This window comes from Ovis aries, chromosome 1, assembly GCF_016772045.2.
Source record: "Ovis aries strain OAR_USU_Benz2616 breed Rambouillet chromosome 1, ARS-UI_Ramb_v3.0, whole genome shotgun sequence".
NCBI classification, from domain to species: domain Eukaryota; kingdom Metazoa; phylum Chordata; class Mammalia; order Artiodactyla; family Bovidae; genus Ovis; species Ovis aries.
In genome coordinates this window covers 194,481,560-194,553,648 of record NC_056054.1, presented here as the reverse complement: position 1 = coordinate 194,553,648, position 72,089 = coordinate 194,481,560, and the positions used below count along the sequence as shown (strand labels likewise).

Sequence of the window (72,089 nt, the reverse complement as noted above, 5' to 3'; positions counted from 1 at the left end):
TAGGTACTTACTTTTCCTGTAAAAGGAAACGTGGGGTTGACTATGATGCAGTATCTCATATGGTCACAGGGACCAGAGGTGGAATAGAGTGAGATGGGCTAAGGAGTACAAGAACGGAGTGATCACGAATAGAGTGTGTGTAGTGAGGTGACATTTTAAAAGTCCCATATTCGGGCTGGAGGGCATATGAGTTTCAGATGGCATACACGAGCCCCAGATTAGCTTGTATGAGCTGGTATGCAAGGTCTAGGCAAACAAGAAAGGCAGGAGACCAAAGAGCAGGAGAAATAGAATATAGGCTCCAAACTGCTCGCTGAAGATGGCTCAGAGAAGTGCGTGCTAGACATTAGAGGCAGCTTTTCACCTGTTTCTGTTCAAACATGACACACACCTGACTCGATCAAAGAGTGAGAGGTCTAGGAATGGAGTGAAATAAATGACTGCAGTAAAGACTCCACTGGCCTGGGGCCAGGCAGTGTGTCCCACCCGTCTCTCCCCTCATGACCTCACCCAGGTCTGAGCCCAGCCTGTCTGCACATGCTGCGTGGCCCATCAGAGGCTTTCCAGTCCACAGAATGTCCAGATTAGGAAACCCTGAAGCCTCATGTTTTCCAGTTTTGCCCTGTGTTTTACAGAGGAAGGGCAAACCCCACGGCAAAACCCCAACTTTTTGCAACCTCATGTACTGCAGCCCTCCTGGCTCCTCTGTCCACGGGATTTTCCAGGCGAGAACACTGGAGTGGGTTGCCATTTCCTCCTCCAGGGGATCTTCCCAACCCAGGGATCGAACCCACATCTCCTGGATCTCCCGCATTGCAGGCAGATTCTTCACTGCTTGAGTCATCAGAGAAGCCCCAAACAAGGGACAGCAGTGTCTGGGTCCCTCTCCAAGGCAGACATATTTTGGAGGGCCCTCCTCCTTGGTTGGAGGAGGCCTGAGAGCAGGCACTATCCGTGATCTCACATGCCCAGAAAGGGAAGTGAGGTCGGTCAGAAGCATGCCAGCTCTCGCCGGGCATGTGGAGCAATTTAGCTTGTACCTGCTGCTAAGTTGCTTCAGTTGTGCCTGACTCTGTGCGACCCCAGAGACAGCAGCCCACCAGGCTCCCCCGTCCCTGGGATTCTCCAGGCAAGAACACTGGAGTGGGTTGCCATTTCCTTCTCCAATGTGTGAAAGTGAAAAGTGAAAAGTGAAATTGAAGTCGCTCAGTCGTGTCTGACCTTCAGCGACCCCATGGACTGCAGCCTTCCAGGCTCCTCCGTCCATGGGATTTTCCAGGCAAGCTTGTACCTAGAGGAACCGAATTCTCTGCCTCAGGGAACAGGTGCAGAAAAGCTCTTTAAACCAGAATTGATGTCTTTTCCCACAAAGAGAGAGAAAATAAAATCTATGTTGAATCCTCTGTTGAAAGGAAACAGGACTGCTGGGGTGGGGGCGGCCAGGAAGAAAGAGAGGTATTTATCCATTGAACTTTTTCTGCTTATGCAATAGATCTTCATTATCTCCACTGTCCTGCAGGTCTCCAGCTCCCCAGGGAGATGCTTAATGACATACACTGCTTAATAAGCGGTGACCAGTGCCCCTGAACTGCTGATGGAAGGGGAAGGCTGTGCCTTCTATCTCCTAGTTCAGCGTGTTTTCTTTCTCATGGCTTATCTTTGAGATACTGGCCAGAGTCAGAGAAGAAAGTCGGCTGGCCCCCCCACAACGCTTGCTCTGATGGAAGCTGACTCGGGGCAAGGCTGCCAGTCACATTCCGTCGTCAAGGGACATCAGGCGTCTGTTTTATGCGCTCTTTGTTTTATGTGCAGATTTCTTTCTTGAGCAGTGTCTTAGGCTCCCCCACAGAAATCATATTTATTTTTATTTTGTTTACCAAACACTTACATAGCACTCACAGTGTGCCAGATCATATTCTCGGTGCTGTATAAGCGTTAACCTATTACAGTCACAGAGTTAGGTACTATATCCAAGTTCTTTAGAAAGATGAGGAAACCAGGTCCCAGAGGATAAAATGTGCCAGGCGCAAGAAACGTGGTTGCCTGCATACGCTTCTAATCCCTGCTCTGGGTGCAGGCATGGCCTGGAGTTCCCTCTGCTTGCCATCTATTAATAGGTAGAGTCCTCCAGGCTTACTTCTTTCTCCACAAGTCCTCCCCAGGCTGCTTCCCACTTGCTGCTCTGCCCTTTCCATCTCTCTCAGCCCTGGAGGGGACATCCCCATGGTTCTCTCACACACTCATTTTTACACTTCCAGCTAATTCACTGTCCAAGAATTTCCTCACAATTCTACCGTCAAAAAGAGGTGTTTCTCTTCTAAGGAAACAACCTGAAAAAAACATCAAAGACTTATACACAGAGATATTATCTCAATGCTACTTATAGGTGAAAAATTAGGAATGCTCAGTGTTTAATAGGAGGAAATTGGTTAAAAACAAAACAAAACAAAACAAAACAAAACATGGAGTATCACACAGCCATTAAAATGTCCTGTTTCGGGAAGCTCTTAAAGAGGGAATATGTCGGTGGCTCGGTGGTAAAGAATCTGCCTGCTAATGCAGCAGATTCAGGAGATGATGAGTGGGGAAGATCCCCTGGAGAAAGAAATGGCAACCCACTCCAGTATTCTTTCTTGGGAAATCCCCTGGTCAGAGGTGCCTGGGGGGCTACCATCCACGGGGTCACAAAAGAGTCAGACATGACTGAGCAACTAAACAACAACAAAAACAAACATGTTAAGATGAATGTTAAGAGGGAACATGGGCTCTTATATATATACATTATATATACAAACAATTATGCTGCTGCTGCTAAGTCGCTTCAGTCGTGTCCGACTCTGTGCGACCCCAGAGATGGACCCCATAGACGGCCGCCAGGATCCCAACGTCCCTGGGATTCTCCAGGCAAGAACACTGGAATGGGTTGCCATTTCTTTCTCCAATGCATGAAAGTGAAAAGTGAAAGTGAAGTCGCTCAGTCGTGTCCGACTCTTAGCGACCCCATGGACTGCAGCTCACCAGGCTCCTCTGTCCATAGGATTTTCCAGGCAAGAGTACTGGAGTGGGGTGCCACTGCCTTCTCCAATACAAACAATTATATATACATATAATATATGTGCATATATTGCAAGGGCTTAACTATCACTGATGATAAGCGGGAATGGTAAGAATATTTTTTCACTGATACTGTTTCAAGTTGCTGTCACATAATGGAAGGCAGACAGCTTTTAGTCAGTTTTATTATTGCTTTAAAATTTTCTACAGACAACCCACTATCTATGCTACTCTGGGGTGACTGTTCCCACCATGTCCACCTCCTTGGTATGTTTCTGCTATTTTGATATTATTTTGTTCATCAAATGTTACTTAATCGCTTGTTCAATGTCTATCTTCCTTACAGAACTTCAAGCACTATGAAGGCATCTCTCTGATTACTGAAGACTTTGAACCTCCTTTCACTGGCTCATTGGCCATTGAGGTATCTTTTTTTTATGAAATATCTATTCAAGTCTTTTGCCCATTTTAAAAGACAGTTGGCCTTTGCCTTTTAATACTGATTGGCAGAAGTTTTTTATGTTTTCTGTATACAAGTTCTTAGTGGGGCATTTTTAAAAATTGAAATATAATTGATATATAACGTATTAGTTTCAGCTGTACAACATAATGATTTCATATATATATATATAGTGAAATAATCACCACAATAAGTCTAGTTACCATCTATCACCACACATAGTTATATTTTTTTCTTGTGATGAGAACTTTTAAGATCCATTCTTTCAGCAATTTAAAAATATACATTATTATTAACTACACTCACAGAACTGTACATTACATCCCCAAGACTTACTTATTTTATAATTGGAAGTTTGTATCTTTTGGCCCCTTTCACCCATTGCAACCACCAAACAGTTTTCTGTGTGTTAATTTTTTTCCTTTGTTTTTAAATTCCACATATAAGTATGATCATACAGTGTTTGTCTTTCTCTTCCTGACTTGCCTGTCTTATTTCACTGAGTGTAATGACCCCAAGGTTCATCCGTGTGGTTGAAAGTAGCAGGATTTCCTTATGTATGATTCAACAATAATCCATTGTATATATTTATGCATATGCGTGCTTTTGTCTTTATCCATTCATCTGTCAATAGACACCTAGGTTGTTTCTGAGTCTTAGCTATTATAAATAATGCTGCCATAAACATAAAGATGCACGTGTCCTTTCAAGCCAGTGCTTATGTTTCCTTTGGATTAATATGGAAAGGTGGAATTGCTGGATCACCTGGGCCACCTGATGCAAAGAGCTGACTCGTTGGAAAAGACCTTAATGCTGGGAAAGACAGAGGGCAAGATGAAAAGAGGGTGACAGAGGATGAGATGGTTGGATGGCATCACTGACTCAATGGACATGAGCTTGAGGAAACTCAGGGAGAAAGTTTAGGAGAGGTAAGCATGGTGTGCTGCAGTTCATGGGGTTGCAAACAGTCGGACATGACTTAGCTACTGAATAACAATGGTAGTTTTATATTTAATTTTTTTGAGGAACCTCCATACTGTTTTTTGTAGAGGCTGTATCAATTTATATTCCCACCAACAGTGCACAGGTTTCCATTTTCTCCCCTAGTGGGACATATTTTGTCTCAGGTTACACATAGTCTGTCTATACCATACATATTTTGTCTCAGGCTGTGACTTGTTTTTCTTTTTTAAAAAATTCTTTTGATGAATAGAAATATTTAATTTTGATACAGTCAAGTTTATTGATTTTTAAATTTCATGATTAGTGGTTTAGTGTCAACTTAAAGAAATCTTTGCACACATCAAACTTCAAAAATATTTTCCTTTTTTCTAGGAGTTTTATAGTTTTAGCCTTTAGGTTTAGATCTAGGATCCATCTTGAATTACAATTGGCCCTCCATATTTGTGGGTTCCAAATCCATGAATTTAGACAACTATCAAAAATATCAGAAAAAAAATTCCAGAAAGTTTCAAAGAGCAAATCTTGAATTTACCAAGGGCTGGCAACTATTTACATATCATTTACATTGTATTTACAGCTACATACATAGAATTTACACTATGTTAGGTATTATAAGTAATCTAGAATTGATTTAAAGCAGGAGTCCCTAACCTCCAGAATCTAATGCCTGTTGATCTGAGGTAGATTTGATGTTATAGTAGAAATAAAGTGCACAATAAATGTAATGAGCTTGAATCATCCCCAAACCATCTTCCCTATCCCATCACTTCTGCCAATGGAGAACTTATCTACATGAAACTGGTCCCTGGTGCCAAAAACGTGGGGACCACTGATTTAAAGTATTCAGAAGGATATGCATAGGTTCCATGCAAATATACTATTTTATATATAGACTTGAGCATCCTCAGATTTTGACGGGAGTGGTGGCATCCTGAAACCAATGCCCTGCAGATACAAAGGGACAACTGTAATTAATCCTTGTGAGCTGTGTGAGGTAGGAATTGAGGTTCATTTTCCCTGAAGGATGTCAAGTGGTTCCAACATTATTTGTTGAAAAGACTTTATTTTACCAGCAATTTGCCTTGGTGCCTTTGTCAAACATCAATTGATTGCATGTCTGGTCCTGTCAGGCCTGTTTCTTTTTCTTTGTGAAATGGGAGAGTCTGTTTTTGTTTTGAGCCTACTTTTAGGCCCTAATTCTAGGTCATGGCTTTTACTCTTAAGGTATAGACTTTTTGAGGCCTCCGCTCAGTCCTCAAGGTACTTTAAAAGGTGCGTCCACTCCGCTTGGGCCAGGAGCCCAGTCTCTCAGCAATATGGGACTTCCGGTGTCTCTGCCCAGGTCTGGACTCTGCAGTGTGTGACCTCTGTTAGGCCTCGTGGGTTCTTCGCTGTGTATGTGTAGCTCAGTTCTAAGCCATGGACCCACAGTCAGTCCCTGTGTGGACTTCAGAGGCCTGCCTTTTAGTGGTGCTCTTTCTTTGATATCTTCCTCATGAATTCCAGCCTCTCCTGTAGTCTGGAGCTCCGGTCTCTGCCTCCTCAGCTCTGAGAGGGCCCTACTCAGCTTGGGCTCATTCCTCATTGTTGCAGGGAAGTTCCCCTGGGCAGAAAGCTGGGGTGACCACTCATATAGCTGGCGTGTCTCCTCATATAGTTCACTTCTCTTCAAAATCAGTCTCCAACTACCTCTCGCTCCATGTCTGAGAATATCTGCCCTGCATGTCTTGGCCCTATTTGTAGCTGTTTAAAGCAGGGAGACAAGTTATGTACCAGTTACTCTGTCAAAGCCAGAAACAGAAATCCCCGTGGGATTTAAATGCTTTGCAGCATCAGCCCTCCTGATGTTTCAGAGTGAAAGGGTCCAAGTCTTCTTAAACTATCGCATATTCCTGGATAAGGCCCCTTAACTCGAAGCAAGAAGTCATGCGTCACTCAGGCTTGGCTGACTGAATGATTTAACTGAGAAGTTTTATGAGCACTAGCTAGAAACTGGCCAAAATGTACTAAAAGGAGATAAATGGTTGCTTTATTGCTTAAAAAATCTTTTCTGATGGCAAATTCCCCCAAAAGAAAAGGTTCAGCTCTGAGCAGACTTACTCTAATTTTCTTTCCTCCACGTAGGAAATAAATGTGGTGTCAAAGCACATGAAACCATTGTTTCCCTTTATACCCATCACCCTCTGCTAGAATCCACATTTTTCAGGTTAATAGAAGATTGAGATCCATCTGAAACAAATAGGCACTGAATATCCTTATAAAAACCTATCTCAGCGTAAGATGTCACTTCCTCCTTGTCCAGTGATCAGTTGTACCTATTACGTTTGCCCTTTGCTCCCTCTTTTTTGCTTCAGAGCCCTTAAAAGAGTTTGTAATCACTCAACCTCTCCCAATTTTTTGTTTGGATTTAATACAATAGATTATAAACACCATGGGAGTAAAAACTTTGCCCGTAGCCCCAGTGTCTCATAGTGATTGGTATATAAAATCTGAGAATTGTTTGTTGAATGAATAAATAGAGGAAGGACTCTACAACTGAATAGACCTCTTTGGAATTATAGACCAAAAAATATACAAATAGAAAGGCTTAAAGGGTTCAAAGAGAAAGGTCTAGTTCCTAAATATCAGCAGTTTTTAATCTTCAAGACCCAAAGACCTCTTAGCCAGAGATAACTATGAGTAGCTATTGGTTCACTTGAAATGGAAATCATTCCTGGAGAATCCATCAAAAGAGGCTGCTACTGAGAGCTCGGCGTGAGAGTGTCTGTCCTTCCCATAGGGGCTTCTGAGACGCACTGGATTTTGTCCCTAGACTGTACCATGTAATGGTCCTCCCTGACAGCAGCATGTTCCAGGGTAAGACTTCCTGTTCTCTGTGGGAGGAAGAGTCAGCATGCATGGGTTTTAATAACTTCCAGGGCACTGAAGTGTCCACTTGTGGCTCAAAGAACATCTTCTCTTGGTTACGGTAGCAGAAGAAACCAAGAACAAAGGCAGAACATTCTTTAACTGAAGGAGCCCTGGACACAGAACACTAAGGACTATTTATCAAAAGATCTCATCTTGTGGGTGGTGAAACTTGATCTAGGGACCAAGATGGGACAAAATGAACCCAAGGTCACTCAGTGAGTAAAGAGCACCATGAGGACTGGTCTCCTCTAGACAACGTTTGCCTCTAGCTGAGGCTGTTACTGTTTGTTTATTCCAACTCTGTCCTCCTTCCCCACCCAGTCCTGCCAATATACAAGTCTGCGTTTCAGCTTGAGTCATTTATGCTCCCAAGTAAGAGCACAATACTTTCTAATCTGCAGTGATTGGAGAAAGTCAGAGTAGAAGCTTTCTTTATTTTGGCAACACAGTCCCAGATGAAAGACACCTTGGTCAAAAGTTCAGTGACTTTAGAATCAGTGAAGGTTGTAGTGGTGATAGAGGAGGATGGAGAAAGAAGCAGCCCAGAAGTTTAAAGGTCTGGGCACTTGCTGCTTCTGACTTGTTGCGTGAGCTATGGGCAGCCCTTCCCTCCTCTGCCTCTTAGTTTCATCACATGTGAAATAAGGAAGCTGGAATAGATCATCTCTACCATTCCATCTTACTTAAATATTATATCATTAAAATAGTACACTTGAAGGAAAAGGATATTGTCATTGTATATATTTAGAGAATCTCCATTTCCCTGTATGTTCTCAGAAACAGAAAAGATTCCTTGCTTCTGGGAAACTGTGCATACAGAAGCCTAAACTTGCAGCCCCAAGAAGTCAGGTGATGCTGGACATCTTGGATAAAATCTTCAACAACTGATACAACCACAAAAGCTGTCCCCCGTCCCAGTGTGGATAGGAGTAAACCCCTCCATCACGGTTTAGAATATCAAGATTCTACTTTTAGTTTCTCCTCCACCCTGCTGGAAAGTCTAATCAGCTCTATTTCATGATAGGGTATCATCTACAAATTTAGTGAAAACAGAAACAACCACTCATGACTATCACGTGTATCCCAGGATGAGACTTGTGTTGGAGGAGGAAAGAAGCTAAAGAAGTTCTTTAAAATGCTTAGAGAAACAAAATGTTACCAGCTCAAAAATTTCATTAGTCTTCTATAAAGTCCATTTGCTGCTAAGTTGCCTCAGTCGTGTCCGACTCTGTGCGGCCCCATAGACAGCAGCCCACCAGGCTCCCCCGTCCCTGGGATTCTCCAGGCAAGAACACTGGAGTGGGTTGCCATTTCCTTCTCCAATGCTTGAAAGTGAAAAGTGAAAGTGAAGTCGCTCAGTCGTGTCCGACTCTTCGCGACCCCATGGACTGCAGCCTACCAGGCTCCTCCATCCATGCAATTTTCCAGGCAAGAGTACTGGAGTGGGGTGCCATCGCCTTCTCCAAAAGTCCATTTACATTTCCACAAATCTGTTCTAGAATGATGCTTGCAACAACTCGCCCATAAGGAGAAACAGCTATAACCAATAGACCCATGATGAAACTGATTAGCAGTTGTGACCATCACAGAACGGTCAACTGTGACTATCCTAATTCATCTTACATTTTAAATAACAAGCCCCGACACAGAGGTGTTGAATACACATAACCTAAGATATACAGTGCATATGATGATAAAAACAGAAGACCATGTGCACCCTCAAGGATGGTCCATACTTACAGAGGAAACTTTCCTCGTGAGATGTCACCTCAAATGGGGTGAGAGGCAGAGAAGTTTGCTGGAGAGGACTGACATGAAGGAGTTGATGAAAGGCAAGGGAAACATTCTGGGTGTAAGTAAGGAAACTGGAAGCTAACAGCTTGATGTGATTACAAGTGGGGGGTGGGGGATGGAAAAAGCCTTTTTGTCATGCTTGACCATAAAAGATATGTTTTTGTATAACGTTGAAATGTCATTCTTAGGTGGAGCTGGGCTTTTCCAAGTATCCTAACTCTCAGAACATTTCAAGGGGTGGAGTTGTTTCCAGCAGGTTCTCTTCTCTAGCATACCTTCTAGAGTTCCTCCTATTGGACCCCTGACCTCTTCTCAGAGTCTCCTGATCCTTCCTCCTCACAGCCCAGGTATCCGTGTCTGGATCTCTTTTCTCTCTCTGTAATTGGCCCCTTGGAAATCTCATTGTTCTGACAGCTTCAAATAATACCCTTTCAATTTTATAAATCCAACTGTACTCGTGTCCCTTTGTTGCTATTCCATTCAGTTCAATCGCTCAGTTGTGTCCAGCTCTTTGAGACCCCCTGGACCACAGAATGCCAGGCTTCCCTGTCCATCACCAACTCCCTGAGCTTGCTCAAACTCACGTCCATCGAGTCAGTGATGCCATCCAATCATCTCATCTTCTGTCATCCCCTTCTCCTCCTGCCTTCAATTTTTCCCAGCATCAAGGTCTTTTCCAGTGAATGAGTCAGTTCTTCACATCAGGTAGCCAAAGTATTGCAGTTTCATCTTCAGCATCAGGCCTTTCAATGAATATTTAGGACTGATTTCCTTTAGGATTGACTGATTTGATCTCCTTGCAGTCCAAGGGACACTTAAGAGTCTTCTCCAACACCACATTTCAAAAGCATCAATTCTTCGGCACTCAACCTTCTTTGTAGTCCAACTCTCACATCCATACATGACTACTGGAAAAACCATAGCTTTGACTAGATGGACCTTTGTCAGCAAAGTAATGTCTTTGCTTTTTAATATGCTGTCTAGGTTGGTCATAGCTTTTCTTCTAAGGAGCAAGCATCTTTTAATTTCATGGCTGGAGTCACCATCTGCAGTGATTTTGGAGCCTCAAAAAGTAGTCTGTCACTGTTTCCACTGTTTTCCAATCTATTTGCCATGCGATGGGACTGGATGCCATGATCTTAGTTTTCTGAATGTTGAATTTTAAGTCAACTTTTTCACTCTCCTCTTTCACCTTCATCAAGAGGCTCTTTAGTTCTTCGTTGCTTTCTGCCATAAGGGTGGTTTCATCTGCGTATCTGAGGTTATTGATATTTCTCCCGGCAATCTTGATTCCAGCTTGTGTTTCATCCAGCCCAGCATTTCACATGATATAGTCCGCATATAAGTTAAATAAGCAGGGTGACAATATACAGCCTTGACGTACTGCTTTCCCGATTTGGAACCAGTCTGTTGTTCCGTGTCCAGTACTAACTGTTGCTTCTTGACATACATACAGCTTTCTCAGGAGGCAGGTCAGGTGGTCTGGTATTCCCATCTCTTTAAGAATAGTCTACAGTTCATTGTGATCCACACAGTCAAAGGCTTTGGCATAGTCAATAAAGCAAAAGAAGATGTTTTTCTTGCTTTTTCGATGATGCAACAGATGTTGGGAATTTGATCTCTGGTTCCTCTGCCTTTTTAAAATCCAACTTGAACATTGGAAAGTTCTCAGTTCACATACTGTTGAAGCCTGGCTTGGAGAATTTGACTTACAGTAACACAAATCTGTTATGTTGTACCTCCGGACATCAGAAGTCTGAAATGAGTCTTACTGGGCTAAAACCAAAGTATCAGTTTGAGGCGGTTCCTTCTGAAAGAAACCAGCTGGAAAAATCTGTCCCTTGCTTCTTCCCACTTCTAGAGGCTTTCAGTATCCCTTGTTTTGTGGCCACATCACTTAAAAAAACAAACAAACAACTTTTAAAAAATTTTATTTATTAAAGTTTTTTCACTTTTAAGTTTATGTGTTTACTTTTGGCTGCACTGGGTCTTCATTGCTATGCAGGCATTTCTCCAGCTGCAGCAAGCAGGGGCTGCTGTCTAGTTGCGGTATGGGGGCTTCTCATTGCAGCGGCTTCTCTTGTTGCGGAGCACAGGTTCTAGGTGCATGGGCTTCCGTAGCTGTGGCTCCTGGGCTCTAGAGCACAGGCTCAATAGTGGTGGCACATGGGCTTTGCTGCTCCATGTCCTGCGGGATCTTTCTGGATTGGGGATCCAAACCATGTCTCCTGCCTCTGTAGGTGGATTCTGAGTCACCAGGGAAGCCCCTGGCCACATCACTTTGATCTCTGTTTCCATCGTCGCGTCACCTTCTCCTCTGACTCTTCCTTCTGTGCTACTCTTATAAGAAGCACTACCATCACACCTAGATTATCCAGGATGATCTCCCCATCTCAAGATCCTTAACTTAATCACATGTGAGAAGTCTCTTGTCTCTTGTAAAGTGACTTTCATGGGTTATAGAGATTAGGATGTGGCCATTGTTCCACACCAGCCTAGACTTCTCTCTAACTCCACACTGTGATACCCAACTGCCTAGTTTGCAACTCTGATGGGATGTATAATAGGCCTCTTACCACCAGCATGATGGTCAACAGTCTTCCTCATCTCAGTTAATGCCAACCCCTTCCTTCTAGTTGCCCAGTTGAAAAATTCTGTAGTCCCTCCTAATTCCTCTCTTTTTTTCCCCTCATCTACCTCATCCAATTTCAGCATCCAATTGTCTCTCTCTTTATATTATACTGGAATCCTCCCACTTCATACCATCTCCAATGCTATCAGCCTGTTTCAGCTCACCATTGATATTCACTCAGAGTATTGCAACACCATCCTAACTGGCTTCCTGGCTTTTTATACTTTCCCACCCAGTGCAGTTTATTCCCCACACAGTAGTCTGAGTGATCCTGCTAAAACAAAAGTTGGATCATGCTGTTCTTCTTAACACTACTTTTCAATGACTTTCTACTTTACAAATAATGGCCACCAGGTCCTAAGTGACCTATGCCCTCCTTACCTCCCTGGGCTCATCTTCCACTGCTGTCTCCTTCACCTACTCTGCCCCAGCTACCCTGAACCCCTGGACGCGCCCTGAGAATGCCAAGCATCTTCCCACCTCAGGACCTTTGCATCTACTCTTCCCTCTGTCTCAGAGGCTCTTCTCCAGATGTCCATGTAGCTCACTCTCTCACATCTTTCAAGTAAATACATTCTCAATAACAACATCCCTGAGCGCCACAGAGAAAAGCCTGGTGCATGTCCTTCCCCATCCCAACTCTCACTCCCTCCCTTTCCTGCTTTCTTTTTCTCCATCACTTATTTCTCCTCCGGTTATTACTGCCTCTCAGTTTTAATACTTACTTATTTTGTTTGTTGATTTCCTCCTCCATATCGTTTGTTCTCCTTTTCTAAGCTATAAGTTCTATGAAGACATGCATTTTTGCCTACTTTGTTTCCTTTTATAACTGAGAATGGGGCTTGACTTTTTTACGGATTTGTTGAAAGGAGAGTGGAGGGTTTCCCCACATAGGTATCAAGGAGATTAGTGAAATGTTGCATTTACTTCAACTGTCCTTTTATTAATTTAATCATTCAGGGTTTGTCAAAGGTCTGCTCTGAGCCTAGACCTCAAGTAGCTCATGGTTTTTGGGGGAGACACATGTGCTGTGATATTGTGATTTATAAAATATATATACTTGGAGCTCCTAAAGCCCTTGGAATTCCTGGTGCTGAGAGAGATAAAGTTGTCTTTTTTTATGTTAACAAGACGAATCTGGAAAGCACCTGAACATGGGGAATGGTTGCCAGTGAAGTTACAGTGAATGCCGCTCAGCTGCGTCTGATTCTTTGCGACCCGATGGACTATACAGTCCTTTGGAATTCTCCAGGCCAGAATACTGGAGTGGGTAGCCTTTCCCTTCTCCAGGGTATCTTCACAACCCAGGGATTGAACCTAGCTCTCACACTTTGCAGGCAGATTCTTTATCAGCTGAACCACAAGGGGAGCCCAAGAATACTGGAGTGGGTAGCCTATCCTTTCTTCAGGGGATCTTCCCAACCCAGGAATAAGATCAAGGTCACTTGTGTTGCAGGCAGATTCTTAACCAACTGAGCTATCAAGGAAGCCTGGTCACCAGTACAACCAACCAAATGATTAGAGGCTTGGAACTTTCAGTCCCACCTCCTGATTTCTGGGGAGGGGAGAGGATTTGGAGATTGAGTTCCATCACCAATGGCCAACAATTCAATCAATTGTGCCTATAGGATGAAGTCTCCATGATACCTGAAAGGACAGGGTTCAGAGAACTTCTAGGGTAGTAAACCAGAATGCACCCCCATGCCACTGTGCCAGCCCCCAACTCCATGGAACAGATACTTCCTAGTTGGGGACCTTGACCTATAGATCCCTTTATCTAGCTATTGATTTGTATCTTTTCATATCTTTTTGTAAATTGGTGATCTAGTGAGTAAACTGGCTTCCTGAGTTCTGTGAACCATTCTACCAAGTTAACTGAAACCAATCAATGGGGGTTGGTGAGAAACTCTGATTTACAGTTATAGACCTCTGACAAGCTGGTCAGAAGCCTGGGTAATAACCTGGACTTATGGGGGCAGCTGCGTGGCACTGAGCCCTTAGGCTCATGCTCTCCCTGCATAGATGGTATCAGAACTGAATTGAATTCTGACACCCGGATCAGATCCCTGGGCAGGTTCGATCCATGGGTTGGAAAGATTGCCTGGAGGAGGGCATGGCAACCCACTCTCATATTCTTGCCTGGAGAATCCCATGGACAGAAGAGCCTGGCAGGCTATAGTCCATGGAGTCGCAAAGAGTCGGGCACAACTGAAACGACTTTGCGCACAGCAACCACCAACTTTTCAAGGCTCAAATGAGTGAAATCTAGAATGATCTGATAGATGGATGTGAACCAAAATCAGTACCACAGGTGAATTAACCAGCCTGCCATCCCCTCAACCCCCAGGCCTTCTCGACTCCATTCAGACTAAGCAGCTCCCCTTCTCTCTGCAAGCGCTCCATCTGTGTGTTTGTAAACATGAAACCCAAGCCTCTGCCCTAAGAGTTTCCCCTCTGTAGGTAAGCTCCTATGTGCCAGAGCATGCAGGTGTTGTCCTCCACAGGACTGTAGGCCCCAGGCTTGTCACTTTTCAGGCTTAGGGCTCTTCCGGGGCAGGGGGTGTCTTATTGATCTTGGTATTCCCTGTGCCCTTACGGTACATGGCACAAAGAGAGAACTCGGTCAATGCATGTTGGAAATAATTAAAAATACCCTCCCACCTAATCGTTCCTGATATTGCCTTTCCCAGGTATCTCCCAGCAGCTGCGTAAGTGAGGCAGAGCTGGGACTGCTGTCTCTACTTTCACCAGAGTCCAAGTTTCCTTGAGCAGCAGGCCAGGCCATGGATGCAGGTCTCCATCAAGGGCACTTCCCACTGGGTCGGCCTGTCCTCTAAGACTCTGCAGTGTTTTTATCCCCGCAGCTGCCTTCATTTCCTGACTCACTCCAGCCATCCCAGCACACCCTGCTTATGACATGGAAGAGATGCTCACTCAGTGCCTGGGGGCCTCATGAGGCAGGGGCTCAGAGAGCTGGGCTGCCTTGTCCCCTGGGCCCTGAACCACAGCCTGTGCTCTCGCGGCCATCTGGGCCCAGCTGCTCCTGTGTTGCACTGTCCAAACACCCTTCTGCAGCAGGCAGTCTGTGTAGCACGTGTCCTGACCCTACCCCCTTTTGTAATCCCCCCAACCCATTCCCAGGCTCCCACGGAGTAGGGGGGACAACTGAACTAGATATTATTTAGTAATTAAGAAGAAAACAAACAGAAAGATGTGTGCTTTTTTTTTTTTCCATTTGGCTGCAACAAAATGCTTCTGCTTTCCAAATGGCCTCATAGGTTTGCCCCACCCACCCCTCAAATGCAGCCTGCCTGTGCTTCTGGCTCCTGGGGCTGTAGAGCTGAGTCAGCAGCACCAGCTGCATGCAGAGAAGCTGCTATCGAATCTCGTGACCAGGGTCCCTAAAAAGCACTGGAAGAACAGTGCCTTGTAACTGTACTTTGCCTATCACTTTACAAGTTACTTCCTCATCCATTATTCATATGAGCCTCGCAGCTTTCTGCCTAGGTCAGCAGGCTATTACTAAGGGCAAGAATGGATTTTGTAAATCTCGGTGAACTTAGATTGGCCGTGACCCTTAACACAATCCCTCGGTGTGAAAACTGTGGCGTAGGAATCTGATACAACCTGTGGTAGAGATGAGGAAGTTAATCACCAAACCAAAAAGTAACCTGGTGCAAAGCCAGCACATCTGGCTTCAGGCCTCGCTTGCCAAGTGAACTGGGGCAACACGCAACCTCCTCTGGGCCTCAGTTTTCCCATCTGTAAAGTGAGGCATATGATCTGCAAGGTCTTGCCTAGTTATTTGGATGAGGACTTATTAAGAGATAGGGCTATTATAGACCTATCGTTGAATGCCCAACACACACACCTACACACTCTGAAGTGGGGTAAATGTCTGCTGAAATCAACCAGTCCATGAACTTGTCCCCAGTTATTACCCAATCAGCAGGCAATGCAGCAATACATGTCTTAAGCATTAGATCCTAACTCCACTGTGTGATTTTCCTTTTAAACTGATGGTTTCTGTGCTCATGAGGATTTCCTGGAACTTCAGAAGTGTTGTAAGAAGATGCAGGGGTGGGAGATACATCATGACATCTTTGATGGGACCTCAAAAAGTGATGGTCCGTCTGTTTTCTCTTGGCAGCAGAGGGAGATGGGAATAGGACCCAGAACCCCGTCTTCATTTGTAGGCCTGAGGAATAAGCAGTAGATGTCTGGTCCTTTCCGGGTCATCTGTTTCTTAGGAGAGTAGTAATTCTGAGGGTGCCCTATTCCAAGGTCAAACTCTACTCAGGGCAGCAGCCATGGGAGGGCACGGTGAGTACACAGCAAGTCTCATTTATGCTATGAATTAAATCTTAATGCAAAATATCCTTAGAAGCAAAAAAAAAAAGCAGGAGCTCAATCAATTATTTTGTCAAGCTCAGTCCTGTACAGCTGAGGTTGTAAAGCACTAAACCCCATGGAAACAGTTGTCATCATTTCAGTGAACAAAACCCAAGACTGAAAAACAGAGCTTTCAACATGTGTTTATCCTGAATGGACCTTAGTCACATGGTCAAGTATCTCTTTCAGCTGGGCTGAAACTGACTCCTGACCTAGTGAAAAGGAAGAAAAGTTTGATTTAGCTTTAAAATGTAATATTATCAGAGCAAAATATTATAATTATTTTGTAAAATGTAGTAGCAGCCATTTAAAACAAATAGTTTACTAAAGCATTTATATGGGGATAATGTTGGACAGGGAATTAAAATAAGGTGAAAATGTATGGAGAAAGCAAAATTATATTCACTGCTTTTGAACTTAATAGTGCTGTTCTTTTAAATTTAATTAATTGTTTTAAGTCGTTTTTAGGCTTTTTTTGGTAGCCCTTGCAGACATTCTAACGAATATATATTGGTTATATATTAATGAAATAGAGAAATTGATATGTTAGTGACATTAATACTTGTTATATCTCAAATGAGTATAAAATACGCATTTTAACTGTGTTAATAGATTTTTAAAATTCCATAAGAGATATTTGAAGTATAGGTCCTAGAAAAAGGAATAACTTTAATGATCTAATTTGTATGTGTTTAAGAGCATCTCACTTAATAGAAGGGGAAAAAAGAAGTTTATACTATGGTTCCTGAAAATTAGAACAATTATGGTACAAATTCTTGCCACTGCCTAAAAGAAGTTAAGTATTTGGAAAGAATGAGCAGAAAGGAAAGAAAAGGAAAAAGCAAGAGTCAACCATAATCCATTCTCCACTGACAAGGTTTCTTAAAATAAGGCTGTTCAAAGTCCTGGAATCCAAACACTGGGGTCACAGGGGGCAACCCCCACATGCCCTCCACCTGACACCTCACCTATTAGAGCTAATTTCTTTCACGTGTTGAGTAGAATGGGTGCTGGATAGAAACTCTGCATGCGCAACGGAATATTTCATCTGACACTCCGCAAGCACTTGTTTTATGAAAGGAGCTCAAGAGGCAAGCAAGGTTAATGACTTGCCTAAGGTCACAGGGAAAGTAAGTGGGGAAAATGGAAACAGAACCGTCTGCCCTGACCACCGTCTAGACCTTGGTCGTCATTTCTTCTCCATTCTTTTCTGTGATACACGAAGCAACTCATTAGGAAGCAAGATGAAGTGGGATTTTTTTTTCCTTAGCTTATTTTTTTCAATAGTTAGAAAAACGCCTTTGCTGAGATGCTGCCTGATTTCTTTCTAAAACACTCAATATATAAGACTCCTTGAAAGTGCCTATAAATGGAATTCTCATTGCTCCATCATTATCATCATCATTGCTATTCTTCTTATTGAGAGGATGGTGGTGGTTGTTCTCAGTAGTAGCAATTTAGGCTTTCCACCATCACAGCCCTTTGGAACCACAGAGTCTATAAGACTTCCTACCCTGAGGTCGTGAAGTCCACTCCTTCCACAGATCCTGATTTGCGAAGGCTCAGAGGAAGGTCACGGAGTGCGCCAGTCAGAGGTATACCCTAGCCTTCTGCTAGGTTTAGCATCCTGTTCAGGGCCTCGGGGTGGCTCCTCTGGTTTTACTATCCCTCTCTCCCTGTCCCAGGGCTTTCTCGATGGCTCAGTGGGTAAAGAATCTGCTTGCAGTGCAGCAGACACGATGATCCCTGGATCGGGAAGATCCCCTGAAGGAGGAAATGGCAACCCACTCCAGTATTCTTGCCTGGAAAATTCTATGGACAGAGGAGCCTGGTGGGCTACAGTCCATGGGGTTACAAACAGTCGGACATGACCGAGTATGAGCATGGACGGATGGACTCCTAATCCAAGATGCAACCATAGAATAAGGTCCTCATGAAGTGCTTCAGATTGAGAGTTTCCAGGAAAGAGAATGTTAACTTTGTTGACAAATTCCAGGGTTTGGAAGCCCCAGGTCTTAATTCTTTGTGCAAACTCTAGTCCTGTGTTTGCATGCCCCCTTGTGCTCCTTATTAGTCTTGTCATGGGCTCCTACGCTATTGTTTTAAACATCATCTTGTGTCCCAGGAGCCCAGGTCCTTCAGGGTGAGTATTTGTGTGTATTTGTGTATATTTTAAAAAAATGGTCTTCACTCTTCTCGCCATGGCGGCCATCAGTCTTCAGCGGAGGTGTTGCCATAGAGATGTTGTCTGATCCATCTCTATTGATCGCCCCCCTTTAAAGGGGGCCCTGAATAGGCACTGAGGTAGGTAAATGTATGCAGTGACATTGAGCGGATGATTCTATTCTGAAAAATTCCTGCACCGTTTGTTTCTGTGCTTGTCTGAGGGCTGGGACACGGTGTTGGGTTTTGTCGCGCGAGCTCTCCTCACAGGCCCGGAGTTAATGCAAGCCTTGTTTGGAACCACTGAAGCAGAAATTTCTCTGCTGCCAAGGACAAAAGCTTCACAGGCCACCTCAGAGGCTGCTTTGGGAAGGCTGTGTCTCCTGGGCTCCCAAAGGAAATGAGAGATAACGCAGAACACAGAGGAGTGCCCTCAGAATTCTCCCAGCCCTCCTGGCCCCACTGGACACGTCTGGCCCCACAGAGACTCCTCTGGCCAAGTGCGGGCTTCTCCAATCAAGGGTTTAATTTGATTTGCCTTTTTCCAGGCTGTTGAGATAAATCATCTTGAAGATGTGTGTGCTTTTCTGTTTATGTGATAAGTGTGTATTTGCACAGCTCTCTGCTCTTGTTTCCCTCTTGGGTGTGGGAGTGAGCAGCTCTCTTAGGAAAAACAATGATCGTTTCATCAGTCCATGCCTTTATGTTTAAACCAAATAATACGCAAGTCTTCTTCCCTCTCTGAGAAGAGAAAGGGAGGGAAGAAGGAAGGGAGGAAGGATTTATTGAGAGCCTTGTGTCCTGGAATAGTGCATGCTTGGAAAATCACCATAAGTGAATTTTGTTGAAGAATGAATGAATGAGTGAATGTTTAAAGCTAGCTTGTACCAAGTTAGGAGTTTGCAGAAATAGTTTTTCCTTTCACTCTTCATAACCCGTTTGGACTTCCCTGGTGGCTCGGATGGTAAACCGTCTATCTACAACGCGGGAGACCCAGGTTCGATCCCTGGGTTGGGAAGATCCCCTGGACAAGGAAATGGAAATCCACTCCAGTACTATTGCCTGGAAAATCCCATGGACAGAGGAGCCTGGTAGGCTACAGTCCATGGGGTCGCAAAAGAGTCCGGCATGACTGAGCGATTTCGCTTTCACTAGCCTCTTTTTACAAAAGGGTTAAGTGACTTGCCCAAGGCCACGTGGAAAATGAATGGTGGCCTTGGGAATTGAATCTGGGTCTTTTGACGCCAAGTACAGTGCTCTTTTTCTGCAGCCCTGTTTCTTGCCTCTGTGTTTGGAGGCTTTGGTCTGTGAGCCAGAGCTGCATGAGCAAGGTTAGCTCTCTCCCTTCAGGCACTAACATAGCCTGGGTGAAGCCACCCATTTCCTGCTGCTCCTTGCCCTGATCCGTGTCCTTGGCCATTTGGCCATGGCCAGTCTCGGCCTGATGTTAGCAGCATCGAAGAGGGGAAGGGCATGAGACCCAAGTGGAAACTGCAAAGCTACACACATTCCTTGAACTTCAGGGATAGATCCAGGGTGGGTTGTGTGACGGTGCTTCTGGTCCCCAGATGTTTGCTTGTCTGTTGCATGTGTGGGTCTTGTCAGCTGAAGGCTGGAAGGCAGGAGGGGAAAAATCTTTGTCACACGGCCTTGCAGAGCTTTGGAGTATAGATTTGGAGATACAGAACTCCAGTGTTCATCCACCCATTGGTTCATTCTCTCACTCATTTTCTCTCTCACTCTTAACCTCACTCACTCATTCATTCACATACTCAGTACACTCTGAGGAGGACAGGAGCCATGGACAGGAGTCTGGTGCAAAGCATACAGAAATGAAGATGTACCCTGTTTGCCATCAGCTCAGAAATATATAATTATAGCACCGAAATAACAACAATTAACATCTGCCCTTTATATTTATGGGATGCGTTCACATCTCCTATCCAAACTTCACCATATTCTATGTGGTAGGAATTATTGCTAAATCCATTTTGCAGATGAGGAAAACAACACTCAGAAAAGCTACCCAAAGCCCTTTGAGCGCACGTCCCGTGCGGTTTTGAATAGTTCCCGTCTGGAGGGGCTTTTCTTAATCCCTCTGCCTGCCTTTTTATGACCAAGGAGTCAGCTGGTTTGGGATAATGAGGAGCCACTTGTGCCAAGCTCTGTTTGACTCCTTCAAATAGCAGAGGCGGGTAGTGATATTTTATAGAATTCTCCAGGAAAGACTGCTTTGGCTGTGTTTTTAAGAGTTCAAAAGTGGGTTGCAACATTTTCACTATTTTGGACCACAGTAGTGCTTTTTAATTTTGAATGCACATCAGGAGCTTAGAAACACTCAGGTCTGCACCCCAGTCGGAGACTGTGACTAACTGGTCTGAGATGAGATCCAGCATTGAGTTTTTGCTTTTTTAAACAAGCTCACTGTTTAAAAATGTATTTTATTTATTTACTTATTTTTGGTCTCGCTGGGTCTTTCTTGCTGTGCGTGGACTTCCTCTTGTTGTGGAGAGTGGGGGCTGTATCTCTAGTCGCAGTCGTGTTCAGGCTTCTCATCGCAGTGACTTCTCTCATTGCAAAGCACAGGCTCTAGGAGCACGGGCTTCAGCAGTTGCAGAAAATGGGTTCAGTAGTTCCAATTCCTGGGCTCTTGAGCACAGGCTCAGTAGCTGTGGCCCATGGGCTTAGCTGCTCCACAGCATGCGGAATCTTCCCAGACCAGGGATTGAACCCATGGCCCCTACACTCGCATTGTGTAGTGCCCCATGCACTACATCTTATCCACTGTAACACTGGCCAAGGCCCAGGCGTTGTGTTTTTATTCGTGTCCATTTTAAGCTGGGGTGTTCCTTGACTCTTAGTTTTAGCCTGTCTTGCAGTTGTCCTCCGACCAGGAGCTTTGGGGGAGGGGTTGTATGTTACAGTGGCCTGAGCATGAGGGGTCCCATACTCTGCTGGGCTCCATGCTGCAAGGTTGGGACTCTCATGGACAATTGTCACACTAGAAATTAACATTTAATAAGCAGTGATCTGGGAAGTAAGACTAGTGACCAAGGTTGAAGATTCGCTTCAGTGACCCAGAAAACTCCTGTGAAATAGTCAAATATGATTTCTCCACTTTCATGTACAATACTTACAGAGGTGATGTAAGTTTTGTATATGAAATGTGCACAGGAGAGGGGGCACAGAGATGAATGAGACCTACCCCTCCTTTCACGGAACTCAAGGTCTGGAAAAGAAATACACAGAGAGTACATTTCAATAGAATGGAGTGCCAGATGACCTGCCTGAAGAGCCTCAGGAAGGCTGCACCACAGAGGGGACACTTGATTTCCTTGTGAAGGGTGACCTGGAGTTTTGCAGGCCCAGCAGTGGGAAGTGCTTTGCAAGTAGAAGGCACAACAGGAAGAGAGGGAGGCAATGAACAGGAAGAGTAAGAAATTCAGTAGGATAACTAGAGCTGAAACTGGGGAAAGATGAGGTCTGGGCCAAGAGATTGCAGCATTGCACTTTATTCTGGAAGCAACAGAGAACCAGGAAAGGATTTCAAGCCTAGGAGAGACACAGTCTGTGTCTTGAGAAGGTTATTTGCGCAGTGCATTGGGCTGACAGTGATTCCAGCGAGCAGTAGAGACTGGAGGAGAGACCCGTTAGAGCTCTCCTAGGACAAGAATGGGCAGTGGCTGGAGGTTGAAGAGAAGGGGCCCAGAGAGGTATCCTCTAGCCAAGACCTTGTGGGGAGAGGAAAGGATTCTTCCCAATGAGTGAGGGACCAGCAACAGCTGCTGCAACTGCTATTAGAAAACAACTTCCCGGGCAGGCCTCACCCTCCTTAACTGCCTCCCTGGAAAGTCATCTCAGGAGATGCTCCCCATGAACCTGATCCTGCTGAGTTGTCTCCAGCCCCTCAACTCCCTAAGGATGCTAAGCTGCCTTGAATGTCTGTCTGATGCAGGCATGCCCACATGTGGAGCCTTAAACATTAGGGTCTGTCTTGTTGACCAAATGCTGTGGACTCCCCAGGGCTGAGAGCTATTAGGGAAACAAAAGACTACCCTTTTAATTAGACTCTGCATGTCCTTGCAGGGCCCTTGCAGGGCGGGGCGAGAGGAGCCGAGTCCCAGTGGTTCTGGTGATTAGATGCAACAGGGAAAAAGTTTAAAACATCTGGGTGTGTTTATACCTCCAAAGCCATGACCGAAACACATGAGGATTTAAACAAGCTGAACCTTCCTCTTGGCTTTTGTTTAAACTTATTTGCAGCCGCCTGGGAGGATCTAGTGATGATGGGAAGCCTCAGGGGAAGCCCTCCCTCTGCTCCCTGGGGATGCTTACCTGCCTTCTAGCAAAGCCAAGACCTAGGAAGGAGAAGAGGGGGCATTAGCAATGTGAAAAAAATGTTCCCTTTATACTGTTGCTTAAGGCATCTTTTGTTACATAATCAAGTATTTCACTTTATAGCCAGTGAATGCACGAGGGCACTGAAGCTAGGGTAGCAGATCCCCTGAAAGTTTAAGACTTTCAGCTGAGAACTGTGTAAAGCCCCACACCTAACTTTCTGTAATGTATAAATACATTTCCTGAAAAGGAAGGGAGAGAAAGGAGCAGTGAATGGTTAGGAGATTTGTTCTCAAAAGTCACTAGAAAAGTCAAACAAAAGACTGACTTTCCTTCATCCTGAAAGTGTCTGATTTGCAGTATATGGCCAGATTCATTGAGATCCTTCAGAGTGATAGACTTTCAGTGCAAATAACAGGGAAGAATGTTCTTTTCTAAAAGTTGCTCCCACTATGAGACATAGTGTGTGCGTGTGTGTGCTTAGTTGCTCAGTCGTGTCCGACTCTTTGCGATCCCATGGACTGCAGCCCACCAAGTTCCTCTGTCCTTGGGGATTCTCCAGGCAAAAATACTGGAGTGGGTTGCCATGCCCTTCTCCAGGGGATTTTCCAAACCCAGGGATCAAACCCAGGTCTCTCGCATCGCAGGTGGATTCTTTACCAATTGATATACCAGGGAAGCTCATATGAGACATAGATCTCATACTAAATCTAAGAGGAAAAATAAGTAAATGAACTGGCCAGTTCCTTTCTCTTGACAAAATGTCCATGGCTAATCTTCTAGAATAGTCAGCTCTAAGCAAAGTCCATCATCCTGAGAGTCAGAGATGATAAGAAAGCCACTCTCCTGGCTGAAGCCGCTATTTTTTTTTTCCTTAAGAAAGACTGCTTTGCAAGAGCGTTTTGAACAAATTGCGCCATTTGAAAGAAAGCAGGGTTAGAACAGAAGCCGTCAAGCTTTAAATTCTCTGCTAATTAATGGTTGATCATCTATCCTTTTATGATTCTTGACCCCAGAAGGAAAATTTATTAGTACTTTTAGATTTTGCACAGTCGTGTTAAATGAGGCATGTAATGCACTAATTTAGTGTCTCATTAGCATAAGCAGGGCTCCCCTGCCCCTCCGCTCCCCATGGAAGGCTTAATCTGGAGCCGTGTGGAATTTTCCTGGGACACGCATGGTTTCTCTAGGCTCAAATACCTGAGAAGCCATAGCAGAGATGTGGGCTTACCCCACCCACCCTGGGGTTTCAAACATGGACTCTGTCCTTCATTTTAATGAGAATATTTAAGCCCTCAAATCTTTAAGCTGTTTCACAACAGTGTTCCTGCAAAACTCAATTTTACAGCCTGTGTAGCTATTTCTCATGATCTCAACTCCACTCCCTCCAATGAAAAACCGAATCTAAGCTCTGGGAGAGGATTTCTGTTTGTTGAGAAGATGGACAGTTGGTCATGTTTACATTTAATACAGACATCTAGCCTAGATGTTTCTCGGGTGTAAATGCCAGCTCAGTAAATGGCCAGTTTTGCTGCATATATGTTTGAAACCCTGAGAAGCCTGCATCGAGCTGATGGACTTCAGGGTCCAGGTTATAAGGGAGGCAGGGAAATGTGGAGAAGCTCGCTGGATAGGGAGCCGACGTATCCATACTGCCGCCAGCTTCCTTTGGGAACTGCAGAAAGGCACTTGCCGTTTGTGAATCTCTGCTTTTCCACCTGTTAAATGATCTGTAAATCTTCATGCCTAAGGTTTCTTCAACTTTTGATACCCCATCATTCAGCAAGTAAGAAATGCCAGAGGCAGGCTGGGTGATTCAGCCTTGGGAAGGGGATCAATTCAGAAGAAGAGTTTTGAAATATCAGAAATCTTCAGAAATTCTGTATAGTTTGGCCCACCAATTCTATTTTACAGAATAGAAGAAAGAAAATCAGACAAATGCATGGGGGGAAAACAAGGGTGTTTATGAGACCATCATGGATCGGTTAAATAAAATATAGTATAGCTATATGATGGGATACTATGAAACCATTAAAAATAACACCACAGAATATTGTAGGCATGGAAAAATGCTCACAGTATTTTGTTATGCAAAAAATCTAAGATTTCTAAACAGGATTTCTCATATGATACCAGTTTTGCAAAAATATGTCCATAGATATGTTTAGACAAAGATCTGGAAGTATCTATACCAATAGGTTCATAGAGATCCTTGGGGGGTAGGATTCTAGGGAATTTTTGTTTTCTTCTTTACACTTTCCTATATTTTCAATATTTACTCACAATGAATTTAAATTACTCTTAGAGTTTAAGAACATTACAGAAATTATTTAAGGGAAATAAAATCTTGGCTCTGAATATATGTATTCTTTTTCCATCTCAGCTTTCACACATACACAATGACAACCATCAGTCATCTCAAAAGATCAGGAAATAAATGATTTATTAGCTGGAGGCTCTTCATGAAAACTGTGGATGACCAAAACCATTTGATATCAGCACAACTCTGGCACCACTTCATTAGAAAAAAAAATTATTTGGCCCCGCTGAGCAGCACGTGGGGTCTTAGTTCCCCAACCAGAGATCAAACCCAATCCATGCCTCCTGGAGTGGAAACTTAGAGTCTGAACAACTGGACCAGCAGGGAAGTCCTTCTGTGACTTCTAACTGTAGAGACAAAACGTGTGAAGGTTTTTGAATGCAGGACCTCTTATCTGGTACATGTCCTTATGATTTCTGAGTGTCAGTCTTGCAAAGGCATTAAAGATAATCCAGGCTGGCCCCCACATTTCACAGACGGGGAGGAACTTGCCTCAGGTCTGAGATCTGGTTACATCAAAGCCAGGCTAGTACCTGCCTCCCAACTCCCATCTCTAGACCTGGGCTATTAACACCCCGTCTCTCTGCAGGCGCCTCCGGAGGATGCACCAGGCCGACTGACGACTGACGCATGCAGACTTCCTTGGTGTGAATCTTCCCTTTCTTCTCCAGGTGTAAATGCTGAGAGCTCAGGTAACTTCCTGCTCAGTGGAGGCCCTTGGCTCTGGAAGCAGGCTTGCCTGCAGATCTTGAGTCTGGAGCAGGCTTACCAAGGGCTGGGGCACCCAGTACAGCTGCTGTCTGCCCACCAGGGCTTTGGGCCATCCTCTCTTCTGAGATGGATAATGGTGGTAAGAAGTTCGTTTCCTCTGAAGTACACTGCTCTTTCGGGCTAATGTGTCCTTTGGGGAGGGGAAGGAGAGTTTGGAAAAATCAAAATATTGATGTCATTTATAACTTTCCCCAAGAACATCCTCACTTCTGGGAACAGCACTGGGTTGTGGGGAGTGGGGGAAGGAGTGGGCAGGGGCATGCAGAAGAACAAGACGCTGCTCCTGCCCTCAAGATGTTCAGAATCTAAGAAGAAGAGTAATTATGTGGATGAGGGACAGCAGAGTAAAGCAGCCGACAAGAACCTGGAAAGGTACAAACCCAATACCTACTGGGAGACCCAAATGACATTCTGCCTACTTTGGAGGGAGGAGGATCCTTGAAGACTTCTAGGAGAAAGTGACCTTTGATAGACTTTCGGAAAACAGAAAAGATTTCAGCACTTGGAGGTAGAGGAAAGGACATGAGGTTGAAGGGAGCAAGGGGTGACAGTGGGGCTGGTGTAGTTGCAGGACAGCATGGTGGGGACGGGACCAGAAACAAGGAAGGGACCCTGACGAGGCTGGAGCTCAGTGCACGCATGGAAACACCACAAGAGAGCCACGTGTTGGAGGGAAGTCGGGGTCATGTCTTGAATGGTTTGAAGACCCTGTCTGTAAAGGTCTTTGGACTTATCCTATGGGCAAAAAAGAGGCATGGCCTGCAGGATTTTGAGCTGAGCTGTGTTTTAGGAAGGTTTTGCTCATGGTGGAGCAACTAAAGTCAGAGGCCGTGGTTTTGGAGAGAATATAGGAAGACTATATATCTCCCCCACCCCCCGCTCCTTCCAGGTGATGTGAGCGTAGGAACGAAGCCCTTCAGTTCTCTGGGCCTGTTGACGGATCTTACAATCTGCAGAGAGAAACTTCTGATCTGATTGTTTCAGCAGCATTAGCTGGGAGCCAAGAAAAGTAAGGAGTGTCTGTGGTAGCCCCTCGGGGGTGACAGAAGGCTAGTGTCCTTCCCACCACCGTTCAGGGGAGATTCTGCTCCCACTTGAAAGCTGTGACCTCAGTCTGGTTCTGCGTCTGAACTGGAAAGCCACATTTTCCAATGAAGGGATGCCACAGGAAATAATAAATCTCTCAAGACTTATGGGCCAGGAAATTCCTTCAGGACCATAAATAGAGAAGAGGTGAGGCAAAGGTGGGCAAGGCAGGGAGCAGCTGCCTGGGATCCTCTGGGCACACACAATGGGCTGGGGATTTGTCCAGAACTCAGAGTGAAGAAGGATTTGGCACACTAAGTTGTTTCAGTGGTGTTCAACTCTGTGAACCCATGGACCATAGCCCACCAGGCTCCTCTGTCCATGGGATTCTCCAGGCAAGAATATTGGAGTGGGTTGCCATGTCATCCAGGGAATCTTCCCGACCTAGGGACTGAACCCACGTCTATTAAGTCCCCTGCCCTGGGCACCAGCTGGGAAGCCTGAGAGGGATTTTAAAGGCGATCTAAGGCGATGTCTCTTGCTTCTCTCTCATTGAATTCATGGCCTTTTCTCTGCAAAGTGGTGAGGCCGGACTAAATGACCTGCAGGTTCTTTATTGCCAAGTCATTTGATGTTTGTTGTAAAGACCTGTGTTCTTGCTCTGGGCCCTGATCGCACTGTGTGTGTTTCACTCTCCCCAACTGAAAATGCAATCAACAGAGTCTCACACATCACCCACGTTTGGGCTGGAGATTAATGAGAGGACATCTGGAAACTTCCCTTGGAGGGGTACATCTGGGCCTGATTACCTTCTTATTTACTGTCTTTTTACTCTGGAGACAGACTCGTAGACTCACCCTAGGGGACAATAATAGAAGCATGCACACCATCCCAACACACCTTCCAAATTACCCCCAGCCCAGCTGCAGGGAGAGATGATGGAGGAATCCACACACACAAACTGGGCACACACACATACACCCTTTCTCCCCCTTGCTCTGTCCAGTGTCTGTGGGACAGTGAATTACCTTCACTGTCAGCGATGCGAGACCGGGCTTCTCCCTGTCGCTGGTCAAGTCCTGCTGGCCCCCGCCTCCCACTCCAAGCTGCCTACTGGTTTCCACCAGCAGATGGCGCCCAGAGCTCTCAGACCACAGGGCCACACATCCTAAGCCTGAACTCCTGGCCTCCCCCACCCGCAGCCTTGGAAAGGGATAATTCAGGAGTCATCAGTGGGAGGGCTGCCAAGGACCTCAATTTACTATTTGGAACTTGGATAAGTTTCCCCAGATGGGGCATTGGAGGAGAAAGAGGAAAAGGGGAGGGGGTGGGCAGCATCTCTTAGGGGCGGGGGGGAGGGTGCGGATCTGGTCCATCTCTGGCAGCCAGACGGTCCTTCCTGCAAGACCCCACCCAAAGGGGTGTCTGAAGCCAGGGCAGGTCACACCCTGGAAGGAAAATGCTTTCACTAGTGTGAAAACCAAGAGAACAAAAGGATTCACAGACCAAAAATGAAGCCAACGAGAGCTTCGAAATCATGGGCATTCTTCCCACTCCCAGTCTCTGACTCACCCCTGAACCCCAGTTTCAACCTCACCTACTGCTTGAAGCTGTCGCTGAACCATGCGCCTGGGGTCAGAATTAATCACCAGCCGCCTCCCTGGGCCTCCGACACTCCAGCCTTGCGGCATGGATCATCCCTCTCCCAGGGTGAGAGCTCCTTGCATAAGTATGTATCGCCCCCGTTTGACTGTGGTTACCTTGGGCCAGGGGCCAGACCCCACTTACCCCAGAATCCCCATGAGCCCAGAACAGCACTGGCTCACAAGTCCTGGAGAGTCAGAGAAGAGTGAAGAAAATTGTCCCTAGAGCCTGGAGAAAATCCTACCAGCTGGAATGATGAAGAAGGAAAGAATCCCTCTTAGGTGGGGTCACAGGACTCCTGATGTAGATGTAGGTGAAACATACACACACACACACACACACACACACACACCCCTCCTCCTGGAGCAGTGGAGGAGGAGGGAATGCAAAAAATGTGGTGGTGCCAGCCACAGAGAAGTCTGGAAATGCCTTCTTAATTGAACCTTTCTGGGAGCAGGCTGGCTGGAGGAGGGTACGGAGCAGAGAGGAGCTGGCAAGGAAGGGCCCAGGGGGCTCTGATCCCCCTCCTTTTGGAAGCATGAGTATGTGCTTTCATGTCCGACCCTTTGCACCCCTTTGCAACTGCAGCCCACCAGCTCCTCAGTCCATGGACTTTTTCCAGGCAAGAATACTGGAGTGCGTTGCCATTTCCTCCTCCAGGGGATCTTCCCGACCCAGGGCTCAAACTTAAGTCTCTTATATCTCCTGTATTGGCACACAGGTTCTTTACCACTAGCGCCGCCTGGGAAGCCCTGTGGGAGCATAGAGGCCGTAAAGGCAGAGCCTCTGGTTTCTTCCTAGGAAGTACCGCATGGCAAGCCGCCTGTCGTGAGAGATTTGCTCTCTCATGGAACAGTTTTATCTATAGGAAAGTCTTTGATATTAGGAGCCCAAGTCCATTTTCTTGCAGCTTTGGCCCACTGGAGCCCCAGGACAGATCTACTTGCCTGGATGGGTGATTTATGTGGTAGAGACAAGGTGTAGGGGCCTCTGCAGAGTTCTTACTGAGTGCTAGACATCCTGCATACGTTATGTCCTGATCAGGAAAACCTCAAGAGTACTGCTGTTATAGGTGTTATTGTCTTTCTATTGTGGATGGGGAAGACAGCTCCAAGAGGCATGTAGCTTGCCCAGGACACACATCTGTGTCAACTTTCATCCTGCCTGGCTTCCAGTTTCCCTTCACACAGCTGGAGACAGGGCCCTGGCTCCACACACCCTCTTGTTCCCAGTTACCAGGCTGCATGCTGATGTCTTCAACCTTCCCTCCTGGCACATGCATCCCAGTCCATCCAGGCCGGCTTCTGGGATGTCCTCTGCTGGGTCTGCATTCCTCACAGCCGGGTCCCCACACAAGGACATAAGCATTCTTGTTTCTGGCTTGAAAAGCTTTACATGCCAGCCAACAACTGAGGAGTTTCTGCTTTTGCTTGAAGAAATAACATGAGCCTTGAACACTGGCCTTGGCTCCCAGGAGGGTACTGGGTAGCAAGAGGTGCCCAGACTGAGGTCCAGGGACATCACAACTATCAGCCAGGCTGGCTGAGACAGTGCCTGTTCCCTCCCTCCAGGCCTTTGAGCCACTGACCCTGCCACTTGGAATACAGGTAGCATTAGGTTTTTAATTCAATGTAGTTTATCCTTTTGTAAATAATACATTCTCATGGTTTAAAATTCAAAAGGTACAATAGGTAGGAAGTGGAAATTCTTGCTCCTACCCTTTATTCCCACCATTTGTTACCTCTCCTCTAGTAACTAATGTTACCAGCTATACCCATTACACTTATAATACAAGTAAATATGTGTGTATATTCATATTCATTTCCCTTTTTTTTATTTAAAAAAAGCAAGTGTGGCTCAGACAATAAAGAGTCTGCCTGCAATGTAGGTAACCTGGGTTTGATCCCTGGGTTGGGAAGCTCCCCTGGAGAAGGAAATGGCAATATACCCACTCCAGTATTCTTGCTGTCCATAGGAAATCCCATGGACAGAGGAGCCTGGCGGGCTAGAGTCCATGGCGTCACAAAGAGTCGGACACGACTGAGTGAATAACACTTACACTTTCAGGATACTATATCCTCTCTTCCACACCTTTCCTTTTCCCTGAACATTTGTATTTTCCAGTTTCAGGACTGGGGCTTATATCTACCCTCTTCTGCTCCATGACACCAGGAGTCAGTCCTGGGACCCTTGTCTTGTGCACCTAAAATGCAGCACAGATGAAAGCGTCAGTCAACGCTTATTAAACAAATTAGTGCCATGTAGGTGTTAAGAGGTTTCTACTGCAGATGCACTCTTGTTTACACTTTCCACGTACATTTTCCAGGAATTCAAGAGACTTTGCACTGATCTTTGGGGGATGTGACCCCTACTTTATAAGGAAAATCATCTAGGGATTGAAATGATTTACTCAAACCAAGTTGCTGCTCCATTTCAGCTACTCCGACTTAGGGCTTTGGAGGTCTTACAGTTGAGCTCCAGAGAAGGGAGAGACTTGGCAGAGTTTTCTCAATAATAACTTCAATATATAGAGACAGGCAAGCTTGGAGTCAGGCTGTCAGTATGGCGCAGTCATGGGACTCTACTTTCTGCTTCACCTTGAGCTGAAGACAGAGCATGCCCCTTACCATTTCTTTTAACCTGTCTTCTAGCTTCCCTGGCTGCAAAGCAGTGACAATTTGACCTGCTGTTAGGATTTTAAGTGCTCCAAGGTATTAAGTCACTAGCATGAAACAGCACAAATATATATATATATATTTTTAAAAACCAGCTAGCAAAGTGCTAACAATGACACTCTGTCTTTGCTTAAGTCTATTCTAAGAAATGGAAAAGCTGGCCTCTGGGGGGCTGTCTGCCGAGCCTGGGAGTCTAGGAACCTTTCCATGATATATGTGCAATAACTTCGTTAGACTGGAGAGAAGATCTAAAACAGACATAGGTTTAGAGCATTCATGATAAATGGTTCTTCACAAATTGAAGCTGATTATTTCTCTCCCTTGCCTTCCCAGAGAGGTGGTCCTGGCTCTTAAACAAGGTTCATTCCTGGAAATGCCATCTTAAAGGCAAACCCCACTTTAATTGTACGATTAAAGTCATCTCTCTTCACAAGAGAACTGAATGGAAGAAGGTGACAGGAAGACTGAAGAGGTGTTCTTAGGCCATGCCTAACAAAGATGGCTACAACTGAAGCCTGCTTCAGATGATGCCCCACAAAGAGGATGCAGTTTATTGTCACAAGCAGGCAGCATAGTTGCTGAGTTACATGGATGGCTGCTGAAATAAAAAAGGAATAATGATTGAGGCCATAGTGAAGAGTTGGAGCCCCCCACCCAGGAGATTTAGAAAGTGGGTCCCTGAAGAAGCTTGCTCCCAAATCTTCAACTTCCTTCACATCTTGGTCCCGTGTAAGCAACGACCTTTCCATCACTGGAAAGTGGCCTTGCAGAGGTCCAAGGTGGAGAGAAAGGCCTGTAGGTCTCCTGATGTGGAGGAAATCACATCCACCACGTGAAGCAGAGCCTGGAGACCAGCCACAGGCTAAGCCTCCTCTCCAAGCCTTCAGCACCTCTTCCAAGCATCTGAGACCAGAAAACTAGACAGTAGCTAGTTAAGCAGTTAGCTGCAGAGCCAAATCTGTATACCATTTTAAATACCAAATTTAAACATGTAAGGGTTTGAGTTTTGAGCTGATGTGTGGCTTTGGCTCCCAGACGCACAAATCTAGGGAGAAAGCAGTGAACTCTCTTCCTGGAATAGAGGACATATCCAAATATGGGCTGGGGATCTCCCCCTCTCCTTCCCTGGGTGGAGTGGAAGATCAAGACAAAGCCACTAGCGCCTGCAGGGAAGCAACGGGTCCCGAGGGAGGTGCATCTGAAGCTGGGCTTAGGTCCTCCTTGAGCTGGCAAAGTTCTCCCTAGGGAAAATACCAGAGATGCCTGGCTCAGAGGAAGTTGCCTGGCATCATCTTCTGGAGATAGTGATTGGGCAGATACCATCTCTCTCCACCAGCTTGGCAGGAGTCTGGTCTTGTGTGGAGAGATGGGGCGTTCTCTGGGATCCGGTGAGCACTTGCAGAGCACCTCTCCTCTCTGCAGGCAGAGGAAATCAGTGTAGGAAAGAGGCAACTGTGCAGCCAATCCTGGCTTCTCCCAGCACGGATGGGCCGTACGTCCAATCTCCTCCCTGGGCAAACAGAGCCCAGTTTTATGCGAGTTGGCCATGGGACTGCTTTCCCAGCCATCCCTACTGGAGTGGCCCAGGAGATGCCAGAGTGTGAGTCATTAAATGGGTCTTCAAGGGGACTGACCAAGTAAGGAGGAACCCCAGAAACCCTTGGGCCTCTCTTCTTCTCTGGATGCAGAGGTGAGGGCTAGAACTTAAGTGGTCATCTTGGTCCATAAGGCCCATGAGGGAGTCATGCTGTGGGAATGGCTAAGGAAAAAGCTGGAAGGAGCTCTGGTTCCCCATGAGTTTGTGGACTGCAGCTATCTGCGGATGCCTTTTTGACGAGGAAATGAGCCCCCAATTTCACAAAGTCAGATCCGTGATTGTGGGTCTGTTACTAGCCGTACAAAGTTCCTACCAGGTACAGGCTGACTCAGAAAGTAGTGAGCAGTAGTAGCTGGAGATATGCAAGCGTCTGCTGTGGGGTTAGGGAGTGAGGGGGAGGGCGGAGGGTGGATGAGTAGGAGCTGAGTGCGAACCGAAAGCCTTCCGTGTTTTGTCCTCGATGACCCCGGCCACTGTGCCTATACCATAGGAACCCCATGGGGTGTTCAACCCCAGACTGTTGTGGCTATTAGTTCAACGGCTTTACTCTGAGCCTTAAAGCAACACGCTACAAAGAGAGAAATTCCGCACAACTTAGGGGCCAGTTTGAACCGCCTGCTTCTAAAACCCTAGGCTTTGCAGTAGAAGCCTGGGACGCTGGAGTGCAGGTGGCTCCCGGGAAAGCCACCGTTTCAGCGCCACTGCCCATGGGCCTATAGGGGGCGCTAAGGAACTGCGGGATTCCTGTCTCCTCTGCCTGAGTCTCCAGCCACCCTTATCCTAGGCCAAGTAAAGGGGGAAAATGGGGCTGGAGCTGGGGCTGGGGCTGGGGCTGGGTTACAGTGGACGGGGACGAAATCCTCACCCTTTACCCCATTCTTCTTAAAGATCTAAAAATGCCAAGCATCTGGTTTTACAGTTCAGAAAAAAATTCCCACCCCCACCAAGCTCTGCGATGAGAGCTCAACACTTCTGTCCCTGAATCTGGGGTTGGGGAGGGGCCTTGGAGACCAGCCAGTAGTCCTCACCACGCGTTTAGCAAATGAGGAAACTGCCGCAGGAGAAGGGAAGCGATGGGTCCAAAGCCACACAGGGCAGGGCGTTAGAGGCAGTGCAGGGATGTGAATCCGGGCCTTCCAATTTCCAGTCTGGAGTTCTTTCCACCACACCCACCACTGTGGCCGCATTTGCTTTCTTTTCCGGCCCTTGGGGGACTTTGGCAGGGCTGGGGGTCTGATGTGAACTGGAATCTGTTTAATTTCACCTCTCATTGCTTCTGCCAGCTCGCCAGCGCTGGCTGACGGAGGCAATTAGAACCAGACATCCCAGAAGGGCATTCCTGGGAGATCTCTTAAAATTCCACAGCAGCTGGGGACTTGCCTTTTCCTGCAGGGACCATCTGGTGTGTAAATACCCAGTTGTGTAAGTCACGGGGTGAAGGGGGATTCACACACACACAGGCTATCTCTTGATACTCACAGACAGAAACAGAGAAATATTCAGTAGCAACCTCTTTCCTTCCTACCTCCCAAAGAGAGAGGTTAGTAGTTTACAGGCCACCCTGGGAACATCTGATTACTTGTTTCTGAGGGGTGAGCACTGTTTGCTCTGGGCGTGGGTGACAGAGGGGTGGGGGGACATTCCTGTTTTTCTTCCACACACACCACCCCCCCGCCCCCCACAGATGGCTGCTTACACCTGGGCTCTGGGAGATGGCCAAGGGGTATTTGTGGCCAGCTCAGCGAATATGCAGCCATGCAGGACCCTGGCTCAGAGGTGTTATCTCAGCTTCTCTGTGGGCAGCTGAGCCTCTGAAAGACAAGACTGCAGAGCCAAGAACCGCAGTGAGGGGCCCCTGACTTGGACTTTGCTGCCTGTGACATCCAGGGACGGCGACATCCGAAACTGAAGAAGGTGGGCCCTCGGCTGAGAGTTGACGGCAGACCTCTCTGTTTCTCAGGGGCTCCCATTCCACACTCATTATCAGGAAATCCTGCATGGGCCAACAGTGTGCTTACTACTGGGAACCTGGAGAAAGTTCGAGTAAACCCAGAGGGCCTTTTGTTAAAAGTCAGTGGAAAGTGGCCAAAGTCATTGGGGGCAAGCGGGAAACCTGTACACCTCCCTTAATCTGAGGGTCACATAGGAGCACCTGTCTAACTGTGATTTACAGGAGGACAGAAAGACAGGAACCAAAAGGGCATCCTCCTGACATATCTACATACCCAATTAGTCTCAGAGCTTAGACTAAAACTTCCGTTCCCAGACTGATAAAGAGAAACAATCTCCCAAAGCTAGTGTTTGGAGACAGACCCTCCCCCACCTTGTGCGGTTGGCCTGGGTGCCGCCACCCCTAGGATGCCACTCCCAGCTCCTCCCTTTGCAGGTGGATATTTGCTTGAATATCCTGGAAGAATAAGTGTAAAACAGTAAAAAATTTAAATCTGTTCATGATTACTATGATTTATATTAGATATGCCTTATAACTCTGACTACCTTTTAAAAATATGCCCTGGACTTGGTGGTTACTCGGTGATTAATCGTCAACCCATGCGTCACGTGGTTTCATGTTAGCAACTGACTCTCCATCTCTGTGTGACCCACTTCCTGTGATCCCCACTTGCCGAGTTCCCTAAGATCTTCTGTCTGTGTTCCAGATGCAACATTCTTTATCAAACCCACACGCAGGGAGAGAAGAAGTCCATTCTGCTGTTGAGTTTTGTGTTTGGAAGAAGGGCATTCATTCGTTTGTTCCTTCAACACCAAGCCCTTGCTGGTGCTGGGAACTGTGCAAGAAAGGTGCTGGAGTTAAGAGTGAAGGATGGTGGACAGAAAAGGTGGTCTTGAGGAATTCCAGCTTTGGTAAGGGGAGACGGAATGCACCTACAATTTGTTCTAATAGAAAATAGACCCTATAAGAAAAGGACAATGACATGAGTTCAGAGGAGAGGAAACCACTTCCGTTGAGGGTGGGTGAGAGTATAATCAGGGAAGACTTCCTGGAAGTGGTGGCCTGAAAATTGTGCCTGGAATCATGAGTAGGCCTCTGATGTGTAGATTCTGTGGAGGTCGGAGAGGAAGGATGGGGCATTTCTAGGTTGGGAAAGGTAGACAGAAGAAAAACTCGTTGGGTCACCATGATAGGGTCAGTTTGGCGGGTTAGGTTGTTCAGTGGTTTCACTCCTTGGAAGATAACAGATGTTGGTATTGGAGCTTGGGCAGCAGGTGTGGGTAGCTGTAATGGCTTGCTTTGTGGACAGGCAGTGTGGGCATAGCTACCTTTGAGAAAGGTGAGCCAGCAACAGTTTGTGCATATATGTGACCAGGCTCATCCACATGAGCTTTCCAGCAGATCCTGGAGTAAAAGCCTGGTATTATTAAATTGTACGTAAGCAGTACTTTACAGTTTGCAAAGAGCTTCCACAGCCTTCCCTGTTCTGATGCCCACAGTGCTACTGTGAGCAATCATGTGACATTGCCACTTTATGGGCCCCAGGTTGAACAGTGCGTCAAGGTTAAGGCCAGAATCCTGGTTCCATTTCTCCTGACCCCAAATCCTGGACTTGACTCAGCACCACCCTGGCCAATCAATCAAGAAGGGGGAGGGTCTGCCCCCAAACACTAGCCTAAGGATACCATTTCCCTTTATTAAAAAATGCATCATGGGCATAAAATTAGTTTAATCAGTATAGTGTGTGTGTGTGTGTGTGTGTGTGTGTGTGTGTGCGCATGGGGGAGGGGCACTTGATGTTAGGCTTCAGTTCAATTCACTCACTCAGTCCTGACTGTCTGACTCTTTGCGACCCATGGACTACAGCGAGGCTTCCTTGTCCATTATCAACTCCCAGTGCATTCTCAAACTGATGTCCATCGAGTCAGTAATGCCATCCAACCATCTCATCCTCTTATCATACCCTTCCCCTCCTGCCTTCGATCTTTCCCAGTATCAGAGTCTTTTCTAATGAGTCAGTTCTTCACGTTAGGTGGCCAAAGTATTGGAGCTTCAGATATTAGGCTTGACTATGGCTAATGTCTGACTCTTTGTGACCTCCCATGGACTGTAGCCTGCCAGGCTCCTTCGTCCATGGAATTCTCCAGGCAAGAACACTGGAATGGGTTTCCATGCCTTCTTCCGTGAGATCTTCCCAACCCAAGGATTGAACCTCGGTTTCCTATACCACAGGTAGATTTTTTTTACCATCTGAGTCACCACGGAAGCCCAATATTTGGCTTATCAAGGACTAAGGCTAACATCTTATCCCTTATCTTGGGGAAGTCAGTCTGAAAGTGGCGGAGACTTAGTACTCTCATCAGCATCATGTTTTTGAGCAACTGAGCTATTGTCCCAATAGAGGCAGGACATCTACAGGCCTTGCCATTGATAACAGAATCCTGTTGTCAGGATTAATAAGTCATGAGAGGCCATTTTCCCAGTGGGTCTTTGCCAGTCTATCCTATGAGAGAGAAAGGAATGTGTGTGCTAAGTCACTTCAGTTGTGTCCAACTCTTTGTGACCCTATGGACTATAGCCCTCCAGACTTCTCTGTCCATGGGATTCTCCAGGCAAGGATACTGGAGTGGGTTGCCATTTCTTCTCCATGGGATTTTCCTAACCGAGGAATCAGACCCATGTCTCCCAAGTCTCCTGCGTTTTCAGGCAAGTTCTCTACCACTAGCATCTCTTTTGCTAGAGCAAGAAAGGCCTGCGTTCAGTAAAATACCTCTGCCATCCATCCCCCTCAAAAAGGCGTGTCATTTACCGTCCTTCACGTTCTTGGTTGTGATTCTCTATCTAGAGGGTTAGGGGTCTTGGTTTCCTCATGTGTAGAAGAGGCATAGGTGCTGGAGGTAACATGAACCATTTGTCTTAAAAGGACCATCCCAGTTCTGATAGGGAGAATATGTAATTTCACTTGTTCCAAAATTGACCAGAGTGACTCAAGTGTAGTGATGAAGGGATGGATTCATTCGTGTCCAGTTTCCAAGGATGGAGAACCACAGGCGGGCCAGCAGCTGCAGGTAGGTGCTCATTAACCCTGATGCTATGTGTCTCTCTGGGAGTTTGTGGTTCTGGCGTTGAGAGATATTTGAGCTCTGGGCCAGAGTTGGGAGGCTGAAAACAGCCCTCTTGGGTTCTGGGAATGTCTGAGAAGCTGAAAGTCCTGAAGTTGTTTGTGGAGAGGAGTGCTCTGGCCCCTACGCTGAGGGAGGTCTCAGCAAAGCACGGGCAGCCTTGAGAGAGGGAGGAGGGAGAGGAAAGGATGTTCTCCAGAGGATCCATGTCAAAGGTGCTAGGGTCACCAAGTTAAATGCTTCCACTAACCAATGGGAATCCCAACTGGGGATATGACGGACCACCCAGCTAATTGGTGATACAGTTGACTTTTAGGGGTAGGGCAGGCCCTTTGCAGAATAAAGAAAGTATTAGGAGGGAGGAGAGGAGAGGACCAGTCGGAGTGGGTAACGTTCCAGTGGGGAGGTGACCAAGCCTTTCACAATGAGAAGGACTAAAATGTCCTTGGGTGATGGTGAGCAAAATACAGCTATATCAGTATCTTAGATGTAGTTTTTTCAGTTGTAAAATGGAAAGATTGCTTCCTACCTTACAGGGTTGTGAAGAGTTAAACGACCTAGGATGTGTTCAAAGGTTTAATAGAGTTTGCGCCCAGCTGAGTTGTTTCACTTATTCATACATTCAGCAAGCATGTGTTATGTACCTACTGTGTGCCTGGAAAATAGTAGGCTCTCAATCAGTGTATTAAAAAAAATTAAGTGGGGATGGAAAAGGAATTTGATTTGTCTGCCTTTGAAGTCTAGCACAATCACAAGTGTTAGGGAAGCTGGGCTATGGAACTATCAAAAAGATAAATGAGCTGCTGGGTATTCATCATTCTGGATAGTCGATGGAGACTAACCATGAATATGGCAACTGGCAAAATTAAATGAAGGGACTTGAGATGCCATCCAGAGACACACAGTGGTTCTCCTTCAAAAGAGAGAACCACATGGGCTTCCCCGGTGGCCCAGAGGTTAAAGCATCTGCCTGGAATGCTGGAGACCCAGGTTCGATCCCTGGGTTGGGAAGATCCCCTGGAGAAGGAAATGGCAACCCACTCCAGTACTCTTGCCTGGAGAATCCCATGGAGGGAGGAACCTGGTAGGCTAAAGTCCATGGGATCTTCAACAGAGAAGAAAGACAGAGATCTGTCTAGGATTTCCCAACTATGGGCTATTTAAGTCAGTTCTTAACTTTTTCCCTTGTGTAATAACTTCGGGTTCTATCTCCTCAGGCCTGAGCTTCAGGACACTGGACACAGCTCGCTTCTCTAAAGATGTTTTACCCTGTTTGTTCCTCCATTTGGGATCCTTAGGATTTTAAGAGGTCTGTGAATGTTGCAGTAGAGATTTGCAACCTATTTTCAAAAATTAAACATCCCATAAGCAACTACATGTCCTTACAATAAGGTTTTATTTGTCTAGAATGTTATCAGTTAGCCATGTTGATCACAGGCCCCAGTGTGCACTTTGATGAATAAAAAAGAGAAAGAAAATAAAAGGTGTTTAATAAATTCAGAGTGTTTAGAAGTCAAAAGAAACTTTTCAAATATGGGGGCCTAGAGCAGTAAGGATATAACACCAAAAAAAAAAAGATCAAATATAAAAATGAAAACATTGCTAATGTGATTCAACTATCCTGTTTTCCAGATGAGACTCCAAAAGCCAGAGGTGCAATGACGCTCATCCAAGGTCACAGAGCTGCTCACTGGCAATGCCAGACTCAGAACCCAGGTACCTGGACCCTGGGCTTCTTAACACACCTCAGTGTCCTTGAGCATGGTTTAGAAATCTACTTAGACTGGCTCATGGGTATTAGTTAACACAAGTCACCTTCCTAAAATCACTGCCTACTTATTCAAAGGAAAAGGATTCTGCAGAAGGGTTTTCCCCTGGCTTCTCCTCGTCTGTGTCTGTCGCCTGAGTGGTTAGCCCGGGTCATGTTTGCCCGATGGGATTTCCCAAGGCAGGGGGAAGGCTGAGGGCAGGAACGCCCCGGGAGGTTCTTGGGGAAGATGAACATCCTCTCTTTATTTTCAAAGCAAATGTTCAGGAAAGGAAATGGCAACACTTCCCAGAATTCAGACTGAAGCAAAACACAGATGATGTATCAGACTAGCATCTCATTCATGAGACGGAGGGGCACGGTTGCCAGGGGTCGCCAAGGAGACTGCTAGTCTATAAATAAAAGAGTGAGAGATGTGAGAGACAGCTTCTACCTGAAAAAAGGAGCATCTGGGCAAATCTAGGTTTTCCAAACTAGGGATTATGCATAAGGACTTGAAGTTGTGAACTGTTGTAGAAAGGGATTTAGTTGAAATGTGTTCCCCACAGTTCTCAGTAAACAGCAGGACACATTTAAACTTTTCATCAGGGCACTTGAATTCTGGGAAAATTAGGCAAGATGAATTTAAGTTCACCGTGGCCAAGTGGCCATATATTTTCCTTTGGTAAGGCTAGTGATGCCTGGTTTGGTGACATTTCATGATTATGTTTGGAACATGCAATTTGTTTTTCTGTTTGGGCAGGACTTTCAAAATTGAACAAAATATTATTGTTTAGCTCCCTTCGAACTGTTGATCTCTCTAGTGTCCACAGATTTGAGATCCTAGTCCTGGCCATGCTTTCCTCCAGTGGAGTAGACATACTCAGATTCCATCTGTATATCCTCAGTTGTCATAAGGAACTTGTATTCCATTTTGCCTCCTCTGCCTGACAACCACCTGGATCTTTCAGGAAAGTGAATTTGATGATGCCACCAGTCCGTGCTCTATACCCCATGGTGGATTCCTATTGTTCTCATCAGTTAAATCCTCCTAGTGTGTCCTATGGATCCTGACAGGGCTGGTGGCACCTGCCTCTCTAGCCCCTAACCCTTCTTGCTATAGACATATTGCTTTTCTTCTATCCCCTTGTAATCACCAGCATCCCTCCTTCCACAAGACCTTTACATAAGCTGCTCCTTCCACCAAATACCTTTGCTCCCTCCACCAAATACCTCTTTACCTGATTAACATCTACTATCGCTTAGAAGAGGTTTCCCCGGTGGATCAACAGTAAAGAATCTGCCTGAAGTGCAGGAGACGCAGGTTTGATCCCTGGGTCAGGAAGATCCCCTGGAGAATGACATGGCAACCCACTCCAGTATTCTTGCCTGGAAAAACCCATGGACAGAGGAACCTGCCAGGCTACAATCCAAAGGATCACAAAAGAGTTGGACACAACTGAGTGATTAAATGACAACAACAGTCCCTTAGATAACCATGCCTACACATCACTCCTGCAAGGGAAACTTCTTCCACACCCCTGTCTACAGTAAATTCCCCATTTACATGCCCTGAGAGCACCATGCACCCCTCCCTTAACAGTCCTGAAGACTTGAATTTTGTGTGCAGTTAATTCATAATGTCTAATTCCTCCATTAGGCCTCCAGTGGGCACTTATGAAGACAGATAAATAACTTTTGTCACTCATGACTGTGTCCCCAGTGATGGGGACAGTGCCTGAAGTGCTTGACCAAGTGAAGGGATGAGTTCACGTTGGTCCACAGTAGGTGCTCATTAGAGGAGCTGAACAGGAGTGGAAGGAGGAGAGGTGTCAGGAGTGAAGGGAGCTGCTGGTGTTCCGCTGTCTTGCAGTAGGCAAGGCCTGTCCTCTAGGCAACAGGGCCTCCTCCAAGGTGAGGGCTTGGATCACTATTCTATGCTTCATGGGTCTGAGGATCCTGAATCAACCACCTCTCTCGCTGTGTGACTTTGAGGCCACTACTTCACTTTTTGGAGATATTATGTTTAAAGATCTAAAAGTTAAAAAACCCATGAGGATCCAAAGCCAGTGGCAGTAAGAATGGAGAGGAGATGGAGAAAAGGGTTCAAACTGTTATGAAGTACATCAGTGGGTTTTAGAGCATGATCCCAGGACCAGCAGCATCTGCATCACCTGGGGGCTTGATAAAAATGGAAGTCTCCAGCCCCATACTAGATCTCGTGAGCTAGAGTCTATGCACTGTGTGTGTGTGTGTATGAGTGTGTGTGTGTGTGTGTGTGTGTGTGTGTTCCAGGGAGCTCTGCTTTAAGAAGCCTTCCTGGAGATTTTGATGAATGTTCAAGTTTGACAACCACTAGATTAGAGGCTGAGGGTGAGGGAGCGGGAAATGCTGAGGGCAGAGGAGGTGCCAAAAGGCACAGGAAGACAGTCAGGACTATGTGAGAGGTTTGTCTGTCTGTCTCTATCAAAAGTGATACCTGACTAGTAGGGACTTTCCATGGGGCACAGTGGGTGGAGGAGAGAGATGCAGGGTAAGTCATCTGCAGATACAAACCCTACTTTTATGAGGGACCATAAGGAAATTCTGGGCTTCCCAGGTGGCGCAGTGGTAAGAATCCACCTGCCAAAGCAGGAAATGTAAGAGACGGGGATTCGATCCGTGGGTCAGGAAGATCCCCTGGAGTAGGAAATGGAAACTCACTCCAGTATTCTTACCTGTAAAATTCCATGGACAGAGAAGCCTGGCAGGCTATAGTCCTTGGGGTGGCAAAGAGTTGGACATGACTGAGTGACTGAGCATGCGTACCGAGGAAGTTCTAATCAGGGAGCAATTCACATCTTGATTTCCTGAGATGTCCCAGCACAGCTTGAAACACAACAAGGCCCTGGGAAATGGGACCATCCCGTGCACCTGTGTGCTGGAGCATCTGGCAACGCCAGGCACAGGGAGGTCAAACAGCACTGAAGAGACTTAGCTGTTTCCTTTCCCCGGAAACACCCTGGGCCTGAGCGATCCATTTGTCCTGGAGTAATCGCTCACCTAATGAGGAGTCCAAGTAGGTGCTGCGCAGTTCACAGGAATGCTTTCTATTCTTGCCAAGTAGTCAGAAGCTTTACTAGGTAAGACCATGAGGGGATCCGAACACAGCCCCACCCATATCACCACAAAGTATTGAACAATAAACCCAACATCTGGTTTCTTGCCTATGACATGACCATAGGGATGCTGTTGAGACCAGGGAGCCATTGTTGTTATAAATCCGCAGGCCTTGGAATCCAGTGAACTCTTTTTTTCACTCTGTGCTGATGTATTTTGCACATGTTTCGGCTATATTCTTTTTGTGTTTGCTTGTTTTAATCAGTATGTCATACACACATATGTTGCCAACAGTTATCTCTTTCTTTTACACTTTTGTCTGTAGCAAAGTCTTTTCAAGAAACATTTTTCGTCATCATCATTGTTATTTAAAAGCTCATGCTGGGGCTTCCGTGGTGGCTCAGTGGAAAAGAATCTGCCTGCCAATCCAGAAGACGTGGATTCGATCCCTGATCCAGGAAGATCCCACGTGTCACGGAAGAACTAAGCTGGCGTGCCTCAAGTATGGAGGCTGTGCTCCAGAGCCCCAGCGCTGCAGCTACTGAGCCCACGTGCCCTAGATCCCATGTTCCATGACAAGAGAAGACGCAGCGATGAGAAACCTGCGCACTGCAACTGGAGAGCAGCCCCTGCTTGCAGCGACTGGAGGAAAGCCCGAGCAGCAACAAAGACCCAGCACAGCCACAAATACATAAATACATAACATGTATACATATTTCAAAAAGCTAGGGTTCAGTGGGAGGAATATCTAGAAGATGAGGGTAGAGAAGCATATTTATTTATTCAATCATTTGATAAATATTTATTGAGCATCTATTATGTACTAGGCACTGGAGGCCTTCCCTGGTGGTTCAAACAGTAAGAAATCTGCCTGCAATATGGGAGGCCTGGGTTCGATCCCTGGGTTGGGAATATCCCCTGGAGGAGGGCATGGCCACCCACTCTGGTATTCTTGCCTGGAGAATCCCATGGACAGAGGAGCCTGGTGGGCTACAATCCATGGGGTCGCAAAGAGGCACTGGAAATACAACAGTGAATAAAATAAGCAAAGCAGACCTAATAGAGATTGTATTGCACTTGGGAATGTAGACTATATAGATAAAAATAAATTGATAAAAAAGTATATTAGTACATCAGAAAGTTATGTGTATTCTGTTAAAAAAAATAAAGGAAGTAGAAAAGAAAGATAGGAAGGGTGAGAGAAGAGAGGGTACTACTGTAGGGCAGTCATGGAAGAAAGTGGGCCATGCAGACAGCTGGGGGAAGAGACTTCCAGGTAGAGGGAGTGGCCGGCACCAAGGTTCTGAGGTAGGATCTTGCCTAAAGCATGCATGGAGCCAGGGTGGCTCGGATAGGGGGAGTGCAGGAGAAAAGAGTAGAGATGGGTTTTGGAAACTTGTGAAGTGCCAGATGACTAGGACTTTTTAGGCCACTGTAATGAAATTTGTCTTTATGCTGAGGAAGGTGGCAGTTATAGATTTTGTACCCTAGAATCCCATGATCTGGCTTCTGCCCTCTGGCTGCTTTTTGAAAATAATAATGGTGGGACAAGGGAGGAGGCCAAATGACCACCAAGGAGGCTCCTGCAATACTCCTGGTGAGAGATCAGGGAGATTCGGTTCAAGGTGGGAGTACAGGCGATGAGCAGTGTGGATTTCGGATCTCTTTGGAAGCTAGAGACAACAAGATTTGCTGATAGGATTGGACATAGGGTAGAGAGAGAAGGTAGAGTCAGCTATGACCCCCTGTTTTTGGTCTGCGCAGCTAGATGAAATAAATGGTATTTAGCTGAGATGGGGAATGCTGAGAAGGAGGAGGTGAGGCGGGACCTTTGGGAGTTCCGTTTAGCGAGTTTAAAATGGGAAATTAATTATATCAACTGAGGCTAGACTTATGAAAGAGCTACTAATGAAATTTTGGTTTAACACAAAGACAACACAGAAATACAGCTTCTAGTGAGCCTGTGAAAAACAGATGGGAGGCAAGCAGATTCAAGGCAAGGAGCACGCTAGGAAGCCACGGCCTTGGAGCTGATGAGGAGACCCCTGAGCAAGGACAGAGGGCAGTGAGGGGAGACACAGAGCTGAGAGATATTTAGGAGGTAGACTCAACTAGAAAACTTGGCGAGATTAGACGTCAAGGTGGCGAGATGGATGAAGGCCAGCCCTGAGCATGTTTCCCAGCATGTCTAGGCCATGGCGATGCACCACCCAGTACAGCCTAGTCTGTGAAATCAGTTCCCACGTTGCAGCCAACAGCCCGCTTCTACCCAGGACGTCAATACCACAGGGTCACAGGGGAACTAAGGTGATTATTTCAAGTTCTGATAATGAGTCAAATACCAGCTGCATTACTCATGTGAATGCTAATTAATAGCATTCAAGCTTCGATTTAAAAAGTACTGGACGCTCCATGTGAGGAAGAACTGAAGAGAGTTTTGCTATGACTGCTGCTGTTTTGTTGTTATCTTCTGGCAGTGACTTGCTTTGCTGTTAAAACTTTTAAGCATTCCTTCTGTGCTATATCTGTTACCCAAAGCAATACATAATGAACTAGACAGGATTATTGGCCCAGATGACAAAACCAGATGCACTATGGAAGAGTTTTCTTTTTTTTCCCTCTATAACCACACATAGATCTTTGGCCTCACACAGCTGTTCATTGTAAGTAGGAAGATTCACATCAGGGACTCCAAAGTGGGCAGTAAGGGATGCAAAGTCACCCATCTACATTCCTGGAGGAGCAGGAAGTAGTGAAGGGACGTCCTCAGGTCTCAACTGCTGCTGGAGGTAACTTTAAATTGCTGCCCACTGGTATGATTTGCAGATTGTAAAGGGGCTGCTTTCTAGGCAGCAGCACGGTAAAGACAGTCTGGGACTGGAAACCTGGGCTGCTCTGCCTCTTCCAGATCCTAAGACTTGGGAAAGTTGTGTCACTTTTATTAGCCTCAATATATTATCATATATTATATCATATTTATCATATTTGTTATAAAGTGATCATATATTATACCATATGTTATATATCACATACTATCCTTACTCTACTCATCCGTTTCTTACACGTCTTTGTCAGGCTTTTCTATCAAGATTAGGTTAGTCCCACGGAATGGAAAAATGGAGCCTTCCCATCTATTTTTCTAAGAGAGTTTGTTTAAAAATTGTACTATTAATTCCATAAATGTTTGATGAAACTCACTGGTGAAACCATCTAGGCCTGGAGTTACCTTTTTGGAAATGTTTTTGATTAAGATTATGAATTGAATATTTTTAGTAGAATGTGAGCTATTTAGATTTTCTCTTTCATCTTGAATCAGCTTTGGTAAGTTAGGTTTTCAAAGGATTTGTCCACTTAATCTAAATTGCTGACCTTATTAACACAGAGTTCATCATATTCCTTTATTAGCTTTTGATGTCTGCGGGATCTTTAGGATCGCCCCTCTTTCATTCTTGAAATTGGTCATTGGTGTTTACTATTTTTCCCCTTGGTTAATCTTAATAAAAATTGGCAAATTTAATAAATCTTTTCAAAGAACTATCTCTGGCTTTGTCGATTTTCTCCACTTGGGGTATGTGCTATATTTTGATGTCAGGAAAATTTATTTTATTTTATTTTATTTTAGGCTGTGTCATGTGGCATGTAGGATCTTGGTTCCCCGATCACGGATGGAACTTTGCTTTGGGAGAGCAAAGTCTTAACCACTGGACTGCCAGGAAAGTCCTTTGTTTCATTGATTTATCCTCTTCTGCTTATTATCCCTTTTCTTTAATATCAGATTTAATGCAGTCATCTTTTTTTAGCTGTTTAAGATAGAAACCTAGATCATTGATTTTAAAGCTTTCTTCCTTTTTAATAGAGGTATTTAAACTATATTTCACCTTAAACATTACTTTTGTTGCATGCCACACATTTTGATATACTGTGTCTTCATTATCAACCAGTTCAGAATTCTTCAGAATTTCTTTTTTGACCCATGTGTTTGCGTGTGTGCATGCTCAATTCCTCAGTTGCGTCCTGCTCTTTGTGACCCTGTGGACTGTAGCCTGCCAGACTCCTCTGTCCACTGAATTCCCCAGGCAAGAGTACTTGCGTGGGTTGCCATTTTCTACTCCAGGGGATCTTCTTGACCCAGAGATTGAGCCTGCACCTTCTGCATTGGCAGGCATATTCTTTACCATTGCATCACCTGGGAAGCCCATGTGTTTAAAAGTATGCCATTTAATTTCTAAACATTGGAGGGATTTTCTAGATATTTTATTGCAATTGATTTTTAATTTAGTTTCATTGTTTTAGTGAAGACATTCTACAAGATTTCAACTATTTGAATGTGTTGAGATTTATTTTATGGCACAGCAAATGTTTGATCCTGGATACTATTCTATTTGTACCTGGAAAGGATATATATTTTATACTTATTTGGTGTGGGATGTTCTGTAACATCAATTAAGTTAACTTGTTTTTGGATCTGTATCTTTACTGTTTGCTTTTTTGTATGCTTATTATAGGAATCACTGAAAGATTAAGAACAATCTTTTAAAGCGTGAATCAGAATATGTCCATCCCAATATAAAGTCCTCAAAGATTCTTAGCGTGCTTAGAATAAGATGCAAACATCTTTGGATCTGTAAGAGACTACGGGATCCAGTCTATGCCTTTTTCTCAGATCTCCTCTTTTAGTTCTTCACAAGCCCCTCTACTCACGCCCACTAATTACCCTCCAGTCACTCTGGCATTTTCCTGTTCTCTGAACCCATTGAACTTATTTCTCTCTCAAGACTTTTGCACTTGCTATTCCATTTGTCTGGGATTATGTCTTCGCCCAGGTAATCCCATGCTGACTCCATACCTTTTTAGTCTCAGCTCAGATGTCATGGCCTCAGAAAGACCTTCCATAACCTCTCTATCTGGAGCACTGTTTATCACATCACCTTTTCACTATAAGAATTAATTCTGTTTATTAATTTTTTGGTTTATGGTTTATATGCTATTTTTTTTCAGTGTTGTCCCCTGAAGCTGAGAATAGAGCCAGTTGTAGTGGACATCTGATAATTACTTTTTGGATAAAGGGATAGTAGATGAAAGGATGAGTAGATGGACTATCAGCATTCCATGTCATTCAAGATTATCTATCTAATGTCACAACCCTTTATGTCTGGGTGTTAAGATTGGATGGTGCCCATCTACTTTTTAACAGGAGCTCATTCTACGTTAATTCTGTGTCTCTGAGACAGCATGGTAACTGCTAATAAATAATTGTTGGACTAAAGCATGGATGACTCAAGAGCTTTGAAAGTACTCTGTATGTACCAGTCAGCAGTCACCTTACTACACCTCTCTTCTGAATCAACTATACCAGAGTTTAGTGCATGGCATTTTACATAATATGTGCTCAGTATATGTTAGAAGAAAGAATTGAAGAAAGACCAGAAAGAAGGAAGGAAGGAAGATAAAGGAAGGTGGGAAGGGATGTGTCACAAAGCTCATGGATACAGTGGCTGCAAGTTTCAAGCCTGATCCCTGGAGCCAAAATGTCAGAAAGGGTCTCCGTGCTTCTTTGTTGTCCAGAGATGTCAGAAGAACTTCACCTCTTCAGTGGATGGTCCATTTCACGTGCAATCACAGGACAGGAAGCAGGGGACATGAAAATGAGTTTAGAAAGTCATGGCTCTTCCCCTGTGGTGCTGTAGTGTAGAACAGATGTCATGGCAGCAGCCTGGGAAAATGATGACCAAAGCACTTCCATACACTTCTGATTAGCCATGAAGGCTTAATTGTTTCTTAAATGTTTGTCGGAAATGAATCCTTACTAGTGAAGAAGACAGGATGAGAAATGAGCAGCACACACCATGAAAGCATTTCTGCCCCTGACTATTGAACATCCAGTGTTCTTTCCCTTTGAAGGATTCAAATCAAACTGGAAACTTTTAAATTTTATCACTGTTCTGAGTACTCCTGAGTTCATTAGAACTCCCAGAACATCTTCCCCTCTGAACCGCAAGCCGCTTGTCTGTAACAGCTTCTTCACGCACCTCCTCCTGAGATTAGCCACCTGCTTGACCCCAGGTTGCACTCAGCGACGGCGCCTTCCCTTGGAAAGATGCAGACTTGGAAGCTGTGTTATTTGCACCTGAGGCACTTAAATATTGACATGATCCATCCGCCTGTGTAGCCCAAGTATCCCTCCAGCCACGTGCCTCCCCGGTGGCTGTGGAGACCCCATGGTAGAGGCTGCCCATGTTGCTCCGAAACTTCACTTTGTTCTCTTTGTCTAGAATAGGATTGAGAGCAGGGGGTAGATGCGGTTCTGACATATGGTATTTCTGTTTCCATCCAGGAACCAGCCAAACCATTACAGAATTTAGGTATTTTAAAGAGCGGAAAGTCTACTGCAATTTGGCTTACTTAGACAGAGATCTGTAATTCTGGAGAAGCGTGAACATTAGGACTAACTTAGTTTGGACTGAAAACCTGTAAATATATTCCAGTCATAAAAATCAATAAATGGTCTAGGTAGAAATTCAGGATGCTCAAAAGCCAGGGTGGAAACTGACTATGATTGCTAAGCTAAATCAAGACCCAAGTGACATATAATTTACACATCAAATCCTAATGTAATGCTACTGTAGGATTCATAAAACCAAAATCTCTGATAATGCATTTTAAAAAACATGAGGTTTGGAATTAAAAATGTTAAGATTAAGAAACGGATGTTATTTCCTATCATGTGTGACTTTTGAAAGGCATTCTAGGAGTGTAATATGTAGATCCATGATTCATATTAAAAACATTTAGGTTCACCAGCTTATTTTCAAATTAGAGAAAAAGAATAATGGATCAGAAAATCAGAGCTGGAAGAGACCTTCACGATAAAATCATCCAGCATTGTGAAATAGCAGGTTGGCCTACTAAAGGGGGTTTGAACTCCAGTTCTTGGACTAGAGCCAGGTTCTGCAGTGTATTATATCACCTTGCAAGCTTATTAAACAGGCAGATTGCCAGGCCTCATCCCTGGAGGCTCTGAGTCAGCCAACTAAGTCTGAGAACCACTGGATTCAAGGTACTCTCCCAGACATGACGTTCAGGGAGCTTGTGACACCAGGCTTAGCCCTGCCCTTCATCACTAGGATGGTCAGAATGAGGATGGAAATGGCATTAGGGTCCATCTGTGCTGGGACTGGCCTCTGTGTTTTAAAGGACTTTGAGCCCCCAATAAGTTGTTCCATCTCCTCAATTCATAGATGACACCGTTGTGATCACCAACTGCAAGCCTATAGCTCCTGCCACCCTGATCGCATTCAGTCATATCACAGATAATTACTGACAGACCAATAATGATTTGACAGACAAATGATTTTACAATCCACTGATATGGAGAATGAGTATGCTGCTAAGGGAGCATCTTGGAGGACCACCTCATCAGATCTGGGGGAGTTAGCGGATGCTGATGGATGAGAAGTCAGTCAAAGTGGGAGGGAGAGACCATCCTCTGGAGGTGGACACATTTCTATTCCAGCTAATAAAAGGGGAAGAAAGATTCTGGGGAGGCACTTGACAACTAGGAGTACCTGTCACAGAAACCATCAAAATCATTCAGTTCAGTTCAGTTGCTCAGTCATGTTTGACTCTTTGTGACCCCATGAACTGCAGCACATCAGTTTTCTCTGTCCATTACCAACTCCTGGAGCTTGCTCAGGCTTATGACCATCGAGTTGGTGATGCCATCCAACCATCTTATCTTCTGCTGTCCCTTTCTCCTCCTGCCTTCAATCTTTCCCAGCATCAGGATCTTTTCCAGTGAATCAGTTCTTCGCATCAGGTGGCCAAAGTATTGGAGCTTCAGCTTCAGCATCAGTCCTTCCAATGAATATTCAGGACTGATTTCCTTTAGGATGGACTGGTTGGATCTCTTTACAGTCCAAGGGACTCTCAAGGGTCTTCTCCAACATCACAGTTCAAAAGCATCAATTCTTTGGTGCTCAGCTTTCTTTATAGTTCAACTCTCACATCCATACTTGATTTCTGGAAAAACCATAGCTTTGAGTAGGTGGACCTTTGTCAGCAAAGTCGTGTCTCTGCTTTTTAATATGCTCTCTAGGTTTGTCTTAGCTTTTCTTCCAAGGAGCAAGCATCTTTTAATTTCATGCTGCAGTCACCATCTGTAGTGATCTTGGAGCCCAAGAAAATAAAGTTCATCACTATTTCCATTGTTTCCCCATCTATTTGCCATGAGGTGGTAGGGCTAGAAAAATAATTCAGCATGCAATGTTAATTTCTTCATCTTGATAACTGTACTATGATAATGCAAGGAAGCTGGGTGAGGAGTATATAGGGAGTCTGCTACCTTGGACTCTACTACCTTGAGGAGTATATACAGACTCAACTCTTCTATAAATTTAAATTATTTCAAAATAAAAATGTTTCTAAGAAGCAATCATTCAGGTAGACAAGATAGGGGACAGACTTAAGGTTGTGAGAAACATTTAGAAGGTAAAATGAAGAAAATTTAGGAATCAACCAAATTAAGGAGGATAAAGAAGAAGAATACTTTGGCCAATGGGAGGAGGTGGAGATAGGGAATGCCATTCCCTGGGATGGAAAACAGAGGAGATGGAGTCTGGCAGGGCAGGCGGAGCAGGGAGATAGATAGACTAGTTATGCACATTATGACTTTGAAGTGTTTGTGGGAGTTTCATGCAGAAATGATTGCAAGAGCACCAGGTGTCTAGGTCTGAAGCTCAGAAAAGGGATCAGCATTAGATGGAAAGATCTGGGAATCGATAAGAAACAAATGAGGAAAATATGGCCAAGAAAGTAATTGAAATCATTGGAGTAGATGGGATTTTCCTGGAAATGTACATAGCTTGATAAATAAAAAATGAATAGAGGGAAGACCCTTAAAGAAGGAGTTAGAAAAAGGAAATTGAAAAGAATACCCAAAGAGGAAGAAAGAACACCAGCTGAGCATGGAAGGAAGAGGAAATGGAAGAAATTTCTAGAAGGCAGCAAGATTAACCCTCAGGAAGTTCAAGCAACATAAGGAGGTCAACCGTGACTGGGTTGTTGGCAACCTTGGTGAGTGTCATTTTGATCTTCCCACTAAATGTTTTTGATCGTGCAGAAAGAATATGGAAAAGTCAGTGAGTATTTTTCAGTGCCTACTTTGATGAACAAACCCTGGGCATCAGGCAGCCTGCTATTATGGAGAAACCATGTGGGATCTTAGGTGTCAGGCAGACCTTAATTCAAGCTGTGGTTCTGTCACTTCCTGAATGAGGGACTTTGAATGAGTTACTTAACCTCTTGAAGTTCAATTTCTTCATCTGTAAAATGAGGATGGTAACATGCATCTTGCTCTTTGAGTATTAGAGGTCACACATATAATACCCCTTACCATGGTGTCTGGCACTTAGTAGGTGCTCAATAAATGCAGCCATTGTTATGGGCCGAGTGCATCTCTTCTGAACTCTAAAGTACCCCATGCATTGATATACTGGGTGACTAAACCTGATGGACTAAAACAACTTGGTCTTTATGACTCTCTCCCAAGCCTAGCTTCCACCAGACTGCTAGCTTCTTAAGGGCATCTTCTTCAAATTAGTTTCCCCATCAGCCACACCAGAGCAGACATTCTAGATGGGACCTTAATTGTGCAGGCTCAGAAAGAAGCCTGGGAGGTGGGCCCTACCCTAGAGATGTCATGGGAAGATTTGCTCTACTGAAATGGCATTGGAAATACAGGTCTGCAAACCAGATAATCACATGGGAATCCATGTGAGTCTGCAAGGACCTGAAGGTCATTTTTCAAAGTTCACAAGCAACCGAATTCTGGAAATTTCAAGGAAAGCAGGGTGAATCAGGAAAACTGGCAAGAACATTTGGCATTAACAAATTGGCTGATTCACCCAAACTCACACAATATGACGCTATAATTCTGAAGAGTCTGTCTTTCTGAATAAAAAAAGAAAAAACAAAGACAAGAAAATCAGGATACATAGTCTAATTAAAGATTGCTTGCAGGTAGCAGGTATAAGAAGGAACACAAAAGAGTAAAGCTTGAATATCTGGGCATGGGAATTTTCAAGCCCTTTGAATGGACCCACAAGAAGCACCTCTGAAGTTGGCAACAGCATAGGTTACCGACAAGTGGAAACTCAGATTGGCGCCTATGCCCGCTGCATCAGTTTCCTAGGGCTGCCATAACAAATGACCACAAACTGAGCTGCTTAATTTATCGTCTCCCTTTTCTGGAAGCTGCTTCTGGAGGCCAGAGGGCGGATAGCGAGCTGATGACAGAGTTGATTTCTTCTTGGAGATTCAGAGGAAGAGTCTATTCCACGCTCCTCTCCCAGTTTCTAGTGAAGTGAAGTGAAGTGAAAGTCACTCAGTCATGTCTGACTCTTTGCGACCCCATGGACTATACAGTCCATGGAATTCTCCTGGCTGCTGGCAGTCCTCCATGTTTCTTGATTCATAGATACGTCACACCCATTGACCTTATCTTTGCATGATATTGTCTCCATGTCAAAGTTTCTCTCTTTTTATAAGGACACCAGTCCTGGAATTAGGGTCCCTCCCCCCAGTAACCTCATCTTAACCCAATTACATCTGCAAAGACCCTATTTCCCATGTTCATAAGTACCAGGAGTTAAGAGTTCAACATACTTTTCGAGGGGATGCAATTCACCCTGTGAAACTTCCAGGCCCTCCTGCTACCCTTCCACCCTTGTCCACTGTTCACAAGGCTCTGAGAGCTATTTGCAGTTCTGCAAACTGGCCATATTAGCACATCTCTGTGTCTGCATACGTGCTGGCTCTTCAGTCAGAAATACTACCATCCATCCCTTCTCTTCCACCTGGTAACTCTCAAATAGCTTTCAAAACTCAAGGATGTTCCCCCTTTTCTGTGATTCTTTGCTTCCCTTCCTCCAACTATGAATCAGTCTCCTGATTTTCAGTGCTCCCCAAACCCATCTTGAGTGTGACATTTATCAAGGCGGATGATGAAAGACTGTTGGGATACCTGCCCTTCCTCCTAGGCTGCCAGTTCATGTGAACAGAGCCCATATACGTTTAACATCATAGGCCCTGGGCCTGCCCCATGGTGGACATCCCACGACCCCAGACTCAGCCCTTGGTAGATTTAACTCCGTGCTTGTGGCTTTGTGTGGTCCAATTGAACAAGACAACCTGGGCAAGCCAAACTGTGCCATTCCTTCTAGCCCAGACCAGCACATTTCATGGGGTCAAGTGTGGGTTGCCAGTGAATTTCCAACCTGATTTCCTCTTCTCCAGTCTCCTTGGGAGGTCTCCCTGCTGGAGTCAGTCAGGTCCAGCCCAGTGCAAGCTGACAAGCTGGGTCTTCCTCTAGTCTGCTTTCATGGAGACTGCAAATAGGGGCTCTTGGCCTGTAGGCCCCAGTGCCACAATGCGGCATTCAGTGGCTGCTGTGGGCTGCCCCTGTGTGTGTGTGGGCAGCTCGTGGTCCAAGGCCAGCAGAGCCCCATAAAAATGTCAGGCCTGTGCAAAGGCCAGTGCTCTTTGGGTTTTTTTCCTCTCCTCACTAGTGGTTTTCTTCTTAGTCATCTGTCTCCTTAAAATAGGTCCTTCCTTCCCTCCATCTGGGATTTCTGTTCCCTGATGCTCTTAGAGAAGCCCAGTGAAGCTGAGGTCAGAAGAGACGCTCCAGATTTTCAGGGCATTTTGGAGCTTGAAGTGCTCTAAAAAGAGCATATCTTGCCCAGTCTTTCTTCACATACGTAGGGGAACAGAGGCTTGGACTGGGAGAGGAACTTGCCTGCGATTATGCAGAAAAGTGCTGGCACAGACAAAAGGTAGAGATTGAGTCTCTGACCCAGACCAGACCTCTTTCCCTCTAACCACACCATCTCCGCCTGTCTCTTTCAGGATTAAGAGAGTTAAGGTTTAATTGCCTTTAATAGCAGAACAAACTATGTCAAAAGTTTGTTTGAAGCCCTCCACTGCCTCTGTCCACTTAAAAAGGTCCCAACTGTTCAAAGAGGTCCTGTCCCCATTTGAAGGGACTCCTGCCCAGGACAGAGCGCAGACAGTGTTTGCTGTCCCGGGCGGCGGCATCCACACATCACTGTGAGCGCAGACCACCTTCCTTGGGGTATTAGCACGATAAAAACAGAGCTGGATGTTGACTCTAAATCCAAAATGACCCCATTTAAGCCTCTCATTAAAATAAAAACCGGTTCCTCCTTCATCATTTTTTTAGAAGGCCCAAGTGTTCACTTCAATTAAGTGCCTTAAAAATAAAGGGGGAGAAAAGGGATACTTGATTCCTTCAAAAGTCAAGTCAACAAGAGCCAAATGAAACAGAAGCTCTCTCAACCTGTGGGAGTTGAGCCTGTCACCACTCTTTTTTCAGCTCTTCCTTTGCCTGCCTTTCCCCGGCACAAGCCCTAACGCGTGATAAACAGAAGCTCTATCCCTCAGTCTGCCTCTGAGACCCCCCCACCTGGTTGGCCCTTACCTGCCCTTATTCACTCTGCTTCCATTCTCACACCTCACCTTGCTGGGCCTCTCTTCACTCTACCTGTACTGCCTCCTTTTTTTATTTACTAGGAATTCCCTCTCCTTCCTTCTTCCCCAGTCGCCCCCTTCCACTTGCTTCTATTTCTGCCGGTCTAAACCCTAAACGTCCTCTCCAGTCCAGAAAAAATTCTGCATCTCTCTGGCCCGGCATCTCCTCCATGGAATGTCCAGGGCACTGGATTTGCCTCTTTATGGAACCCACGGCCTCCTGCCTGTTGATGGATCCTCTCCACTCACGCATCCCTTGGCTCTTTATCTGACTGCTTATCAGATACCTTCCACGTGCCAGTCCCCGTTCCTGCCTCAAGGAGCCTTCTGTCCCAACATGAAAGACAGTTGTCACAGAGCAGCCACGGTCACAAGAGTTCAAATGTATTGTGAGGGCAATGGGAGGTCACCACAGGATTTTAAAGAGGCAAAGTGGTGGCAGGAACAGATCTGCATTTTAGGGGTGTTCTTGGAATGACGTGGAGGACAGATTTGGTGAGGGTGGGAGTGTGGGCATGAGGGAAATGCTAGTGCCAGTGTGCAGGTTGAAAGGTTAATTAGAAGGTTATTGCAATAATTCCAGCAAAATACAAAGGTATGTCCCAAGGGAGTGACAGGAGGACTTGGAGGAGGAAGTACGTGGGTTAGAACTGACAGGAAGTGGTGGTCGTTGGCAGGGATGACGCAGGTCCAGGTTTCAGGCTGGGGCTACTGTGTGGAGGGTGATGTCAGTTCCTAGCATGGGAACAGTGAGACCAGGACTGAGTCTGAGGGAAGAGCTGCAAGGCTCACTCCTGCCCGTGTGGTGACTGAGGAGCCTGGGGGCAGGAAGACAGAGAAATAGGCGGTGACATCTGTGGGTGTGGAGCTGAGATCCCTGGCCGGCTGAACATACCCACAGACACACTTTGTGATTGGCCCTTGAGGTCGGGAACAAAGGCTGAGCAGCACTCCTGTTTACTTTCCTTCTCTCTCAAATATAACAGGTCATCATCTGCTCTATAAACCTACAAAGGATTACAACTCTAAGACAGACGATGTAAGGGGAAAGAATGCAGGCGCATCACTGGGGCAGAGTAACCAGTGGGAGCATAATCACTCTGCTTCGCCATTCACTACAGTTCTCTGCTTCTTCACCTACACAGGACACAGGACCGCCATGGGGCCATGATGTCATGACGGCACGTGTTCCACTGGCCAGCCCTGTGGGTTCGTGGAAGAGGCGTGGGCATCAGACTCGAGTGTTCTGGCTGTGCCTTTGGATAAGCCATTTTCCTTTACTGGATGTTCATTTCCTCCTTTGTTAACTGAGGAAGATTAGATGGCAGGATCTGGAAGATGACCTTCGATTTGAAGATGTTACACCCCAGAGAAAATGTTGATATAAAGAAATTGTACTATTTCACTTTGCTGTGCTGCAGAAATTAACACCACCTTGTAAATCAACTATAATACTTCAATCTTTAAAATTCCCAACAGAACACACTCTCCCCCTCAAAAGAATTGTAATTACAACTGAAAAACCTCCAGGCTCATGAAATGAGGAAAAGGATGGCAAGACCACTATCAAACGTTGCTTACTGAAGACAATCAAGCCTTGGAGAACTACTCATTGAAGTCTGCTCCTCCCTAGGAGAACAGTGGTTTGTATTTTCTTTCCTCCACCAACAGGAGATTGAGATTTCTTAGCATTGGGGATGTTTAGACTGCAATGATGACAATTGAATTGCACCCACATTTCCTTCAAATAACAATTCACCTGTGCAAAGAATGCAGAGATTTGGTCACTATTGACGTCAGAGGAAGAGGATGGGCTGTGGAAGGACGGAAGCTTTGGGTGAGCGAGGAGCCTTGGTGGTGACACTGAGTTGATGGTGGATTCTGCCGTGATTGCCCGTGTTGTGGTGAAAAGGCCATAGGATCAAATGTAGGATGATGGGGCTGGAATCTGCCTCTGCTGCCTCCTGGCAGTAGGACCTTGAATAGTTACTCAACCCCTCAGCCTCTGTCTCCTCTGGAGGATGAGAATAGTAATACAACCTGGGAACAATGGTGAGAATGAAACGTGAAAATGCAGTGCTGGTACAGAGGACAGGGTGACGCTTAGCAGCCTCTGTAGTTTTAGAAACATTCTTCAGTCTCCTTCCACTTTCCCAACCGAATCTAGGCTGGGAGTGGGTGGGCAGGGGCCTGGCCAGCTCAGGGTCATCAGACTGTGGTAGGGGAGAGGGTCCCCTTCCTTCGTAAGCACAACAGAGTAGATTCTCTTCCTGCAGCCTTGGGGAGCCAGGTGTCTGCCAGGCTAGTGGGTTAGGCAAATGCAGGTCACATGTTTTGAAGTAGACTCTCTATTGAATGAAACTTTTATGGGGTCCTCATTAGCTGGTGATCCTGCATTCTCTAACATGGATACCTCTCCATCAACCTATGGACAAGGATTAATCCTGTCTGTCTGCTCCTTCTTAGCCTCCCAGAGGTGGGGCATAACTTCAGATGAGCTGGCATTTGAATGAAATCCAGGGTTTTGTTTCCGCTGTGGAACAGAGCAGGAAGGAATGTGTTTATCTCAAGGCCCCAAGCACTACCTCAGAACTCTTCCAGCGCCACCCGCAGACTAGGGTGGAGGTGTCAGAATGTGTGTGGGTGGAGGTGTGAGGTCAGAGGGTGCAGTGGGGTTCTCAGGTTGACATCACCGACTTATCACCTAGTTTGGGTGCTAGACACAGGTGGAGCTGATGGAGTAGCTATGGGGGTGCTGCGGGGTTTTGGTTCGAGGCACGCGGGCTGCCGAGGAAGAGATGAGCTCTGCGCAGGTACACAGCAGAGTGAAAGACAAGCACCCAAAGAGGAGTTCAGAAAAGGGCTTTTGTCCTGACCATGGCAGACTGCATTCCAGGGCCACTGGCCCTCATACTTCTGGTCTCGGGCTTTTAAAGACATTCTGGCTACTCTCCTGAAAGTCCATAGGCTACCCACCTTAGTCTGGAAGAGAAAACAAAACCAGCAGCTGCCTGAGAGCAGTAGAACATTATTCATGCCTCCATTGTCTCAGTAGCGATTTATGGAGCTTCTGTAGACCCGGACTATGTTTGCTGCTTCTTTGTCCTTGGTTTTCGTGATGACCTGGCATGCAGGAGACCTCAACTGAAAGCTGACAAATGGAGAATAAAGAAATGAATGAAGGAATGAATGAATGATAAAGATGAGCCGACCAGCTACAAAGTCCGCTGCAGAGAGACAGCAGGAGGCAATATCCAGAGTCTCAATCACCAGTCAGCCACCTGCTGGAGGAGAGTCAGGTGGACACCTATGCTCTGAGCGCACATTGGCTCCTATTCTGAGCCAGTTCCACCCAGGAAGAAGTCCAGCTCCTACATGGGTGAGAATAGAACTCAGATTTTTGAGCTTGCACTTGCATGCATGTTCAGTCGCTCAGTCGTGCCTGACTCTTTGCAACCCCATGAATTGCAGCACGCCAGGCCTCCCTGTCCATCACCAACTCCCGGAGTTCACTCAGACTCATGTCCGTCGAGTCAGTGATGCCATCCAGCCATCTCATCCTCTGTTAAGCTGCTTCAATTATGTCCGACTCTTTGTGACCCTATAGGCTGTAGCCTGCCAGGCTCCTCTGTCCATGGGATTCTCCAGGCAAAATACTGGAGTGGGTTGCCATGCCCTCCTCCAGGGGAATTTTCCTGATCCAGAGATCAAACCCACGTCTCTTATGTCTCTTGCATTGGCAGGTGGGTTATTTACCACTAGGACCACCTGGGAAGCCCACTTATCTGCTGGCCAAAGTGACCAACAGCACAAACACATCTGCCTCTTAGATCTCCATGAAGAGTCCAGCTGAGAACTGAAGTGTGAAGACCAGAGCTATCATCTGAGCTGCTTATCATGGCATCCATCTGCTTCATCTTCCTGCTTCTTCCTTAGAACCCACCTCTCCCACTCACACTGTTCATCTGCTCTTTCCACACCTTCTACCTGATCTCAGCACACTCTTCTCGACCATGACCACCTGCTTGACTTGGTTCATGGATGACTTTCCATTATGTCTGCTGGCTCAACCTTTGCTGCTGCTGCTGCTGCTAAGTCGCTTCAGTCGTGTCCGACTCTGTGCGACCCCATAGACAGCAGCCCACCAGGCTCCGTCGTCCCTGGGATTCTCCAGGCAAGAACACTGGAGTGGGTTGCCATTTCCTTCTCCAATGCGTGAAAGTGAAGTCACTGAGTTGTGTCCAACTCTCAGTGACCCCATGGACTGCAGCCCATCAGGCTCCTCCGTCCATGGGATTTTCCAGGCAAGAGTACTGGAGTGGGGTGCCATTGCCTTCTCTGGGTTCAACCTTTAGCCATCTACAAAAGCCTTCATCAAGGATGGCCTTCCTAGTCCCTCCACTCAAGATCAGTCTTTCTGAGTCTGCTGATTATACTCTGAGAATGAGACTCTCTGATGTGGAGAGGCGTCAACAGATACTTAGACAGTGTCTGGCAGGGTATCAGGAGAGTCGGGGAGCCAGTGGGCTCCAGGCGTCCATGTGGGCTAGCTGTTGTGTGGGGACATGGTCCCTGGGTGCTTCAGTTCCCAGGCAAGTAACATATAAGGACCAGCTGGTGCTAGTTCAGGAGGCTGCTCTCTGTGGAGGGAAGCTGCAGGCCAGAATAGTGCAAGGGACCTTAATGGACTGACCATGTTCCACTGAGCATCTCCTGATCTTGTCCCCACACTGTTCCTGAGTTTGGTTTGCTTCCAAAACAGTCAGGTGAGGCTAGGCAGGGTTTGCACTGTACACGGGGCCTCAGCTGTATGCTCTGCTGGGAGTTTCACTTGTTCAGAGGAAGGGACTTCTTTTTGTAATCTGCTCAAAGGAAAAAGTATGGGCTTCAGGCCTGCTCCGGACATTCACAGAGCCCAGAGCGAGATGAAAATGGAGGGTTACACACTTAATGCCGATTATTCAAAAGTTGTAAAATCAGGTTAAAACTATTAGTGAAGAGATACTCTCACCTCTCACTCTGACAATTATATCTTTATTGTGACCTGAAGGCCAAGTCTTAATCTGGAATTCTCAATTTCTGGGAGTTTTGCAGAACTCAGTAGTACAGGGTGAGCATACCTGTGACCTATGCCCTGCCCTTTAACCTCCTTACCCCAGGAATAGCCCTGTCTACATGGGATAGACAGGGTGTCCCCAGATCTGGACACCTGGTCCAGATGGCAAGTTCTCTTCTAAATCCTTGGCTGCACCTAGCCCTTGGTTACACCTGGCCAAGGGATGCCTCTGTTGTTAATTAAGTTGCCAAGTCGTGTCCGACTCTTTGTGACCCCATGGACTGCAGCACTCCAGGCTACTCTATCCTTCACTATCTCCCAGGGCTTGCTCAGACTCATGGGCATTGGGTTGATGATGCCATCCAACCTTCTCATCCTCTGTCACCCGCTTCCCCTCCTGCCCTCAATCTTTCCCAACATCAGGGTCTGTTTCAGTAAGTGGGCTCTTCTCATCAGGTGGGTCAAGTATTGGAGCTTGAGCTTCAGCATCAGTCCTTTCAATGAATATTCAGGGTTGAATTCCTTTAGGATTGACTGGTTTGATCTCCTTGCTGTCTAAGACTCATCAAGAGGCTCTTTAGTTCCTCTTCACTTTCTGCAATTAGAGTGGCATCATCTGCATATCTGAGGTTGTTGATTTTTCTCCCAGCAATCTACTCTGCATATAAGTTAAATAAGCAGGGTGACAATATGTAGTCTTAACGTACTCCTTTCCCAATTTTGAACCAGTCCATTGTTTGATGTCCAGTTCTAACTGTTGCTTCTTGACCTACATACAGGTTTCTCAGGAGGCAGGTAAGGTGGTCTGGTATTTCTGTCTCTTGAAGAATTTTCCACAATTTGTTGTGATCCACACAGTCAAAGTTTTAGCATAGTCAATAAAGCAGAAGTAGATATTTTTCTGGAATTCCCTTGGATCTCTATGATCCAACGGATGGTGCACATTCTGGCAGTGTATTCCTTGGTGGCCCCTGGGCCAAGGATATGAAGACTTGTGACAAGACACTGGCTCTGGAAGTGGCTAGTGGTGTTTTGGCAGGGGGTGGAGAGGTCCTGGGTACCCAACATAGGCCTGAAACAGGGAACACAGACAGGCTTCTGGTGGCCGTGTGCCCTTGACCTCTTGGACTCCCCACCCTCTGGAGATGAGTGTGGCCTGTAAAGTATAGGAGTCCTCTTGCACAGGCCTAAGAAGGGGAATGCTGGACTGTAGCAGCCTAAGGGGCTGAGTGCCACAGCTGAGCAAGTGAGACCAATGAGCCAGCAAATTAAGCCCTTCATCAAACATCCCTCATCCAAGGTCAGATGGACTTACCAGGTGGTGCTAGTGGTAAAGAACCCACCTGCCAATGCAGGAGATGCAAGAGATGCGGGTTCAATCCCTGGGTCCATAAGGTCCCCTGGAGGAGGCAACCCACTCCAGTATTCTTGCCTGGCGAACTGCGTGGACAGAGGAACCTGCTGGTCCATAGTGTCACAAAGAGTCAGACACAACTGAAGCACCTTAGCAAGCATGTACACGTGCCCAAGGCCAGATGGTGACAGTCAGGGTGTACATGTTTGCCCCTTCACCTCTGTCTTTGAGAACAGGCAACTTATCTCGTCCTTTTTAAATCCTTGCTTGTTTGGGGTGGCAAGAAGCACTGTCTTTCAGGGGCCCAAGTGTTTGAGGGGGACTTTAAGCCTTGCTCTGGTTCATCCAGCGAAAACAACACTGGGCCTGCAAGCAGCACCCCTGGCTTCTCTCCTGGCTCTGTCACCGCTTAGTCCAGAGGCTAGACTCATCATGTTCCCACCCGGCCATTATGTTCCTCCATCTATAAAACAAGGGTGTTGTGCTAAATGATTTCCAAAGTCCCATTTGGATCTGAAGGTCTGTGGTTTATGACTCGAGAGTTACGTTTTTTCTTTATCTGTCCATCGTTCTCAACCTTGGGTACTCATTAAAATCATCCAGGAAGCTTTCCAAAAGAAAAAAAACATACCAGTATTCAGGCTCTCCCACTAGAGATTCTGATTTAGTCATTCTGGGGCGGGGCACAAGCTAAAGCTCCTCAGAAGACTCCACTGTGCAGCTGAGGTTGAGAACTACTTTTATGCTTGGACAGGCATCTCCCCTGCCCACGACCCACACACAGACGAGGGGAAGCGCAGCAGGACGGGCGCTGATGCACAAGCAGAGCAGCCGTAGGCAAGACCAGATGCTGCGATCCTGGGGTGGCTGGGATCCCCTGGTTCCTCTCCGGGAAGATGTGGATAAATGGAGGCAATTTCCTGGCCTCCTGCTCCTCACCTCCCATTCATCTTCCCATCCTCCAGCTGAGGCAGAGAGAGAGCTGGCAGCTGCCTAATCTGGGGAGATTTTCTCATGGTTGTGGGGAGGCTGGCTTTTGGCTCCAACCTTCCTCCTCCCTCACAGCTGGAGCTGGAGCTGCCAGAACATGAGCGCCGGGGCCGGGCTTCCAGCTGCTGGCAGTTGTTCCCATGTTATCTCCCTGACAGCTGCAAACGTCCTGATGTGTGTTCTGTATGCGCGCATGTGTCCATGTGTGAGCGTGTACTCTCCAGCAGAAAACACAAGATGGAGAGACAGGACACAGAGCTCACACGTTTGCCTATTCTTCCTAGACCTCAGTTCAGTTCAGTTCAGTTCAGTCTCTCAGTTATGTCTGACTCTTTGCGACCCCCCTTAAGCCTTGCCTGACCCACACCCACCTCTAGCCTGTCTTATACCCCCTGCTCACTGCTCCCCTAAGACCATAGTGCCTGACCTCATTAAGATTCCATGCCAGGGGCAGCTTCAACAATTATAATAGCTAACACTTGTTTGAGTGCCTACTATGTGCCAGACATTCTCCTAAATGTTCTAGGTCAATGATTCTATTTAACCCTCAGAATAACCCTGGGAAGCAAGCACTAATGATATTTTACAGACAAGCAAACCAAGGAGCCGAGAAGTTAATGTTTATTCCAAGATCACACAGCTGCCAAGATTCAAAGTCAAGAATTCTGATGAGTTCTTAGAGTTCTTAGAGTTCTAAGAGTTCTTAGCCACATGGCTGTTTTGCCTCCAGTTTATGGATGAAGTTCTAATTGAATAAATGAGGTCTCTTTCAGCTCTGACACTCTACCAGTAGTATTGCTCATGGTGACATACATCTTAAGCTTTGACTTCCTTTAAGATCAGGGTTCTTTTTAGACAACGTTGGCTGAACTCATAAGCTGCAGAGTCGGAAGCTCTTGCCTTCATGCCTGTAGAGGTCTTCCAGGAAGAGTGCAGGGAAGATCCTCTGAAGGAGATGGGCAAGCGCAGCCCTGCCCACACTGGGCTCCAGTGACCAAAACACTGTTGGAAAAAAACACTGAAAAAAAGAACCTCTGATGGTGCCAAATGGATCATCTGGACCCTTCCACTTGCACAGACTTCTGCTCACTGGAAGTCTGGGTCTTTTTCCCAGCAAGGGGATTAGGTTATGCTGAAATCCACATGCCCTTATTCTTGGTGATGACTCATGGTCAGCATTTCCAAGATGGCAGGCCAGGGCCTGAATGCAACTTGTGACCTGGTGCCCACACAGCTTTTTGGTTTTGGTGTGTTTTTGGCTAAGCTTATTGACCTAGTATATGCATGACTCTGGGGATGAGGTTTGCTGAGAAGGGAGTGACAATGAAAACAGCCAAGATCATCACCTCAGCAGACCATGTTCTTAAGTAGAGAGTTCCATTCAGAGGAAAAACAGTAACCTGTTTATTCATGGCCTGATTTAACTGGTGCCTCCCCCAAAGCTCATTTTAGCTCCCAAATGGCTTTTTTATGAGCTGAATCTCCTTTCTTCTTTCTCTTTAACCAGATTGTATTTTCATTGGGTTACCTACTAGTTGTATGGGCAGCCCTTCCACTTTCCCTTGTGTGTGTGTGTGTGTGTGTGTGTGTGTGTGTGTGTGTGTGTGTGTGTGTGTGTGTGTGATAAGTGGCTTCAGCCCTGTCTGACTCTGAGACCCCATGGACTGTAGCTCGCCAGCCTAACCATGGGATTCTCCAGGCAAGCATACTGGAGTGGGTTGCCATGGCCTCCTCCAGGGCATCTTCCTGACCCAGGGACTGAACCTGCATCTCTTACGTCTCCTGCATTCACAGATGGGTTCTTTACCATTTTTCATTCATTGACACACATACACAAAATTAGAGTTCTTTACCAGAGGGAATTGAATCTTACTTTAGGAGGATGCTTTTTATGGTATAAGCTAGTGCTTCTTAAACTTTTTGGTACATAAGAATCACTTGGACATCTTGTGAAAAATGCAGATTCTGCTTCCATAGGTCTTGGATGGGGCCTGGGATGCTTCATTTTTAACAAGCTTTGAGGGGATGCCAATGCTGCTGAATCCCAGAACACACTTTTTTGGGGATAATATATGAAAAGCGTTCATTTTTTCCAGGTTTATTGGAAATTGTATGTATAATTGACATAAAACGATAAATTTAGGGACTATAATGTGATGATTTGACATATGTACATACTGTGAAATGAATGAGTACGGCTATAAGGTTAGTGAGCATATTCATCAGTTCACATAGTCACCATGTTTGTTTGTTGCTTGTTTTTTGCCTGGTGAGAACTTTTGAAATCTGCAATTGGTTTATAATAACACCCAAACTGGAAACCATACAAATGTCCATCAACTGGTATTTGGATAAACAAAATATAGTACATTCATGTTGTAGAATACTACCCACCAGAGAAAAGGATGAATTACAAATATTTGCAACAGCACAGAGAAGTCTCAAAAAGAGGCCAAGGGAAATAAACCAGACACAGAAGACTCTATGACTCTATTTCTATGAAATTTCTAGAAATGGCAAAATTGTGATGACAAAAGCTTATCTGTGGTTGTCAGGGGCTGGCAGCGGGATCAGGGATTGCTCATTTTTGCAGTAATGAAAGCATTTTAAAGCTTGAGTGTGGTCGTGGTTGCACAACTGTATAAATCCATTAAAACTCATTGAACCATACACTTAAAATGAGTGAATTTTATGGTATGTAATTTATACTGCAATAAAGTTGTAAAAAAATCTTTAATATATAAAACCTACCTACTTGAAAAACAAACAAACCCCCACCCAAAAAAGAAAAAAAAAAAAAAACCCTCACACACACAGCTCTCTGCTAGGGACACCTGTAGTTCTGGCTTTCTTCAAATCTCTCTGATGGTTTCCAGCCTGCTCCATATGTAGACCACCCTCCTCTGCTCACCCAGAATCAACTACGGACCCTGAACACTAAAGCCCATCTCTGGACCTTTCTGCTCATGCACTTGCTTTAACTACCCCCATAAGCAAGTGATTCCCAAAGATATATCTCCATCCTGACCTCTTCCTCCAGCTTCAGACTCACTGACTCTGGTGTTCTTTGGCAGGATATCACCTGCTAGTGCCCATGAGGCTGGACACCACATGCTCCACACATACACAGTTGAACTCGTCTTCTTCCCCTTTACTTGCTCTCTCTCATATCTACCTTATGGTCACTACCATCCATTCTAACTTCAAGCCAGAAATGTGAGGGTTGACTATAAAGCAATCAGCAGATCTGTTTGGTTTTTTAAGATAAAGTTCACATCCAAAAAGCTTCAGATTTTAAATGTCCAGTTTGATGACATTTGACAGCTATATACACCTGCATAATCATCAGAAAAATAAGATAAATAACATTTTTATCCTTTGTGAGCATTCCTCTCAGCCTCTTACTAGACAATTTTTCCCACCCTAAAACAAATTACACTCACTGTCTGGTTTCTAACATGATAGATTAATTTCATCTGCATTCAGATTTCATTTAAATGGAACTCAGTATGTTCTACTTTGCACCTGGTTTCTTTCACTTAAAATCTTTATCCATGTCACTGCACATATCATTAGCATGTTCATCCATTTTATTGCATGTATTGTTAACATGTTCCTTTTTTATTGCTTACCAGTACTCCATCATATAGATATACCACAGTTTGCTTCTCTCTGCCTTTGTTGATGGACATTTGGGTTGCTTCCAGTTTTGCAATATTTGAATAAGATTGCTATAAAGTTTGTTCATAATTTTATTGGGAACATATTTTTCTTGTACATGTTTTTGAGAACATGTTTTTATTGGGCAAGTATCTAGAAGTAGAATTACTGTGTCATGAAATAGATGTACATTTAACTCTGTAAAAAACTGTTAAAGAATTTTCCAAAGCATCTGTATCATTGAACTCTCTACCATCAGCTTTGGAAAGTGTGTTCTTCCACGTTTCAGCCAGTGCTGATATGGTCAGTCATTTTGATTACAGTCATTCTAGAGGGTGTGAAATGATAGCTCATTGTAGTTTTATTTTGCATTTTCCTGGCAACCCTTATGGCAGAAAGTGAAGAGGAACTAAAAAGCCTCTTGATGAAAGTGAAAGTGGAGAGTGAAAAAATTGGCTTAAAGCTCAACATTCAGAAAACGAAGATCATGGCATCTGGTCCCATCATTTCATGGGAAATAGATGGGAAAACAATGGAAACAGTGTCAGACTTTTTTTTTTTTTTTTGGGCTCCAAAATCACTGCAGATGGTGATTGCAGCCATGAAATTAAAAGACACTTACTCCTTGGAAGAAAAGTTATGACCAACCTAGACAGCATATTCAAAAGCAGAGACATTACTTTGGCGACTAAGGTCCGTCTAGTCAAGGCTATGGTTTTCCAGTGGTCATGTATGGATGTGGGAGTTGGACTGTGAAGAAGGCTGAGTGCCGAAGAATTGATGCTTTTGAACTGTGGTGTTGGAGAGGACTCTTGAGAGTCCCTTGGACTGCAAGGAGATCCAACCAGTCCATTCTGAAGGAGATGAGCCCTGGGATTTCTTTGGAAGGAATGATGCTAAAGCTGAAACTCCAGTACTTTGGCCACTTCATGCGAAGAGCTGACTCATTGGAAACGACTCTGGTGCTGGGAGGGATTGGGGGCAGGAGGAGAAGGGGACGACCGAGGATGAGATGGCTGGATGGCATCACTGACTCGATGGACATGAGTCTGAGTGAACTCTGGGAGTTGGTGATGGACAGGGAGGCCTGGTGTGCTGCGATTCATGGGGTCACAAAGAGTCGGACACGACTGAGCGAAGGAACTGAACTGGTCACTAATAGCGTTGGGCAAGCTTTCATCTGCTTATTGGGCATTCATATCTTCTTTTGTGAGGTGTCTGTTCAACTCTTTGGCTCATGGTTTTATTGGATCATTTGTCTTTCTTTGTAGCTTTCATGTGTTAGACAGTCTTTGATTTTTAAATTCAAAACTTTCTCCTTTTGGTCTCTTCCTTTCCACTCTATCGACACTATACTAGTTCAGGCTCTTCCCAGGTCTTCACTAGAGAATTACAGGACAATTCTGACTAGTGTATTAAATACTAGTTCTGCTCCCCTATATGTTACACATTTGATGAAGGCAGAAAAATTTCTGTAAATCAGCCCAAGTCACTCCTCTGTTCCATGAAGCTTACAGGAAAACATCAGGTGCCTTAGAATGACAATAAGGCCCTTAGTGTGTGTTGAGACTGACCCCTTAGACTCATCTCCTTCCATTCCCAGTCTCTTGGTTTGCAGACCAGTAGTGCTAATCAGTAGCGCTAATGCAGCTTCCCACTGCCAGGCTTTTGCTGTGTGCTCACTTCTCTTTCTCTGACCCTCTGTTTTCTTCCTTTAAGAGTCAGGTGAAATAGAATCTCTCCTGGAAGTCTTCTGTAAACCTCCAGACTGAGTTGGGTCTGTCCTCTAAGCTCCCAAAGCAACAGGCTTTCCATTTATCAAGGGCCTAGTTGTGTTGCCACCCCTCTTCTCTGCTCCTCGGTGGCTGGGAGGCTGTCTTCTTTATCTTTGAACTTACAACCTCAGCCTGTGACAGGAGCTCAGCAAATGCCTGCTGACTGAGTGAATCTGTGGCAGTTCATTTATTTCTTAGGGAGTGGTGTCAGGAAAAAGCTACTCACATTTTTTAACCAAAAAATAAAAAGATGTGTGTGGAGGGATAGGCAGGGTGGGATGGGGCAGATGAGTACAATTCCCTCGATCTGAATAGCAGACACCCCCTCTACAGGGAAAAGCTGGGGTGTAGAAAGCGGCCATTTTGCCATGCCCTCCTTGAGTGATGCCCTCCTTGAGTGATGCCCTCCTTGAGTGGTACCCTCTGCACTCACACTGCCTGCCTTGGGTGACCAAGTCCCAAAATCACCATCACCCGGAGTCAGTGATGATGTGAGGAGCCCAGGGTGACTTGTCGCCCAAGCTGTCTATTCTCTTCCCTCTGGGTCTCTTGCTTGTCACCTTGTAAAGACACCAAAGTCCCCTCCTGCTGAAGGGTAGTGTGTCAGCTTCCAGAGACACTGGCACCGGGGAAGGCAAAGACCCAGAATCCCATCTTCAGGCCTGCAAATGCTTCTGCTTTCCTCCTCCTCTTCTCATTCTAATAACCCCTGTGGGAGTTTACTATTAATTTCCCCACCTGTGGTGCCAGGCCTCCCGGTTCACACCTCCGTGTGGCTGAGTAAGAACCCAGGTGTTGGTGTTAGCAGCTCATTAAAATTAGAATTGGAGGAGGGAGGGAATCTAAGGCTCTCAGAGAGAGCAAAGCTTACAGGATCAAGCCCTCTCCCGGCCTCCCCTTGCTCAGTTATTCTCCACAGGACATCCTATTTCACAGCTCTGACTTGAGAGGACTACAGTTCTGAGCTACAGTCAGTCCCTCTGGATGCATCCCTCACAGCCCATGCTCTGCTCTTGGGGGTCTTCCCCATGGCACTCTCTCAGGTATGTGGACACAGCTCTCCTGTCCCCGAGTCTGTTCTTCTCTGGGCCAAAGGCTTTCCATCCTACAAATCTTCTCCATGTGACATGGTTTCAGGTTCCCTCAGCAACCGCCCCACCGTTACCATGCCATCTGCAAACTTTCCTTGGCTCCCTGGGGATTCAGAGCTTGGCCACTACCTTACCCTCCCAAGTCCAGTCATCACGTCTAATCAACTTTTTTCTTGTTTTGTTTTGTTTTCATTGAGCTGGCCATGCTCTTGGCAAATAGACACAGGCTATAAGCTTACTCAGCTGCAGTAAGAACTGTGTCCCATTCACCTCTGTCTACCCATGGCACTCACTACAGTCCTGGGGAATGGGTGGGTGTTAAAGAATTGTTTGTGAAAGTGAATTGCATTAAGAGAACTGGCTGGAACCATGGAAAAGATTGTAATTGCATGGATTATAGCCTATGTAATTGACCAGATGGATTTTTCTTTTTTAAGTCCTCAGATTTCATCACCAACATGATCTTTCCTATTAAAAGGAAGATAAGAGGTCCTTCCAGCTAAGGCAGAGCTACAAAGTACCTGCTATGAGCTGGTTTCTATGCCAAATTGTACCCTAGAAACATAGTTTTTCACCTTTACTTCCTCAAGGACAGAGCTGGAGCCACATTTTGCCTTCTCACATGAAGAAATCAGTCTGGAGAGCCCATTCTTGGATTTGGGATTCACATGTACATTAACAGCCCTGAGGAAAGGCAAGACATTGACGTCTCCCTCCCCAAGAATCTGGATGCTTTTCCAGAGACCTGTGGCTTGTCTAATGTAGCCCACAAGAGTTCGCCTACTCTGGGCTCCAGGCCTTGACTTCCTCTTCAAAATAAACTGCCGGAAAGATTAGCAGTCCAAGGCAGTTCCTCATAACTCATGGAGGGGAGAGGCTGTCCTAGTACAAGTCCCGAGACCAAGGTCAGCCGGGAGGCCTGCACTTCCTGAGCTTGCCATCAATTTCCCTGGCGATCTTAAGCCTGTCTCTTGGGAACCCAGGCTCCACATTTGCAGTGAGCCCTTGAGACTCTTAGGAATTAGAAGCAGTCCCCTGAGACCGATGTAGGGTACTTGAGTTTCTGGAAGCATGCCAGCAGAAAGAAAAGTCACGGCCAAGATGCAAATTTCAGAATCAGACGTATTCTGTTGCGAATTTACTTTTTAGCCTTAAAGGCTGTGGCAGAGATGACCTTCTGTAAGAGGTACAAAACCTCAGAGGCCAGAGATCCTTGCTTTGAAAGGCTTTTTTTTTTCCTTTCTATTTTTCTCTTTTAGCTTTATGAAGGACACTAGGGAAATTACTGAGTTTGCACACTGAGTCGTGCTTCAGAGCACAGAAAAGATCTGCAAGAAACCTAATTAGAACACAGTTCTAAGACAAAAAGCGCGTGCAATGCCACACGAGGACTTCAGTGCGGATGTCAGATTCCAATCCAGGCTCTCAGCAGAATGTGACCCTTCTTCCTCTCTCAGATCCGTGGGAGTGAGGGACCTGAGGGGTCTGAGCCAACCAGGATCACTCAGAGGAGAACAATGCTCTCGGTGACATTCGGGTCGCATTTGTCTGAGGTTCCCACACATACCCATGGAATATGGAAGATTAACAGTGAAAAATGACCTATTTTAACAGGTGCCTACTTGTGTCTAAGTGGAATTTAGCCAAGCGTGGAATTATTTTAACATGGAAATAAGTTGCGGACCTTCAGAAACATCACTCTTCTGACCACACAGGAATCAGACACATGGTCAACACTGGAGAGTTTCTCAGGACTTGAAAACTTGAAACGGATGTGTTGGTTGGATTTTTCCAGAGGAAGTGACCGTATCACAGAGAAATAAACACTAATGTCTACACAACATGACCGTTCATGTTTAAATTCCTTCTTCAAAGCGTGCCGCTGTTTTCAGAGGAACAGGGAGCAAAACTTCAAGTTAGGAAAGCTGTATAGGGAAGACCATCTCAATCATACCAAATGAAAGCAGGTGAAGTAAATCCACAATTCACTGCGCAGTGCTTTTGAAAGGCGCAGTGGTCCGGAGGAAAGAGCCCCGGTCAGGTCGGAAGGGGCTTCCCAGGTGGCTCACACGGTAGAGTATCCGCCTGCAGCCAGGAGTCACCGGTTCAATCTGTTAGGCAGGTGGAACAGGGAAAAGGAGTCCAAAATGGCAGTGGCTACAAGACAGGAAGGGAAAAAGCCCGCGAAAATAGAACAAAAGAAGGTCCGAGGACCGGAGTGAGGACCTCACGTAATATAAACAGCACTCCTGGCTGGCCCAGTTTACATAGGACAGGCCCAGGGAGAGAGGAACATGTAAACAGAGGAGCCAGAACCAGCTCTCTCTCTCTCCCCGCCTCCCACACGCTGGGGCGCTCTCCTCTTGTCATTGGATTGACGTGCCCTCACGCCTCGAAGACGGATTTTCCTGCTATCTTCTAAATAAAATAGAGCTGTAACACTGGTTTGCCGAAGAGCTATAACACGATCCATTCGAGACCTGAGAGCTATAACACGGTCTATCCAAGACCTGAGAGCTGTGACTCGCCGAGGGGGCTTTAATGTCCGTCACTCCAAATCTTTGTTGTGACGAGACAAAGAACCGAGGAACATACACTTGCGTGACAGATCTTTGGGTGAGGAAGATCCCCTGGAGGAGGGCATGGCAGCCCACTCCAGTATTCTTGCCTGGAGAATTTCACGGACAGAGGAGCCTGGAGGGCTACGGTCCACAGGGTCGCAAAGCGTTAGACATGACTGAAGCCACTTAGCACGCACGCATACACGCAGGTCAGAAGATATGGTTCACGGACTTCCCTGGTGGTCCAGTGGTTAGGGCTCTGTCACTGCCATGGGCCCAGGGTTCAATCCCTGGTCAGAGAACTGCTTGGGGCCTCAAGCATCTCTCCTGTGAAACAGGGATCCTGAGCCCACTTGCAGCCGAACTCACAGGGCTTGGAAAAGAACAGATTTGCCAAA

General features: G+C 45.8%; 1 long non-coding RNA gene across 1 annotated transcript; it reads left to right on the top strand.

Moving 5' to 3' along the window:
* Positions 1–36,484: 36,484 nt before the first annotated feature.
* Positions 36,485–46,195, top strand: LOC132658390 (uncharacterized). Its single transcript, XR_009597992.1, has 2 exons — positions 36,485–39,528; positions 42,984–46,195. It is a non-coding gene; the product is annotated as an uncharacterized LOC132658390 (long non-coding RNA).
* The last annotated feature ends 25,894 nt before the right edge of the window (positions 46,196–72,089 follow it).